The following is a 71,746-nucleotide window of genomic DNA, read 5'->3' on the forward strand; positions in this document are numbered from 1 at the left end:
CCAGCCAAGTACCCTGAGATCATCGTCCTGTGAGTGTATCCAGGCAGGGGCTGGCGAGGTGGTTACACTCCCAAAGGCACCTGAGCGGGTGAAGCCAAGCCAGAATTCATCCTCAAAGGACCTTGGAAAAAGAGGCAGGAGAGACCCTTGAAGACTTTGCATTTCCAGGTCAGGAGGAGACAGAGGGTAACTGGAATCAAGATGAGGAGGGAGCTCGGTGAGCCCTCCCTGGCAGTCCAGTGGTTTGGGCTCCATGTTTCCACCGCAGTGGGTACGTGTCCCATATCTGGTTGAGGAACTAAGATCCCTCGTGCCACATGGTATGACAAGGAGCCTGAGGGGAGCCTCATGTGAGGGGGTTGGGCAAGAAAACAGCGCCAAGTGCCCCCATAGCCTATCTTTACAGATAGCAGAGAAAGGAGGTTTCCAGAACGTGACGGTGCTGGAGGCAGGTGTCCTCTGTTCCTTGCCTGTAGCTTCTTCTCCCTTTAGGGCCAGGGGACCATCTAATACCCAGCCTGACTCATGGGAACTCTTCTCTAGAGCTGGACTGGCCCTGACTCCTCTGTGTGGCCCGGGCTCCTGCCATGGACCTCCTAAGTCTCTAGACACACCCCAGTTGCATCTGCTGAACTTCAGCCTGCTCAAGATCAAAACCCAGGAGCTCCTGAAGTTCCAGCCTGCCTCAGCCTCTCTTTGACCTTGAGTCCTGGAAATGCCCAGCTGCCCTGAGTGGAACCAGCTCTGCAGCTCATCTGCCCTGTGCCCACCTTGGTTCTTCTACCCAAAGGTGCGTGCACCTGCCAAGCCACCTGCTCTTGCCCTAGGTTAGATCTTGGCCACTCCTCCCTGGACTACGTCTGGTCCTCTTCACTGGACGCTCTGCCTGGCCTCTCCGACACCAGCCCATTCCCCCAAACCAGGTTCCACACCATGTACTCAGATGCAAATCTGACCATGTCCCTCTCCTGCTCACAACTTTCCAATGGCTCCCCATTACCTATGACAGAAAGTTCTAATTCCTTAGCCCAGGATTCAGGGCCCTCCACTCTCTCTGTCCCTTGACCCTTCTCTGAGCTAGAGTCATTGCAAACATCTTTTCACACCTTCTTTACACTTGTTCTCACTGCCTGGCACATTTTCCTTAAGTTCCTACTCATTCATTCAGCATCAGTCCTACTCTGTTTTCCCCCTGAGTTTATAACACCCTGCACACAACTCCGCAGTGGCCATAATCACATTGTGTTAGAGCTGTTTCATTGTCTTTGCTTCCCCAACCACTGGGAGTTCTATGGGAAGCCCTATTCTGCCAACAGCTTCACCCTTGCTGTCTGGCACCTGGTACGTACATGCTGAATGAATGAGGGAAGAAATGAATGGATGGCAGTGAGTGAGAGTGACATCCGCAGCACCCACCCTGGTGATGGTGTGGGTGGGATGGAGTGAGCAAGGGAGTGTCATGAAACAAAAGAACAGAACCAAAGCATGAAGCCAGGGAAGCTGTAGCAACACCAACACCGTTCTAAATTCATCTCCCTGCATGGGTCCATTCTGTACGGGTAGCTGTGAGCTCTGAAATCCCGGGAATCCCTGTAATTTCCTCCTGTTTGTTATTTCTGCTGCCCCTGTGAGGAAATGCTCAGGCCTTACCCAAGGCTGCTGCCTTCTTTGTGGGCAGCAGGGTGGGACACGGGGGGATATCACATAGAATACCCCGCTCCTGAGCACAAGGACCCTCCTAGCAGGGGGCACCCAGGAACGGCTGGGAGTTGGGCCAGCAAGGCCTGAGCCACACGGGAGAGGAGACCGGGCCTGTGGGACAGGGGGAGCCAGGAAGCTGTGGGATTTGGAGGATGGAACCACTGCTGCTGCTGTCTGAGCCCATGGGTGGGTCTCCTGTCCGCGTTCTCTTGTAGTTAGCCACATTCCCAATGCACTCTAAGCTCAGTCAGCTGAGGGAGGCAGGACAGATGGAAAGTTCTCTAGGAGGACACAGAGTGTCCACTTTATTCCCCCTATATCTCCAGGACCCAGCATCATGCCTGGCAAATGGTAGGGTGGGAAGCTCAAAAACTGTGTTGAACAGGTGGATGGATGGACAGATAAATGAATGGACAGAGAGAAAGAAGGTTGTCTTTCCTGAAGCCAGAGGGCTATAGGGCAGTGGCATCCCCAAGGTCCATCTCTGGTTGCAAATGTGACCATCAGAACGTGGATGTCCTTGGGAAGGAGTGGAAGGCTGGGGGTCAAAGTCAGGGGTCGCTTGCACACACCTTCCCCATCCTCTCAAGTTCTCTGCTCAAATCTAGCATCCAGTAGTGCCTTTGCATGCTTGGAGACACCCCCTTCCCTTGGCTGGGGTTCCCATAACAGGGTGGGCATTAGAATTTCCTGGGGAGCTTTAAACAGTATAGATTTCTGAATCCCACCTGAAACCTACCACTCAGAATATTGCCTGGTGGGACCAGGAATCTGTTTGTTTGATTTTTGCTTGTTTGTTTGTTTGGCCATGCCTCAAGACTTGCAGGATCTTAGTTCCCCAAACAGAGATTGAGCCTGGGCTTTGGCAGTGAAAGCACAGAGCCCTAGCCACTGGGCAGCCAGGGAATTTCTGGATTCTGTGCTTTAAAAAATCTCAGGTGATTCTGCCAGGTAGACAGGTATAGGAACTCCCCAGCTACTAGTGTGAGTTAAAACCCCAGGCAAGGCATACTGCACCTAGCACCTCCCCTCCCCCAGGGCAGCCTCATACCTTGCCCTCTGCCCCAGACCTGCAGCCTAATGAAAAGGCTCCACGTTCCCAGACATACTCATGTTCTCTCACCACCAAGCTTTCACTCAAGTTCATCTCTCTGCCTTTCCCTTCCTCCACCTGAGAACTTCTACACCTCCTTCCTTCGAGGTTCAGAAAATGCCACTTCTCCCAGGTAGCCTTCCACACCTGTTTTCCAGCTAGACAGAACTTTCATCTTCTTCCTGAGTCTCACAGCACCACCCACACCATCACAGTCCCTGTCACTCTGCCCTGTAATTATAGTCAACCCTCCAATCCACGGGTTACACATCCATTGCTCAACCAATGTATTTCAGGGAAAAAAAAGAAAATGGCAGAAAGTTCCAAGAAGCAAAATTTGAATTTGCCACATGCTAGCAACTATTTGCATAGCATTTACATTGTATTAGATATTATAAGTAATCTAGAGATGATTTCCTATATCTGGGAAGACGTGTGTAAGTCATATGCAAATACTATGCCAGTTTATATAAGGTACTTGAGCATCCTCCGATTTTGAAATCCACAGGGATCCTGGAACCAATCCCCTGTGGATACCAAGGGACATTGTATCCAATAATGCCCCTGGAAAACAGTTTGCATCTATAGCCTTGATGAAGCCTCCCAGGAATCCTTTGAGGTAGATGATGACAACGATGATGGCAGCAAAAACTCATTTTGTGAAAAGCTTGGCGCCTTCTACAAAAGCTGCTAGACCTTTGAAGTTTCACAACAACTGGGTGAGCAGCTACCGTTATTATCAGGCCCATCTTACAGATGCGGGAACAGTGGCCCAGAGAGGTGAATTCACTTGCTCTGGGTCACACTGGTAAGTGGTGGAACTAGGATCTAGCCCAGGAAATGCTCCAACCCTTTTACAAATGAGGACACTGGTGCTCAGGGAAATATTTGCCCAAACACACCATTCTCATAAGTGCTGCCAAGTAGCTTCAGTCGTGTCCAACGCTTTGTGAGCCCATAGACTGTAGCTCTGTCCTTGAGATTCTCCAGGCAAGAATACCAGAGTGGGTTGCCATGTCTTCCTCCAGGGGATCTTCCTGACTCAGGAATCAAACCCACGACTCTTAAGCATCTCCTGCATTAGCAGGTGGGTTATTTACCACTAGCACCACCTGCACAGTCATAATTTGCACCCAGTAGCCTCTGATCCCAGAGCTCCATACTTCCATGTGGCCCCAGTTTAAACTCTGCTAAGCCATCCCCAGATCAACCCTGTTCTTGGCCTGTTCCAGGCTCCCTTCCTCTTTCCACAGCCCCCCACCCCTTGAGACTTGCCCTCTCTTCTTCCCGGACTGACCTGCCCTCTGATCTCATTTCTAGCCAGCCTGCCCCACCTCAAGTTCCCTGGAAGGAACACCCAGCCCTTGCAAAAGCCACAGCTCAGCTGGCAGGCACAAGTCCAGTGACACTAGCAAGCTTTTACCCATCACTTCCCCCCTCCACATTCCAGCTGGGGAAGGCTGAGGCAGGTGTGGGGAGTAAGCATCCTCCTCTCTCTGGGCCTCAGTTTCTCTATCTGTCGGGCAGATAATGGCAGGGCTAAAAGAAGATTCTGATGGTCACGGGGTAAAAGGCATTGTAAACTCTGATAGTCCAGGCCTGAGCATCTCACTCCCAGGGCCTGGTCAGGAGGGTGGGATCCTCAGTCTGCCTAGAACCCAACTCTACCGCCCTGGCTGACTGTTACCTGCCCACCTAACATCCCTGCAGCCCTTGTAACAAATAGGATCACAACCAAAGCATATACATAAAACATACTTTGCAGAGTTATAGCTCCATAAGTAAATTATAGCAGTTATTAAATGAAGAGCCCTGCCTCCCTCCGTGGAGAGAGCAGACTAAAGCTGACGTGGAACTGTACAATCAGGCACCTTTTTGGTGGGAAACTCGGCTCTCCCAGGTAGGCCTCCAGCATAGCCATCCCACCCACCGAGAAGGACTCAAACCATCTAGAGGGAGACTGCAGGTTGTAACTGTAGCTATTCTGGACACATGTTGCAAAACTCTTTCACATGCATGTTTCTCCTCCAATCCTTTACAAAATCTATAAAAGTTGCTGATATGGGCTTTGTTTTCAGGTTGGCTTGAGCTCATTTCCAGCTCTGCCACTTATTTGCTGCATGATCTTGGGCACATTATTTCTTTCCTCTCTGCCCCACTCACATCTGCAAAGTAGGCATAATACTCATTTATACTTATTTAATACTCATAATACTGCAAAGTGGGCATAATACATAATATACATAATAACCTTTGAGGGTTCCATGAGAGTTACAAGGACCAGGCATAGAGGAAGTAAATTATAATCCTTAAAGCTCTATTACCCTCATGCTCTAGATGAAGAAACTGAGGTTCAGCAGCCCTACTGCTTGCTCCACAGCTAGTAAGAAGCAGGGCTGCCTTTGAGTCCAGGACCCCTGTTTCCACACAGGAAGGTGTCCCTCAGTTCATGAATTTTTGAGGCCAGGAGGTAAGGCTCTGGATGCTCCGGGTCAAGGACTGACGTCTTTATACACCTTTCCTTACAACCCTCCTTAGTCATAGCTGGCCAGGTCCCAGGTCTCAGCATCAGGTCCTCCAGAGCAGGTCAGAGTGAACAGGTAAGAGTCAGGATGGGCTAGGCAGGTGCAGCGGGTGGGGCCACGTGCCCTGTGTGCACCGGAAAACCTGCAGACACAGGACAGGAAAGCAGCAGGCTTGTTGCAATTGATCTGCCCCATGAGGACGCAGCAACCTCACCTCCACAGTCAAGAGCTCAGCCCTGTGTTCCTTTTTATAGCCTGAGTCAATGGGCAGAGACACACCCATGGCACTGCCTTCCAGCCTGCGGATTTATTAGGGCTGCTTCCCAGAGAAAAATAAGAACTCTTCCTAAGGATCCGGCTCTGGGCAACTTTTAATTTTCCCTTTGAAGACAATGATGAGATACCATTTCTCACCCATCCAACTGGCAGAGATTAGAAAGATAAACCACACCCAGGATTCACCAGAGGATGGTGAAGAGACTGGTTACTTTACAGTCAATGGAAATGCAACATGTACTACATTTTTGAAGGGCAATTAGGCAAAACTTGATAAATTACCCCCCTCCTTTGACCCCGTAATCACTCTCCTACAAGGATTTGTACCTAGTTTTTGGTACAAAGTTGACCTTCACAGAGATGTTTATAACTGCTCCCAAAATGAGAGCAACTAAATATTCATCAGTTGGGGATTGGTTAAATCAATGATGGGCTATCAGTGAGTCATTAAAAATCAGGCTGGGGAGAATATTTACTCACAGAGAAAATGCCCATTACAGATTAAGAGACAAAGCAAGTCATATCCAGAATGATTTGCACTGATATGAGCAGGCATGGTAAGTTTTTCTACACCTGGACATGCTCTTTCAAAATGCTCCCTCTTGGCCCCAGCAGTCATATTGTAAAGGAAGTCCAGGTTATCCTGCTGGAGACAGAGGAGGATGCAACACTGTGTGTGAAGAATGGCCCCAGCCAAGTACCCCACTGAATGCAACTGCATAAATAACCTCGGCTGATCATAGGAAACAAAACTGCCCAATCCCCTATATCAAGAGAGATAACACATCATTGCTGTTTTATGCCACTAAGTTTTGGAGTGCTAATTCTATAGCAACAGATAGCTGAAACACCCTGTCTTTCATTTCCTGGATTTTCAAAATGTGTACAGATCATTAGAACAGAAACACCTGTGTCTGAGTACCCAGACTATTGTTCAAACTTTGAAGGCAGAGCCTTGGGAACCCCAACGACTGAACCTTTATTGCTGGCCAATCACTGTGCAGCTTTCACAAGCATTGTCACATACTAGGTGCCTAATAAATATTTATTAAATAAGTGAATAAATGTCTTAGTTAACACACACTGCAGCCAAGTGTGGTAAGAATGATCATTTTATTATTTCTCAACTGATATTCATTCATGTGAGAAAAATCAGAAAAACGCAGATATTACAAAAGAAGAAATGAAAAATTACCCCTAATTTTACTACCCATAATTTCAATGAACATTTACCATCTCTGTAGCAAAGTCAATTACATTACATATGCATATTTACTTTTGAAACTGTGATACACATACTGTTTTGTAACCCACTTTTTCCATTCAAATGTATCTTGACTGTCTTCCCATGTCAATGAACGTATATCCCTGTTTCACAGCATTTTTAACAGATGCATGTGTTTGCCTGTGTGACTCCATTAGGGAGTCACATACGCTTCCTCTGCCCCACCCTCACACAGACGTGAGTCCTGCCAGCCGCGTCCATTCCCTGTGACGCCATCACCTAACCATAGCCAACAGGACCCAGGACGAACATCTCATCCAAACTGGCCCAATCTACTTTTCTTGTCTAGAAACTTAGAATCAAGACCAGGAGAGAGTTGAGCCAGCCTTGAAATGGTCCCAGGTAAATTCTGGCATTGTGTGGTGGTCATATTCTGCCACGTGGAACACGACATGCCTGTCTGTGAAGAGAAAGAGAAATAAAACAATTATGAGGGATGCCGACCATCCTGGCAGCAGTGTGCTCTGAGCCCCAAGCTTAGTCAGCATCTGGCTGCACCCCACCACTGTTTGCAGGACACCTCTGTATCCCTCGGACTTCCCTGGTGGCTCAGATGGTAAAAGTGTCTGCCTACAATGGGGGAGACCCAGGTTCGATTCTTGCGTCAGGAAGATCCCCTGGAGAAGGAAATGGCAACCCACTCCAGTACTCTTGCCTGGAAAATCCCACTGATGGAGGAGCCTGGTAGGCTACAGTCCGTGGAGTCGCAAAGAGTCGGACACAACTGAGCAACTTTGCTTTCACTTTCTGTATCCCTTGATAAAGTCTCCTTTATTAGCTGAAGTTGCCTTAAATATATTGACACTGGCAACCAAAAAATTCCTAGCAATCATTACTCTAAGGAAATAAGGAAGATGAGACTCTCAGCCATAATACCAGGTCTCTGGAAACCAATAAAAAGAATACACAGGATAAAAGACTATTGCCCCAGCACCTTCTATAAGCCACTTTACAAGTCAGGGGATACAGACTGGAATGCCAACTGCTCTAGGGGAGGGCTCCATAGCCAAGCAGTCAGGGCCTCCTTTGATACCATGGCCCCCACCTCCCAGCCTCAGCAGTTAATATCTGTTGGGAACCTTCCATATGCAGGGCATGTGTGCATGGGACACAGATGCACGTGGATGTATAAAGTTCCATAGGTGGCTTTAGGCAAGTCATATCCACCTCTCCAGGCTTCAGTTTTCTCATCTGTAAAAGGGTTGAACGGCACAACTCTAAAATCTCTCCAACTCTCACATCTACTGATCTAAGCCCGTCCCAGCACTCCAGGAAGAGGGCATATATAACAAGCTGTAGAAGTGGCATTAGACATTCCAAACACCTCCCTATCCACTGTCTTCTGTGAGCCTGCCAACAGCCCTGCAGGGCTGGACTCATTAGGCCACTGGTAGGGATGTGGAAATGAAGAGGCAGAGAGGTTAAGCAACCTGCCTGAGGATATACAGCTGTTGAATGGAAGAACTGGAACTTAAAATCCAATTCAAAGCCAACTGCCCACAACTGAAGGATTGTTTGACCTTTGCCCTCATAGTTTTGTCATTGTTGTCACAGTTTTAAAGACAAGGAAAGCTTATATTAGGTACCTAGAGTAGTCAAATTCATGGTGACAGAAAGTAGAATGGTGTTTGCCAGAGGGCTGGGGAGATGGACAGTGGAGAGGTATTGCTTAATGAGTAAGGAATTTGGGTTTGGAAAGATGAAAAAGTTTTATAGATGGATGGTGGTGATGGTTACACAACAGTGTGAATGTATCTAATGCCACTGAATTACTATATGCTTAAAAATGGTTAAAATGGTAAATTTCATGTTACGCATACTTTGCCACAATTTTTTAAATGAAGAAACCGAGCTCTAGCAGGATAAAAGGAGTAAGAATAAACCCACTTAAGCAAGTTCTGTGGACAGACAGGGTTAAATTCTCAGATCCGCTATTGGCTTACTTGCTTGACCTGGGGCAAATTCCTCTGAAACTGTGCCTTGGTTTCCTCCTTTATGAAGTGGGATAGAGGCATTTTTTTCTAGGACTTGTGATGAGAATTAAAAGTGATAATTTTACATCAGTCGCTCAGCTCTGCCCCTAGCATACAGCAAACTATTGACACACACCACTTATCATGACAAGGCTTCTCAGCCCAGAGCTAGAAGGGCCTTGGAAGTCACCTGTTGCAACCCCTTCATTATGAAACCAAAGAGACTGAGGCTTAGAAAAGGACAATGACTTGCCTGAAGTCACCAAGCAAGCCTGTAATCTCCCAGAGTGGAGTCAACCACTGCCCTCTGAATTCAGATATGTCTGCCTCCAGGAAGACCACGGTGCTTTCTCGTTCTTAAGAGATAAACTGCCATGGGCTTGGGACATTAATTTAAAGCCTCCTGAGGAAGGGAGAGCTTCTCCAGGTTTTCAGGTTCTCACTTTCCATCTTCTAAAGTGTGAGTCAGCTCTGGTATAATAGGGTGAGTCAGCGAGCTCCTCGGTGATGAATGTACTGCCAGGTGGCATCCAGGTGGGGCTGGGGGTGGGAGAAGCAGGCACAGCCACATGTCAGTCAGGCCATAGCCGCTCACTCAGCAGGTGAGCTCAGTCCTTTCTTTTGACTCCAAATGCTGCATGGTGGTGGTGAAGAGGTCCAGGTCTCACACCTTCTGTTTGTTACCCAATACCTCCTTTGGTATAATTTCAAGCAAATGGCTTTAACCTTGGTATGCCTCAGTCTATTCACCTGTGCCATGGGTACATGAATAAATCTGGTCTTGACCTCCTCACGAGGTGTGGGGAGGACCGAAGGAATGACATGGGAGAAGGTGTTTGGCACAGTTAAAAAGTTGTACCAGCTCAATTCCAGAAAAATAAATGACCCAATCAAAAAAATGGGCCAAAGAACTAAACAGACATTTCTCCAAAGAAGACATACAGATGGCTAACAAACACATGAAAAGATGCTCAACATCACTCATTCTCAGAGAAATGCAAATCAAAACCACAATGAGGTACCATTACACGCCAGTCAGGATGGCTGCTATCCAAAAGTCTACAAGCAATAAATGCTGGAGAGGGTGTGGAGAAAAGGGAACCCTCTTACACTGTCGGTGGGAATGCAAACTAGTACAGCCGCTATGGAAAACAGTGTGGAGATTTCTTAAAAAACTGGAAATAGAACTGCCATATGACCCAGCAATCCCACTTCTGGGCATACACACTGAGGAAACCAGATCTGAAAGAGACACGTGCACCCCAATGTTCATCGCAGCACTGTTTATAATAGCCAGGACATGGAAGCAACCTAGATGCCCATCAGCAGACGAATGGATAAGGAAGCTGTGGTACATATACACCATGGAATATTACTCAGCTGTTAAAAAGAATTCATTTGAATCAGTTCTAATGAGATGGATGAAACTGGAGCCCATTATACAGAGTGAAGTAAGCCAGAAAGATAAAGATCATTACAGCACACTAACACATATATATGGAATTTAAAAAGATGGTAATGATAACCCTATACGCAAAACAGAAAAAGAGACACAGATGTACAGAACAGACTTTTGGACTCTGTGGGAGAAGGCGAGGGTGGGATGTTTCGAGAGAACAGCATGTATATTATCTATAGGGAAACAGATCACCAGCCCAGGTGGGATGCATGAGACAAGTGCTTGGGCCTGGTGCACTGGGAAGACCCAGAGGAATTGGGTGGAGAGGGAGGTGGGAGGGGGGATCGGGATGGGGAACACATGTAACTCCATGGCTGATTCATGTCAATGTATGACAAAACCCACTGCAATGGTGTGAAGTAATTAGCCTCCAACTAATAAAAATAAATGAAAAAAAAAAAAAAAAAGTTGTACCAGCATAAATGGTATTATTTCACTGGGAATAATAAGGTTCTAAGACCAAAACAGAGCCCAGACAGGCTATTTGTTTTTCCCATCAGTCCTTAGATTTCCCAGAGTCTCTAAGAGCCTCCAGTCTCCTGGCTCTTCCCCAGGGTGCCAACCTTAAAGGAACATGTACTGTGGACTAGACTTAGAGACCCTGGGGAATCCTCCCCAGAGCCCCACAAGGTAAAGATTATTCTGAGTCCCATTTTACAGAGAGAAAAGTGAGGCTCACAAAGAAGCAACTCATCACAGATGACACCACCAGCAGGATGGAGTTGGGCTACCGGACTTCTGGACAACTTCAGCACTGATCTTCTCTGTGGGCTCAAGGAGGAAAGTTCCTGGGGAATCCCATCAGGTCCCCTCCTTCCAACTCCAGAGACCCCCAAGAAAATAATACATGGAAATCGAAAGAGGTAGATCCCTGACACCCTGAAGTAAATCAGACTTTGAGAATGTGAACCACTGGAAAGAATACTACTGCAGTTACATTTTCCATGTGTTATATTCCAGTCACCCCAATGATCATTTCCTCACTTCATATTTTCATTACAGTTTTGAGATAAGTACTGATATTATTCCTGTTTTTACAGTTGGGGCAACTGGTGCTCAGAAAGACTGAGTAACAAGCCCAAAGACACACAGCTAGCAGATCTGCCTCCCCAACCTGTGCTCCACTCACCACCTATCACTGTCCACCTCCTCATTCATTCATTCTTTGCTTTGTTCATTTATTAAATATTCAGAGCCTCTTCCTGTCCTAAGTACCTAGCTGAACACAGGTATGCCTGAGTCCCTTTCCCAAGGAGGTCGTCATCTGCAGAGAGATACGGCTCAAAGAATTGTAATCTCAGGTATAAAAGCCAGGCCCTGGTGCACCACGCCCGTACTGGATCAGGTGCCCGAGCAGCTGCCACAGGTTGGAGTTTTTGTTGATTTTTTTTTAATCGAGGTGCTAGAACTCACACCTACTACCTATGTGAACTTGAGCAAATCATTTCACTTCCCTTAAATCTCAGTTTTCTCCTTTAGAAAATGGAGTGAAAAAAAAGCCATTTCACTGAATTCTTGTTGGGATTAAATTAACTGGAAGAATATTGTATTCATTCATTCAACAACTATATATCACAACCCAGAGTGTGTCAGTACCATCTTGGGTCCTGGGGATGCTAGAAGAAGCAGAAAACAGTCATTTCCTTGGAATCACAGAAAGGTTTTTTTAAGTTAAAAAAAATATTTTTTAATTGAAGCATGATGTGCATAATGTAAAAATTGGAACTGTCCAAACTGATGAGTTGTCACAAACTGAACACACACATGGAATCAGCACTCATTGCAAAACACCACCGGCAGGGTCAGGACTAGGGCAAGTGAGACACTCACCTCCTGAGTAAAATGTAAGGGGGTGCCAGAAAGCTCAGTCATCAAATAAATAACGTTTTAACGCAATATTTTTTAAAAATCAAAACTAATGCAAAAAAAATTCATGATGACAGAATATCAAAGTGTTAGGTAAAGACAGGATTAGTAACAACACCATGATGAGTCACATGAAAGCTTAGGGCAAAGGGTAATATCTGTAAGGCCGATCCTACCTCTTCTGCCTCACCATAGCCCCAGCCCTGATCACCAGCCCCGCTCACGGTCACTACCATCCCTCCAAGGTAACTATTATCCAGATTTCTAATCCATAGATAAGTTTTGCCTGTTTTTGAACTTTGCATACACGAAATCGCACTCCTTTGCATTTGGCTTCTTTCACGTCTGTGAGCTGTAGCCACATTCTTGCATGCCAGGGAAAGATGCTTAAAAAGGGAAATGATGACGTGCTGGCTGAGTGTTTGAGAGACTAGAGAGGTGGCAGGTGGGAGGACGAACCAGCAGAGCTATAGCCAGGCCAGTGGGATGAAAGAAGGGGATGGAGTCCAGTGCCTGTTTTGGAAGGGCAGAGTCCACACGGTTGACTGGGTTGAGGAGGAGGGAGAAAGAAGTGTCGAGGAAGACGTCAGATCTCTGGCTTGGGCTATTTGGTGGATAGAGGAAACGTCTCTGCAGTGGGGACAAGGAGAGATGGGAGAGGGTGATAATTTTAGATTTAATCATGGTGAAGGCTAGTTACCTGTGGCTAGGGACCTGTGGGGCATTCAAAGGGCTGTCTTGGAGGCACCTGGACAGACAAGCCTGGTGTGGGAGACAGCGGGGAAGGGTTCCCACAATATCCCCCAGCGTTGGCGAGCAGGTGGTGGCCCTGCTGAAAGCAGAGGGCCGGGGAGAGGCATGTGAAAGGATAAAGAAGGGGGAGCTGAAAAGTGCTCTGTGAGCAGGCGGTGTGAACAGGTGCACAAGTCAGAATGAAAATAGTAAACACACCAGACTGTCCTGCCTGGCGCATCAGGCCTTCCAGGAGTCCAACACCGTGTTTACCTGCAGCCTGGGAGGATCGGGGTTGCAGGACATCCCGTGGATTGGGGGCTCTCCCGTCCCAGCCCGTCAGCCCCATTGCGTCAGCGGCAGCTGACTCAGCAAAGGCTTTTCTCCTGGCTGCCAAGGACGCTTGCCTTTAAAGGCGGAAAAAAAAAAAAAAAAAAAAAAAACCCAGCGTCTTTCCCCGGGCAGCCTTACTCACTTCTGACTCCAGAGTTGCTAAGACCGCCCCCGCACAGCGGCCAGCGAGGCTGGGGACCTGGAGCGTGTTAGCGTGCTCACAGGCACGCACCAGGCCGCCCAGCCAGTCCCAGGGAGCTTTTTTCCTCCGACTGGCTAGGACTAGAACAGCCTGGAATCCAAAAGTTCGAGTTCCTTCCAGGGCTAAATGCAGCCTCCTGCGAACAAAGCTGCCAGTGTGAGCGAAGCTTGGGGAGGGGTTACTCGGGCCTTCCAAGCGGAGCCTAGGGCTTCACCTCCTCCTTACACTCCCCTTTAAATCTTTGGAGTGCGGTAGGCTTGAGAAAGGTTTGAGACTTCCTCCGGTCCTTCCCTGCTCAAAAACCCTCGATGGCTCCCCACTGCCCACTGAATAAAGCCCTAACTCCTATACCTAGCATTTCACCCCGCCTCTTCAGCTGCTTCTCCCACTCAGACTCCGCGAACTTCATCCCCTTCTTGCTCCCAACCCTCTGCACTCCCGCTGCAGGGGCTACTGAGCCTGGCTCCCTCTACAGTAAGCTGCACCTCCATGACTTGGTGATGGGCATCTGCTCTCTCTCCCCAGGCATCCCAACCTTCCAGGCTCACTTCCTTAGGCTTTCTCTGATGTTCCCTCCCTGGCTGGAGTTAAATCTGGTCGCGGAGGACTCAGCCATCCAAAAACTAAACTAGTCTACCTGCGAATCTAATATCTGGCCGGTGTCAATAGCGTCTGATGAGTTTACCTCTACACAGTACCTTCTAGGGATCATAAAGCTTTTACAATGAGAACATTTAGAAATGGAATTTCAAGCAAATGATAGGGGTCTATTGGGGCAAGTATGATGGGGGAGGTGAAGGCAAAGCTGTTTTTCTAGCTACTCTGCTCTGTCTTCAAGTTCCACCCTGACCATAGCAAGGCAGTTTGCTTGAATTTCTGACATCACAAATTGTGTGTGTGTGTGTTAGTCACTCAGTCGTGTCCAACTCTTTGCGACCCCATGAACTGTAGCCTGCCAGGCTTCTCTCTCATGGAATTCTCCAGGCAAGAATACTGGAGGGGATTGCCATTTCTTCTCCAGAACTTCCCAACCCAGGGGTCGAACCCTGGTCTCCTGCCTCACAGGCAGATTCTTTACCCTTAAGCTACAAGGAAGTCATAAGTTATTTGGATAAACTTTTGTACATAATCCGTTTTTCCTCTGGCCAACTCAGGAGGGGATTGTCACGCCCATTTTACAGATGTATGTCTTGAGGCTCAGAAGAGAGAAGGGATTTATTTGTTCGGTGATGTTTGGCAGTAAACAGCAGAACTGGGACTCAGGAAACCGAATCCAGGGCTCCACCACCAGGCGTGTGGTCAAGAGATTCTTTCTTCCCTTCAGCAGTTACTCTCTGTCTGTCTCCTGTCTCTGCAGGTGATCTTCCCCTTGCCCAAAATGACCTTCCCTCTGACCCACCTGATGAACTCATATTTAGCCTGCTAAACCCTGCTCAGCCTGCCTTCTCCCTATCCTGAAGCTCTCTCTACTCCCTCTCCTTCCTTTGTGGTACAAGATCTGCTCCAATACACATTCTTAACCATGCATACCCAACTCAGTATTGTTGCTGTGCACCTCCCCTCTTCATTCTCTCCAGTCTGGGGAATCCATAAGGTTAGCAACAGGCTTGGTTCCCTCTGTCCCTGGGGAAGCAGCCAGCACAGACAGGGCTGGCCTGGAGAAGGAAAGAGAGTCTGATAGTGAGGGTACCCCCGTGAGCTAGGTGGGTCATAGCCACAGCTGGGAAGAGGTAGACACAGTAGACTGAATGTATTCGGCAACAGGGATCAATGGAGAGACTTGGAGCAGGGAAGTGGCAAAACCCAAAAGGTACTTCAGGGAATACTTGTGTTGGCAAGAAATAGGCGGACTAGCTGCTCATGTGTTCATTCATTTCTGCCTTCTTCCTTCACCTCTGTGTCTCAGCTATAGAAGCCATCCTCAAGGTGCTCAGTCTGGAAGAAGACAGAAAGCACAGCAGCACACTAAGAAACACCGAAAGGTAAAAGGGAGAACCAGTCCCTTGTGGAGGACTCGGCACGCCTCCTGGAAGGGGCCCCATTCTAGAGGTACTTGGTGCCATCAGAAGCACTTCGGCCTGATGAGGTAGGGGTGAAGGGAGTCAGGCAGAGGAAACAATCTGAGCAAAGGTAGAGATGTGGCAAGTGCAAGTGTGAGGGGTGAGGCTAAGCCTGTGAACTAATGCCCTGAAGGCCTTGCTAGCCAGGCTGGACCTTGCTGCCTCTATGGCAACATGGGACATGCAAACAGAAGAATGAGGGTCAGCACTAGAGGACGAGGGCTAGAGGTGCCGGAGGCCCTGCAGACAGCAGAAGAGAAAGAGGATGAGGTGGGACAGAAAGGTGAAATCGACAGGACTTAGGGGCTTGGGCACCAGATGCAGAGAGAGGTGGCCCCAAGCTTTCCAGGCTGCGCAACTGGGAGACCTTAGAAATAGGAGCCATGGGCAGAGGTGCACCGAGAAGGGGGCTGCCTTCCCTTCCAGGGCTTCTTGCCCAGCCAGGGAACCCCGTCTCTTGGCCAGCACTGGACCCACAGTCCAGACAGAGGACTCCAGGGGTCATGCCCAGGCTCCTCCTTTCCAACAGAAAATAGCCCCTCCTGACCCCTTCCATAGAGAAAGGGACCCTCAGGTTAACCTCAGGATTTTGTCCAGACCTTTGTCCAGACCTTTGGACTAGGGGTCTTTCCCTTCACTGTGTCTCAAGTAAGACATGAGTCCAGAAGAAGAAATAAGGTGAAATCAAATGAAATAAGGTGAAAAAATACCATTACCACTAAAGGGGGCCTTACATGCAAGTCAACATGTGCTAAGTACTCCATGGGCTGATCTGGACATTGTATCTCTCATGAAGCACCTGAAGTTGGTGGTGGTGTTCATTCCCGGTTAACCAGAAGAAAGCAGAGCCTCATCGGCTAGCACCTTGCCTAGGATCATACCAGGGCTGGTCTACAGCGGAGCTGGTTCAAACCCAAGTTCTCTTATGTTCTTACCATTCATATTTTTCACACTTACCTGTCACCATAGAGTCACAGGTACTCTCAGGAGTAGAGAAAAGCTTCACAGAGGAGGTGATATTAAAGTCCTAAGAAGAGGTGGGCATAGATTTTCAGGCAGAGGGCCCAGCCTGTGCTAAAGGCAGCCTTGGTTTACAAACAGGAATGTGGGGTTGGAGAGGGGAAGGGAGAAAATCACGGAGCGAGACCTCTCGTAGTCTAACAAACACTTAAATACCACTTACCACGTAACAGAGGCTGCTCTAAACACTTTTCAAATATTAACTCAATCTTCATAACAAACCTATGAGGTGGTACAATCATTACAGCTAGTTTCCCGAAGTTATCCCTTGGCGGAGTGAGGACCCCAGTCCTCACTCTCATGCGCGACTGTGTGCGGCTCCTCGTTTTGAATCACAGCCGGTACGAGCTCCTCCATTTTGCTACTGGCCGCTGAAGCCCAGAGAGGTGCGCACACTTGCAGAGAGTCACACAGCCAGAGAATTCTCAGGACTCAGGGAGAGGTGAAGATCCGCAGCCAGAACAAGGCACCCAGCGGGCGCGCTCCCTCCCCACCCCCCTCACTCGCCTGGACCGCGACCGCGGCCCCTTCCCCGCGGAGCCCCGCCCCGGACGTGCCCCAGTTCCCGCCCCTCAGGCTCTGCCCACCCCTCCGCCCCGCCCCCCAGCTTCGCTAGCCAATGGCTGGGGTCCTATAAAGGCGACAGTCGGAGTGCTCAAAGGTAACCAAAGCGAGAATTCAGACAGTGGGCCGTAGGTCTCAGCAACTAGCTCGCTAGGCAGAGGGAGGCCAAGCGAGTCGCAGACGGAGTCTCGAGACCGAAGCCGGAGCGGGATCCACAGAGCGCAGCCCGCCCGCACACCCGGTGCAGCGACAGTCTCCGGCGCAGCGCGGCCATGGAGCCCACCAGCAAGGTGAGTCCGCGCGCCCGCGGGCCCTCCCTGCCGGGAACAAAGGCGCGGACCCCCGCTGATCGCTCCGCCGGCCTGGGCCTCTCCCCCGGCCGGGAGCGCAGCGCCCTGCCGGGCCGGGAGACAGTGACAGGGATGGGCTCGGGATCTGGCGGGCGCGAGGGCGCCGCGTGCGTAGGTGGCGCCCGCACTGAGTAATTGGCTTCCTTCCGGGGAGCGGCGCGGTCCACGCGGCCCGGCGGGGCCCGGGGACTCAGGGCCCGGGCGCTGCACGTCGCTCACGATCCTCCCCGGCTGAGGCCCCGCGCCCGCTCCTCCAGGGGCGGGGGAGGGTCCGAGCGCGGCACCCATTGGCTGAGCCGGCCGAGCCCCCAGCCGGGCCCCGGCCCTTGCGCGCGGAGGAGGAGGGACCCGCCCCCGCTCGGCAGGCTGGGAACCGCTGCTCTCATTTCCCCGGCGCAACACTGGGCGCGCGGCCTTGTGTTGGGCGTTTTCCGCCGCCCCGCGCCGTCCCCTCGCCAGCCCTCTGGGGCTCCGAGGTGGAGGGCACTCTGTTAAGGCCCGGCTTCAACCCCAGGATGTCTGGCTGCCCGGCTGAAGCGAAAAGCCCGCATACGAGGCCCTTCTTTCCGCGTAGGGCAGGCCCCAGAGCGTTAGCCAAGTGGGGTGATGTGCTCCGAGGTGGCACGTTTCCCTGTTCAGGCGGGGCTGATGAGGGCCGCGCGGAGAGCGTATCCCGGGGGCCGCCGACGCGATCCCGAAGGTGGGGGCAGGGGTTCGGGAAGGGGCCCCGGGCTTGAGTGGAGTCGAAGGAGCGCGCGCCAGGGAGCTGCGGGACGCGGGACTCTGAATAGATGAGGACTCTTCCCGCGGGACCAAACTGCCTCGATACGATCTCTTTTTTGCCCCCTGTCCTACAGGGGATCTTTGTGACTTTCCCAGAACGACTCCTTTCCAACAAGTATTTACTGGGCCCCACCTTTTGTGTAGGGCCTTATTTCTTTTCCTCCCTCCCTTCTTCCCCCTTCTATAGAATATGTCAAGTCACTTTTTTTTCTTTGAAACTCGGCAGGGAAGGCGCGAGGGTGTACGTTTTTTCACCTGGTATGTGTTAGTACTGAATTGCGCACTACCCTTCCTATGGGCGAAGGAGGTGTCCGGTGGAACTGAGCAAGGTTTTGGCTGGGCAGAGAGAGGTGCGTGACAGTGTGGCCAGGCTGTAGCCTCAGCGGGAAAAGGCTCCTTTGTGCCTGAGGAATCCAGACGACTTGCTTCACCAGCCCACCCTGGCCGAAGGGAGACCCTGAGCCCAGAACACATTTCCCGACAGCCGTTATGCTGGGGTATAACAAAATACAAATAAAATGAGAAGCTCTTTTAGCTAATGGTAAGAACTTAGCACTGCAAAGTTTAAATACTTGCTTGCTCTGTTAGCTTAGGGCTCTAGCAGGTCACTTAACCTCCCTGGGCTTCAGTTTCACTGTCTGTAAGAGAAGGATAACTTTTTCACTCCTTCAAGGGAAAGAAATGTCTGTTCTGCATATGATGCAGGACCTGGGTGTTTATTTCTTGAGTGAATAAGTCAATATTCTGAGTAGAGAAAAAAGTGGAAGAGAAATTCAACAGCCGCTTAATAGTTTACTAGGCTCTGGGCGCAAATGCTTTTCAATATCACTGACCCTCCATATGGTTCAGGAAGGGAGCTCAGAGAAGTAACTTTCCTGAAGTCACACATCTAGTAAGTGGCTGAACTGGATTTGAACTCAAGCTAATTAGAAAGGGCTTTCAGTCTACACTGTCCCTTTTCACCATGAGCCTTTCTTGAATTTTGAATAGAGGGGAGAGAGTTTGCCTGACTTCCAGGGTTGCCCATGTGTCAGCCAGTTCTAAATGCTGTAGCAGATGGGTGTTCTTCATGCAGTACCCTCCAAACTCTTGATTACCTGCTCCATCAATAAATAATTTTGGAGTGCCTCCTTCCCAGTGGTTTGTCTGCATTTATTCTTGCCTGGGAAATCCCATGGACAGAGGAGCTTGGAGGGCTATAGACTGTGGGGTCACAAAGAGTCTGACGCGACTGAGCATGCACACATAAATTCACATATGTGTACAGCTATAATAATTGATTATATGCGCACATAAAGTAGAAATTTCAAAAGGCAAATACAGATAGCAGTTATAGTAAAAAAAAAAAAAAATTCATTTTTTTTGCTAAACCTCCTACAGACCATCCTGTATACATTCTAGAAAAAAGCCCTTCCCTTTGGATCTGCACCCAGTCCTTTTGTGCAGGAGGTTAAACTGAGGCCTGGAGAGGCTATATCACTTGCCCAAGGTCTTAAAACCAGGGGTGTCTGATTCTGAAGTTCCCTTTGCTATGTTCCTCCTTATCTCCTTGGAACTGGGAACTGACTCTCTGACTTCCCCGCACTTTGTGGTGCTTCTCTGCGGCTCGCTGTGATGTTTACCTGAGTGAAAAGTAGGGAGGAGACAAGTTGAAGACCCTCTTGTTCCAGCCGGGAGTTCCCTCACACTCCCTATAGGGCAGCAGACAAGGGTGAGCCCTGCTCCCAGATGTCTTACCCAGCGCTTTGTGAAGACCCCTCAACTAGTCCTTCCTGGCACCCTAATCACACCCCAGGATCTCTGCCGACTCCACCCTCCATACAAAGGAGAAATGAGAAATCTGCGGGGTTCCTCAACCCTTCAGAGGTACAAAGAGCATAGGCTTTTGAAGTCCTGCATTTGTGGTTTTGAATTCCAGCTTTAGCTCAGTTACCGAGTCCACAGAATGATGTCATTTTCATCATTAGAGTGTCTGCAAGAACTCAGAAATACATGTGTCTGTCTGTCCCCATGGATGCTCCATAAATATCCCTTGCTTCTCTGGACTCCTGTGATACATTGCACTTACCTGGGCCCTAGGTAACCTGGGGTTACCTAGGTTGCAGCCTCTGTCCAGAAGTCTGGCATTCTGGCAACGGGAGCCTTTGGGGAGTCCCAGCACACCAGGCCTGTATCACTTGGTCAGGCAAATCCTTAAAGTTCCAACAGGCCAGTTCTTCTCCACTTAGGGTTTGTCAGGAAGCTGGTTTGCAGAGCAGAACATGGGTGAGAGTGCCAGGCCCCGAGATGGGTCCGCTGATGGGGCTGCCCTGCCTTCACCTGAGGGTGATACAAGTCATGATGACATCACAGTTCAATGGAAAATGACTTTTCCAAGGTCATAAACTAGCCTCCCACCAAAAAACACACTGCCAGCCTTTCTGGGATGGCCCAAGAAGATAAAAGAAAGTCCCCAGCAGGAACCTTCCACTGCATGGCCCAACCCTCTGTTTGACAGATGGTAACTGAGGCCAGAGAAGGAAAGCTTAACCAAGATACAGCTGTCCAAAAATTGGAGATGTTCTTCGCTATTTTTTTTTTTAATACTAACTCTTCTACACCCCTCTTTTCTGTGTCACCCTTCGTTCACCCCAAATGAGCAGGAATTTTCAGACTCCAGGACTTTCCAAGCTCTTTCTGGGTACAGTCTAATAGTCGGGTTAGATATAATTTGACAACTAAAAGCCTTCTGTGAATGGAAACAAGACATCCTCACAAAACTATGACCTTGGGGCAGTGACTCTCCTCAGCCTTGGTTTTCTTCCCCATAAAATGGAGGTTCATTCCCCATGGTGCTTGTGGTGAGACTGGTCCAGTGCCCTAAACCAGTGTGGTGGCTATTTTAAATGGAAGGACCCTTTGCACATCCAGTTTGGGTGTGCAGACATTGTAAACATCTCCATGATGATCCTTGTCCCATGCTGAGCCGTTCCGGGACCAACCCTAAGTGGCCTGGAGCTGGGTCATCCCCAAATCCCCCCATAATCAGCTTGTGACTTCAAGGAGCTCAGCTTTACCCAGCACCTCCTGATCACAGGATGTTAGGGCCTAGAGCTCTGCTCCAACTCCAAGGATACAGTTATCCAGTTCTCCCCCAACCCCCAACCCACCCCACCCTAGCTGGCAGAGCTGGGGAGGCCTAGGACAAAGGAAAACTGTGCAGTATTGGCTTGAGACCTGCAACCTCACCCTTCTCCCACCTCACTCCTGGGCAGAGAGGTAAAAAAGTCACTCAGCATCCCCAGGATAGTGGAGACTGAGAAGGCTCCTGGTTGGACTTCTGGGCTCAGAGAGGCTGTGTCTAGGCCTGGCCACTGCAACAAACCTCCAGCTGTTACCCACCTCTTCCATGGGAAGGGTGGAGTGGAGCCTAAGGCTCTGCTGTCCAACCTCCAGGCCAGGGAGGCAGTAGGTAATGCATAAACATTGGGGTTTTGCAGTAACTGAGCAGGGCTCCCAGACTTTGAACTCTGGTAGACTGAGGACAGTTGACCCTTTCTAAGACTTTAGCACCAACACTTTGCTGGCTTTTGCTTCCCCAGGGCCTTGGCACCGTGGAAGGGGAGAGAGCTCTTGCCAGACCCCAGCTTAGACAACCTTTGGCTACTGAGGCCTCTGCTGGACAGGACATCTGCCCAAATCACCTAGTCCAGAGGTCACTGGGGAGTGAGGAGGAAAGGGCTCCACTGGAAACAGCTCTACCATTTCACCCCAGGCCAGCCATGCCTCCTGTTAGAGCTTTTTTCCCCAGCTGTACCTGGCTCAGTGGTAAAGAATCTGCCTGCCAATACAGGACTCATGGATTCAATCCCTGGGTCAGGAAGATCCCCTGGAGAAGGATATGGCAACCCACTGCCATATTCTTGCCTGGGAAATCCTGTGGACAGAGGAGCCTGGTGGGCTACAGTCCGTGGGGTCTCAAAGAGTTGGACACAGCTTGGTAACTAAACAACAACAGAAATAACACCTACCTCTCTAGGTCAGGTTGCAGGGTTTTTTTTAAGTTACAGAAGTAATGGAGCCAAGTGTAGAGAAGCATGCAAAGTAAGAGTGAACATCTCCTCCCAGTTGTAGTCATTGGGTATTTACCCCTCACAGACCTCTTTTTGTGCATGTGTATATATGTGCCTATAAATGGAATTTAGTGTAATTGGATCACACTTTCTACATAGTTCTCTGCAGCCCTGTGCATTCCATCCTGTCCACCCACCAATACCTATGGTGTTTTTCTCTGCACATATAAGCACTTGCTGTGATACAAAGTCATTATCTCCTCCTTCCTTACACACAGTATACATTCTATACATTGTTTACTACTTTTCTTTCTTCCCTGGCACTCTTTTCATATCAAGTACATATAGGTGTGTTTTATTCTTTCCAACAGCTGCATAATATTCCATTACAAGATGACCTGCCTGATTAAGAATTAAGTGATTGTCCCCATCACTTTCTTTCTTCATACCGCTCACCACCTGATATATTTTAGGTATTTATGTTCTACCTTCCCACTCCACCCACTGCTGCCAACCCCCAACTAAAATATCAAGTTCCAAGAAGCAGGGATTCAGTGTAGTTTGTTGCTGAATCTCCATTGACCAGAACAGGGTTGGGGACCTGCACTCCACTACTGTCTTTCCTTAGTAATACAACTCCTTATTCTTAGGAAGCCTCTTTTATGGAGAACAAGAGATCTTAGGGGAAGGAACTTTTTCAAGGTCACACAAGTTGGGGAGCTGGGACTTAACCTTGTCAGCTGAGAGTGTTGGGGTTGCATATTCCCATTGTCTTATTAAATTAATCTTTTCACAGTCAAGTAGGGCACACCTCCCCACTGAACAGGTCCCTCTCTGGGGTGTTGGCTTTTCCACATGCTCAGGTGCTGACTCAAGGAGTCAGTTGTTTGCATTTAACATCAGTTTGAAAGATGATTTGGTTTTGCCTGGAAGGCTTTGAAAAGTCCTGTGCAGCTATCACATGTTGGGTTTGCACATAGCCAGAGCACCTGGGGCTTAAAGTAGAGACTGGCAAATTTTTTCTGTAATGGGCCAAATAGTAAGTCAATATTGTCAGCTCTGTGGGCCGCATGGTCTGCTGTTGTAACACAAAGGGAACCATAAACGATACAGTCTTCACAAACAAGTGTGGCTGTGTTACAATCAGATGCTATTAACGGTAACTGAAATCTGAACTTATTTTTTTTTTTGGTTGTGCCGTGTGGCCGGCACAATCTTAGTTCTCCAACCAGGGATTGAACCCCAGGTGCCCAGCAGTGAAAGTGCTGAGTCCTAACCACAGAACCACCAGAGAACTCCCCTGAAATTTGAATTTAATTATAATTTTCATGTAGCGCAAACTTTTGGTCTTCTCTCCCCGCCCCACACCCCCAGCCACTTAAAAACGTAAAGCCCATTCTTAGCTGGCAGGCTGGATTTGACCATGACCACGGGCCATAGTTGACTAACCTGGGCTTAGAGCAAAATCAACCCAAGTGGCCAAGAGGTTTTTGAGTGTGGGTCTGGGCTGTCCTGGCTCAGACGGGGCAAGGCACAGCAAGTTGCTGGGATGGAATGTGACCTACATAGGAAGCAAGCACCAGGTAGAAACCTTGTTTCCTTCGGGCACCAGTACCCGGAAGCAGAGGGAGGACGTGAGCAGGAAGGATTTGGCAGCAGAGACCCCTCGAAATGAAGCTTCGCAGCAGCCAAAGGCCTTCTGGCTATCCGCTTTTGCCTCTCTGAGCCTCCCATGCTCTCCTCCATGAAGTGAGAGCAATCTCTCCCCCAGAGCCTGGTGGTGGTGGTTAAATCAGGATGTGGAAGCAGCCCTGGCACGCTGCCCGGGGCCTGGCTGGTGCTGCCGGCGCTGATAAAAGCAGCAGCTCCCTCCTCTCCTCTTTGCTTTAAAGATTGATGAGCACCTTCTTGCCTCTAGGGCCACCGCGGGGTGCAGGAGTGGCTCAGCCATGCAGAAGTCCTGACATCCCTGGAGGGTTTGAAGAAAAGGGCTTGGAGAGGAGTAAATAAATGCCTCAGGTCACCTGAAGGTCATGCTTCCCAGGGTTATCACACTTCTTGAAAAGACCTGGAAGGCTGGAAGTGTTCAAAGAGTAAAATGTCTGTCCAGGAATCCAAAGAACTCAAGTCCCAGGAGTGGCTTCTGTTTGCCAAGTATCCTGGCCCCTACCTTCTGACCTTAGGCTCCCCATCTATCACAGGAGAGCATGATAGCAATTCTGCAATTTCTTGGGCTTCTTTCTGTATTGACCAGAATTTTGTTCAAATGGAATCTTAGAAATGTACACAAAATCAATTAAAAAGGAGCTGTAATGGATCCAATAAGCCCCTGCCCCACCCCCCTTAGAACTGGGGGCCATGCAGGCCTTGTTCCCTGGTCAATGCACCCCAGGGCCATGTGGGAGCTATGGGAGGAGGAAGGGATATGAGTGACCTGTGGCTCATCGCGGCCCTGGGACCCTCCTCACAGACCCTCCTCCCACAGGGAGTGACCTACCTCAGTGGCGTGGCCACATGCCCTGCCTTTGCTAGTACTGACCAGGAGAGCCCAGGGCTGGAGTGTGTGCCAGGGAAAGGCCCGGCCCACAGGCTCAGGTCAAAGGCCATGCGTGAATTGCGGCAAGTTACGTGACCTGGCCAGGCCCCCCGGCATCTCCGTGTGTGGGAGGAGAGGTCCCAAAGCTGGCAGGCACCTCACGGGTGGCTTCCTGGGAGAGGGAGAGCTCTCAGTGGCCCTCAGGACCCCCAGAATTGGGGTGGGGGTGGTGAGGGATGGGGGCATGAGAGCCGCCTCTGTGCAGGGCCCTGAGCCCAGACATTTGCCTGGGGCACCCCTCAGAGAATCAGGGTTTGAACTCAGAGGCCTTTACCTCCCTGTGGGGTGGGGGTGGAGGCTGGAGAGTTACTGTTAAGCTTTTTCCAGCCCTCAGAGCTGATGTTCCAGTCCTCATCAGGGGTTTGCTACATGACCAAGTTGAAATATGTTAGGATGAATGCTGTGCTGGGGGAATAGATACTCACAGAGCCAGTTTTGCCCAAAACACTAGTTTCAAAAGTGACCGGTTACCTTTGTACAAACAGTCAGCACTGCGTCCTACTCTGGGCACTCAAGGTCCCGTTCTTCAGGAGTTCCCAGTGTGGTGGGGGAACAGCAGTTGGGGGAACAGCAGTTGGGTATTCCCGACTACTTGGAGCAGAAGCTGGAGACTGTAGAGGACACAGCAAGGGCAAAGGTCTGGAATGGCAAGGGGTATTCTAGAAGGTAGTCCCATTCTGCAGAGGTGGTCATAGGTGGCCGGGGCTCTCAGATTCTGGGCTCTCCGTTGCTCCTTCACCTCTATAAAAGGCTTCCATGAGAAAGCCATGATCTGTGGAGCTTGGAACCCTTCTCATCAACTAGTCCAGCAGCTTGGCACCTAAATAAATACACGTTGAATGAATGGATTGTATCGCTGCCTTTCAGTTCCAGCCACGGGGCTGGTGGAGGCAGATGGCTTCCCCATCCCTCCCTGATTCAGCAGACACCTGTCAAGTGAACTCTGCTGGCTCCATGATGGGCATTGACCCAGAACTTGACAGCAGGCCTTTAGGGAAGGCACTCTTACCCCATTTCCCATGTGAGGAAACTGAGACCCAGAGTCAAAGCCACCACGAAGACCAATTTCAAGGTGAAGGGAAACAGCACTCTGCCCTTCAGCCTGGGTCTCCTGGTTCCTAGTCCAGTAGTGATCACGCTGGGTGTGGTGGGTGCAGCAGAGGCAGAGATGGGTGCCGTGTGCCTACCCAGGAGCAGGGCCATGCTCCTCCCCTGCATCAAGCATCCAGCCACACTGAGTATGAATCCAACTGTGCTGGGCCCCCCATCTTCCCCTGCACATACTGTTCTGTCTGCCTGGAATGCAGTCTTGCCACTGCTTCTCCCCTTGGCAGACTCCCTGCATGTCCTTCGCGGCCCAAATCCAGTGTCACCTCCCAGGAACCCACCTTTGATTGATCATCCCAGGTGAAATGACAAGTTTGTCCCCACAGGGCTCCCGTAGTGCCCCAGATGAAGCTTGGATCACACCAGTTTCCCCCTTCCCAGTGGACCTGATGCTTTTCCTTGATGTCAGGTACAGGGCCGGGAACATGAATCACTTTTAGTAGGTTCTGCTGCAATAGCCTGCCCGGGTGGAGTGCATATAACCCCGTGGTTGGGTGGGCAGTTTTTGTAAAGCAGAGTTTGACCTTGACAGGTGGCAGGCCCCACTCCCAGAGGCACAGCTGCTCAGTGGGGCCCCCAAGACTGACTTCAGAGGCCCAGAGACCCCTGGCACATCAGAGCCAGACTGAGATAGGGCCTGTAGTAATAGTACAGATCCCCCACAGAGCCCCTCCTGCGGTGTCATTCAGGCAAGGGAGTGATTTTTACCAGATCCGCATATCATCTGTATCATTTTTCACTTATGTTTGTTTAAATTGCTGTGTTCTAAATAATATGAAACCACAAGACTTGTAAAAAATATTTTTGAATAGGTGATACATTCATGTGATACGAAGTGACAAAATGTACAAAAGGATGGAAAATGAAAATGTTTCCTTCTACCCTGCCTCTGCCACCCAGATCCCCAAGGTACACTGCTACCTTTCTTGTACATTCCTTTAAATAAATAGGTATGTATATTCTCCCCCACCCCCAGCCTTTTTTTCCTCCACGCAAAAGGTAGCATACAACACACTGTTCTGAAGCCTTGCTTCGTACTTAATTATAACAAGAGGAATAGGCCAAATCGCTACCTAAAGAGCTTTCTTTTTTAGGTACCCTATTATATAGCTATGCCACATTTCTTCGAATCATAGGTTTGCGTTGCTAGTTTTCTGTTTATTCTTGTGTGTACTAGGAAAATACATATCTTGAATACCATTAGTATCAGATGATGGCCAACCTCAAGGCCGACCCCAAGCTGACGCCTATGACTCGTGGGCAGAAAGCGCCCATGTGTGGGCGTCAACAGCCACTGTCATGCCCTCCTGTCCTCGGGATATCTTCTTCCTTAGTCCCAGTGGTCACTCTGGGAGTTGGGCTCGGCTGGGCCCCTTCCCAGAGGAGGTCTATCTGGTGCTCACCCCCCACTTGGAGCCGACAGTCCAGGGTCTGAAGACTCCCTAGGCAGTTGAGAGGAGGCTGTGGGAGTGCTAGGGTATGCTGGGCAGGGTGGGCCGTGAGGGACCGGATTGAAAAAGAGTGCAGCCTGCCAGGAGGAAAGCCCCACTGTCTAGGATGAATGACCAGAGTTTGGCCAGAAAGGGGCCATGGGAAGGGAGGACCCAGCTCCCACCCCCCACCCCCCAACAAGAAATCAGCTCTGAACTCCAGCTGGCCAAAACCTCCTTCCTCTTTCTCAGCCTCTGACGTGAGAACCTTGGCTTTTGCAATCGTTGGTCTCACGGCTTCTGGAGAATGAAAAGACCATACTAGGAACGTATCTAGTTAACACCTAAACCCAGCAATATCTGTGAGGATCTTGAAGTCAGAGCTGCTTCTGGGTTCTGGGAGGGGAAGGGAGACCGAGGCCTATAGCGAGGCCATGGCCAGGCTGAGGCTCTCCCCTCCGCAGGTACGTGTGGCTCTGGATCTGTGCCTCTACCCCTCCCCTCCAGTGCCAACTTCAGTGTGTGATGCCCCTGGTGAATACCCGTTGTTTCTTTGACGTCCCTCCCTCCTACCCCCAGGCTCCGTCCTTTCAGTCAGTTAAGAGCCTGCCTTAACTGGCTTCTTCATTTTACAAGGGAGAAAAAAAAAGTTCTCTCACTTTCTCTAGCAAGGCACCTCACTCACCCAGGCCCTCCTGCTGGCTGGCCTCCTCCCTGCCTGCCACCTTCCTGCCCTTGGCTTCCGGGAGACACAAACGCACCGCCCTTTTTCTGCCCCAGCCCTTTGCCCATTGGAAATACCTTGACCCAGGACTCTACTCACCTTGTGTCACGTTACTTTAGCAAAGCACATTCCTGGCTGGTATGTCATCTGTGTCCAAACAACCCGGGAAGCTCGTGGTCTCAGGATGGTTGTCCTGAGCTTCAGTCTGGTTCTCTGCAACCCCCTGAGTGAGTTGGAATTGGTCTCTACCTTGGTATCCGCTCTGTGACTAGACGCAAGGATTTGCAGCTAACAGGGCCCAGGAGGAGTAGGGACGGGGATCTGCCTGGTGGAATTCACAGCGCAAGGAAGTCAGTAGACTGGAATTAGAAGCCTGCATCTTCGGCTCCAAATCCAGGGTACTTCCCCCACCCATCTATGGTGCTCTTCCCACATCACTTGGCACCCCCTTGCATTGGGTTCCTGGGCCTCTTAATCAGAATCTGGGGCTACCTCAACCTCAGGATTCACCAGGGCAATGAGGTGAATGCCAGGCCATGGCTTCAGAGAGAGAGAGAAGACCCTAATTCCCCTCTCCCCAGGAATGAGTCTGGCCAGCCCCGTGTCTAGAAGTTGGCAGGGCTGGTTTGGGCACCTGAGGTCAGGAAGTGGCCAAGTTTCTCGGGAGAAAGGCTGGTGTGGTGCCAGAAGTCAGGCAAGATATCTGAACGGGAACCTGCCAGCCAAGCCCTGCCCTCTATTAACTGGGCCCCGACATGCCTGTAACAGTGTGGGTTTTTTTTTTCCTCTGCAGAAGCTGACGGGCCGCCTCATGCTGGCTGTGGGAGGGGCAGTGCTCGGCTCCCTGCAGTTTGGTTACAACACTGGAGTCATCAATGCCCCCCAGAAGGTGAGTGTTATCCCGTCCTTGGTTTCTCAACACCAGCAGGCTCTGCTGTGCACCCTCACCACACCCCGCCCACATACACACTCACCCTGCCTCCTGGATGTTGGAGACATCTCCAGCGAATATTCTGACCCTAAACGGGTTAGAGACTCATAGCTTTGGCCTTGGAATCTTAAGGCCCACAGAGTCAAGGGATCTTTATAGATCATCTCGACCAACCTCCCCCACAACACAGACATTTGTAGAACTCACAGCCATGCTCCGTGTAGTGATGCATTCACGTGGCCCTTGGGTTACAGAGGCTGCCTTGGTGATTCTCTCACTTGATGCTCACACCGCACTGTAAGGCAGGCAGGCAGGTAGCCATGCCCACTCCCACCCTGCAGGTGTGGGGAATGGCCAGAGCCCGCCCGGCATCACCAGCTAGTCAGGGATGGAGCCAGGATGCAGCATCAGTCTGCCTTGGTGGCCTCCTCTCCAGGTGGTCCCTGAACCCGTGCTCTCACCCGTCCACACGTGGCACACTCCCTTGTAAGGGAGCCCACTCTAGGCTGAAACTGCCTGTCTCCCTGCAGGCCCCAGGGCCAGGCAAAGCAAAAATGGCTTCTTTTCCTAGGAACCAGGGCAGGGTACATATCTGCTTACTCCCTTCTCCCCACAACACGCCCCAGATCTGTTCTCACTTGTTCACTTGAGTGTCTGGACAGGGAGGGACCCCAGTGAGTGCCTCCAGCCTAGCCAGCCCACTGCTTTAGGGAGGAGGGGAAAGGAAGGGAGCCGGAGAGGAGACTGTGACAAGTCCCTCCTCTATACCAGGCCTGCTGTGTATATTCATAACATTGGGCTGTGATTTCCACTTTATAGACCTGAAAACCACGGCTCAGGGCAGATGAAATGACCAGCAGGCTCAAGGTCACATAGTTAGGGGACGTGGAGTCAGAAGCCAGACTCTTTTGTTTACACAATCTCAGGCCATCTTCCTGACCAACCACCTTGTCAGTTTAAAAGTCCATACCTTCCCCGGGCAGGACAAAATGAGAATTGACAAGTCCTCTGAACATGTTCACGGTCTAGATGGGTCAGGCCAGAAAGTGAGTGTGGCTGGCTTCTGAGGATCCAGGCCTGTTTGGGGGAGTGGGGTGGTGACTAGGAGTCAGAGTGGGGCCTCCTCCAAAGAGGCAGAGAGTGGCAGCGGGGGCCACGCCCAAAGCTGGGGAGCAGGTCACCAGCAAGGCCGGGCCTGCTGAGTCACACTCAGCTGCAGTGGAAGTGATGGGGCTTTTCCATGGGCGACCTCAGGCCCATGCTTGGAACCGTCCCAAGCCTGGTTTTGCTAAGTGCTCTGAGCAGATCTGCCGAGGTGTGTGCCCTGGAGTCGGCTCCCTTTGGGAATCCTTTCAGATACAAAGTGTGTACTGTCTTAAGAGGGAGGTTGAGTTCTCCACTTGACTGCACACTGGAGTCCCCTGACACTCACCGTCTGATCTCATTGGTCTGGGATGCTGTCTGGGCATCACATTTTTAAAGCTCCCCAGCTGGTTCTCATGTACAGTCAGAGATGAGCAGTACTGGGTGAAATGATCACACTATGTCAAGAGTGATCACTTGACTGTGATCACATGGGGAGTTACACGGAGTGACAGAACTAGGACTCTGGGAGCAGGATAGAGGAGTTTTCCAGAAACAGAACAGGTTTGTCGTAAGCAGGGGCCCACAAAGATGGGAAGAAAGTGCCCAGAGGAGAGAAAGTCTCTGTGTCACTAGGGTAGAATGGGAGGAGGCAGAAGGATGGGAGGCTGACGAGGTGAGCCAGAAGCAGACCACAGAGGATCCTTGTGGTCGGCAGTTTCATATGCAGAATCTCCAGCCCCCGGCAGGGCAGGACACAGTGAGCATGGGCCCGTGGGCACCAACGCGGAGGCCGAGCTGGGGAGGGTGGCCTTCAGGGTGAGGACAATAGGATCCCATTGAAGAGGACAGAGCGGGTCAGATTTGCATTTTAGGGAAATGTTTCAGGCGTCTGGTGCAGTGGGCTGGGTCTGAGAATGTGAGACTGGAGACGAGGAAACAGTGAGAAGGCAGCTGTTGTAAGAGGGTTAGAAAAACAAACACTGAGTAGGAAGAATGGGCAGGAGCTGGTCATCGGTTCAACCTGAGGATGAGAGAGTGGGGTTTAAAACTGGCTTCTAGCTTTGACTGACGTTGGGGCTGGAGGAAGAGAAGGTAGGTGCTGTGGGACACGCAGGACCTGAGGTTTGGTGACACAGCATACAAACACTTGGACACGGGGGTCTCTTTCTTCAGAGGGTAGCCAGGGGAAGAAAGCTAACAGGTGGGTCACTGGTATCCAACGAGTGATAGAGAAGGATCTCCTGGAGAGACTGTGAATAAAACAGAGAAGTGAGGGGCAAGCCCGGGACAGCACCCCCACTGACAGTAGGTCCTGGGAAGGAGGAGGAAGAGAGCTGGCACCTCCAAGCTGGGAGACAAGACCCTCCTGAGCCAGAGAGAGAATGGAAGCGCCTGAGGATGAGGGTCCACGGTCCCTAGAGCAGTGCCCATCGGTGGGAACAGGCACTCGGATGAGGACAACTGAAGGAATGCTGTTGGGCTCCAGAGGATGACCCGGGCACAGCAGCCAGTGTGGCTGAATGTAGAAGACCCGATGGTGGCCCTGCATTGGCAAGGCTGACAGAGCGGAGTCCTGTGGGTAGAAGCCCCCTGCAGTGGGCTCAAGAGGGAGGAGGGAGGTGGGAGAGAGCAGAGACGGCCCTTCCCAGGGACTGGTGGAGAAGGAGGAAAGGAGTGGTCACCAGAGGGGTTGTGGGGCTAGGATTTTTTTCTTTTCTAATACAAAGACTTCATTTTTAAACTGATTGTCAGGAATCAGTGGAGGAGAGGGTGAAGCTGGGGTGGGGGCTGGGGGAGGGGGGTCCTTAAGGAGGCAGGTGGTGGTGGAGCAGAGGCAATGGGGTTGCACTTGGCCGGAAGGGACTAAGACACTTCTGAGGGTGCAGGTGTGGACAAACCCAGAGTGACGTCCTCCAGTTCTTGGGGCCTCCCATCTAATCAGCTACAGGTGAAAGGTGAGAATTTCAGTGGCAGACGGGCGGGACAGCGGGCAGGGAACCTGGAAGCGTAATGGGCAGCACAGAGGCCCAGTTGTAAACGTTCACGGGAGCACTTGCGGGCACCTGTCCAAAGGTCACTTGGGCAGCCAGCCTCTGGGGACCCAGGCGAGACACCTGAGTGGTGTTTCCAGGGGGCGCGTGCTCGGGCACTCTGCCTGTTTACTCTTACGCTTTACAAACAACCTCATAAGTCTGGCTGTAGATTTTCTCAACCAGGAGCAAATGTGATAAACTTAAGTGAAGAGGGGAGAGGATGACACCAGAGTGGGAGATGACAGTGGGGCTCAGAGGCGACAGTCCTGCCTGGGGAGGCACCAAAGCCATCATCCTAGGACGGCACAGTGCTTCTGCCAACATCTTCATCCCACAGGGACGGACCAGGGAGCGTTCTCAACTTGAGGCAGGGTGAGCTGTGAACACAGCAGAGACCTCCAGCCCTCAGGGGACTGCCTGACACAGGGTCAGAGCTGGGCCCTGTCCTGCCCTCCAAAACCATCCAGAGGGCGAGGGTGGGGTGGGGTGGGGAGACTCCTTGGGAACAGCGGGAGTATTAATAGTGGAGGGCTCCTTGGTGCTATGGGAACAGAGAGAAAGGAATGACTAATGCTGGGGGCAGGGCTGACGGGAGAGACAGGAAGGGCTTAGCGAAGGGGTTGGCAGCTGTGCTAGACCTTGGAGGGCACACCGGCCCCAGGGGACAGATGGGCAGGGATCGCAGGCAGGGGGACTCGCAGGCCTGTCGGAGATGCGGTGGCGTGAGGTGTCCCGCTGACGGCCCACGCCATGAGGCCGGCCACTCCTGTGTAGAAGCTCTTCTCTTAGGAAAGCTGCCACGCTGGCCAGGCTGGCCTGCTCACCAGAGGAGACCTTGCCCCACCAGAGGTGAGAATGCCAGTGCTGCTGTTCATTACCAGGAGCTCGGTCTCCCCCATAAAACAGGCCCCAGAGGGCTTCCTCCTGGAAGTGGTTAATTAATCATAACATTATCTTAAATGTTTACAAAGCACCTCCTCATAAATTATCTCCCCACAGTAGCCCCACATGGTGGGTGGGGCCAAGGTTATCTTCCCGCTCATAAAGGAGGCCTGGAGGCTGGGTTGAAGGCACCCAGGGAGTGAGAGGCTGAGCTACAGATGGCCGCCAGGCCTCCTGTCTCTCCCGGGGCGGAGGGGAGTGTAGCCACACAGAGAGCAAACAAATGAGCAAGGGCATCCTGACCACCACACTGGGTGGAGAGAACCGCCTCTCCCCTCCCCAAGTGGCTGAGCTGCCAACAGAGATGACTAAAGGCCATTGAGGAACCTTGAGTTCCTGGCCAGGGGACAGTGTCAGGCAGTCTGAGGCACCCTCAGAAACCAGACCGTTTGGGCTGGAAGGGGCCTGGCGGGCCGTTGGCTCAACGTTCCTTGTTTGCCAAAGGAGGAACTTGGTCTAGAGAGCAGGCAAGGTCTGCCCAGGACAGCCCAGCTTGGTGAGTGAAAGTACTTGCACGCAAGACGGACTTCCCAGCCCAGGCCCCAGGCAGCATCTCCTCCTGGATCCAAAGAGCTCTGGGCCCCTCTCCCCTCTGTTCATCTCCACTTACGCAGACTCTCACAGCTTACAGCTCACTGCGCCAGGTGTTGTTCCAAATGCGTTAGAAAGAGTAATTTAATTGTTACTTGCAATAACTCCATTAGGTAGACACAGTAACCCCTGTTTTATAAGAACCTGGGGAACAGAGATGTTAAGCAATTAAACCAAGAACTCCCAGCTAGTGATAGAGCTGGGATTTAAATCCAGGAAGCCTGGCTCCAGCCTGCGTTCTTGACCACCCATAGAAGAAAAAGCAGTTGCACTTACAGACGCTGAAACACTCTTACATGCCAACAACTGCTACCCAGCTGCTCCTTCCTGCTCCGACTTCAGGCCGAGTCAAGCTTAGTTACGCACAGACGTCTCATTTTCCCACACACAGCTGCACAACCTCTTACACCATCACACCCTGTCACAGCTCCATCATCTCTTAAGTCACTCAGATTCATGGCTTGTTTTTCAATTAGTGACAGTGCTTTCAACCTCTAGCCCTATGCTGGGACCCGGATGAATCAGGCCATCCCCATGTTGAAATTTAGTGTAGAGGGCGCACACAGGGCCTCACAGTTACCTGTCCTAGTTAGCTGTCCAGGGTAGCAATGGAAATGCCGACAGACTGGTGAAAACAGACAAGGGGGAGGGAGAGGGTACCTGGCCCTTGGAGCAGGGTTTTTCTCAACACCGTAGTTTGGGACCAGAGAGTTCTTTGGCATTACAGGGGCTGTCCCATGCATTGTAGGATGTTTAGCAGCATCCCTGGCCTCTACCCCTACCAGGGTGACAACCCAAAATGTCTCCGAACATCACCCCATCCCAGGGCGGAGGGGGACCAAGCTGCCCCTGTTTGGGAACCACTGCAGTAATGAGAAGGTGATTACAAAGGCTCTCCAGAGGAGGGATAGTGCCCAACAGCTTACCAGGCAGAAGGCAAAGGAGAGGCAAGGCAAAGGTGCAGAGGTGTGGGGCGCTCAGATGGCACTGCCACGTCGGGGCGTGGCCACATGGGGTGGGAAGAGACACTCATCCTGAGGGTGTGAGCTGTGAGCAGGGGAGATGAAGATCTGTTTGCAGGGGAGACCCCAGAGGCCAAGGACCGGTGAGGAGGTCAGAGCGAAGGCTTGGAGAGAAGCCAGGTCAAGACTCTTCCAGAGAAGCAACCTGGGTGGTCTGGTCATCTGCTCTGGGGGTGGGGCCTAGCTTCTAGCTCCATCTGGCTGCCTGGGCCTCTTCCCCAGGCCCCAGGGAGAGGCCCCCAGGGGAACCCAGAAGCTATCTGTCCAGCCCCATCTGGAGCATCTGTCTCTGAACTCCCAGCTGACCCTGGGGCGTGGCTGGGCCGGCTGTGGAGACATCCCCTCGGGGCTGAGGGGTGGCAGCAGCCCCAGATGTGGGGGAAAGGTGGGGAGGGAATGGGAAAGAGGGACTGAAATGGACAAGCCGGCCCTTTCTTCCTTCTAAGTGGAGCTCAAAGACTGAGTGGCTGTTTAACCCCCTCATCCTGACAGTATGTCTAAAAGAGAGAAGAAAGGTTTGAAAGAGCACTGATTTTCCCTCTCTGAATGATCTAGAAGACCAGGCCTCTCCAGGGAAGAAGTTGAGACCAGCCAGAAGTTCCAAAACATATACCCCTTCTCTTGGCAGTAGTCTGGAATTCTAGAACATGGGTTGGCAGGGGGACCAAATCCAGCCAGCAGCCTGTTTTTGTAGGACTGTGAGCTAAGAATGGTTTTTCCCCTGTTTAGAAGTTTGAAGAGAAAGGGAAGAAAAATAAGCAAGAGAAGAGGCCATATGTGGTCAGCAAACCTTAATATTTTCTATCTATCCTTTTATATGAGTTGTTTATGCCAATCCCTGATCCAAATTTTGATTTGTATGCTCCCTGCTGACAGGGGACTCACTACCTGTAACATGGGTAATCTTATCCGAAAGCTCTCCTCACTACCCCTACCCCATCCCCAGATGAAGTCTATGCCCTGGGGCCCTGCAGACCTGCTGGGTCCCTCGGCCTAGGGCTGCCAGCAAGGTCTGAAGATAGAGCTTTACTCCCCAAGGCAAACGCCTAGTGATTCAAGTTCTTTCTTATACTATACATTCGTTAGGATAATGCTTTGTTTTTCAGCAATTTAAAAATGGAAAACTCTGTCCCTAATGCTCCTCTCAAGGAGGTGGCTTCTCTCCTTGAGACAACAGTGACACGCTTACTCCAAGTGCCAGACAGTGGGTTCTGCCTCATGCCCAGAGCCTCACTACAGACACTTCCCTGACACAGAGGAAGTCAGAACATCCGCTCCAGACGGGCAGATGTGTGGTCCTTCACCCATAGTTACTACTCAGGCATGGAAGGGAGGGGGATGTCAGACATGACACAAACCTCTTCCCACCCTCACCCCTAGAAGAAGGGCTGGAATGAGGAAAAGCTTGTTACTGGAAAGGGATGGCAGCTGCCCAGGGCCATCCTGCTTCTCCATGCTGGCCCCCAATAGTATTGCCGAGTGAGACTCTGCACTCTGGCTCCAATGAGGGGATGCCTGGGCAGAGAGTCTGGCGCCAGGGCCAACCAGGACCCACCCTTCCTCCTTAGCACACAGAGGGAAAGGGCTGGGGACAGGCTGGGACGGGGAGCAGAGACGAGGAGGGCTGAGCCTGGTCCACTTGACGTCCAGGGCTTGACTGCCAAGTCTGGGAGTAATGGTGGGAATCGGAATCTGGCTTCAGTGGGTGGGAGGAGTCAGGAGCGGAATCCAGGTGAGACCTAGGACAGGTGCTGTGTGGGTAGAGAGGAGGACAGGTTAGGAGGTGAATTTTAGGGATGGGACCTGCTGAGTGACTGGATGTGGGGCAGTGGCAGGACCAAGGGTATATATCTTCCTGGCTGGTAACCAGAATGTGAGGCTGGAGCATTCAGAAGATGTACACGTGAGGCCTTGCCTCACACGTGAGCCACGGCTGAGGAGGCTGCCAGGAGCCTCAGTGTGGGTCTGTGGGATCCGGTTAAGGAAGCAGTAAGGAGGTTCTCAGACAGGAAAGAATCTGCCTGCAATGCAGGAGACCCAGGTTCGATCCCTGGGTTGGGAAAGATCCCCTGGAGAAGGAAATGGCAACCCACTCCAGTATTCTTGCTTGGAGAATTCCATGGACAGAGGAGCCTGGTGGGTTACAATCCATGAGGTTGCAAAGAGTCAAACAGGACTGAGCGACTAACCCCAAAGAGGCTCTTCTTCCCTGAGGGCCACCCAGCCATTGCTGGATGATGCTGAGGGCAGCAGCTGGGTGGGAGAAGTGACCCTAGAACTTCTCCCCCGTGTAGGGTTCTTCTGTTCTTGAGGGACCCTCTGCCTTTCCTGAGCCAAGGGTCAACTTCACCCCCCACATAGGGCATGCACCCCCGGGGGAGAGGATAGAGAGTCTACACACCACATGCGGGAAAGGAAAACCTCACTCGGCTTCTTCCCACAAATCTCAAGCACCAGGTCCAGAGGCAGGAACCCGCTAGGCAGCCTCCACTCGGCCAGGAAGTGCTGCTGGCGGGTGAAGAGGATGAACCTGGGGCAAGGTAGAGGGGGCTGGCTTCTCAGCCTCCCTCAACCCCATACAGTGGTCAAAGCAGCAAGGGGCTCAGGAGCCGAGAAAGAGGCTCACCCGGGCTCACCTGGAACAGGGTTTGGACCCTCTGACTTGTCACCACATGCGGGAGATGTAACTGGGGAGGCTCTGGCGACACCTCATAAATGCTATACATATTGACTCTTTGCACACAATTCAAATGAGCTTCATTAACTGGCTTGGCAGATTTTAAAACGCATGTGGGGAGAGTTCTGTGAGACAAGCATCTGAACCACAGAGGGTGGGGGTAAACTACAGAATGCAAAAATTAAATGCCACCTGGAGCAAACACCTCACCTTGGCCCTGCAGAGCCCCAAGGTCAGCAGTGCACTCGAGCCCTGCTTGTACGTCCAGTTGCTCACGGCAGCAGAGGGTAAGGGGTAGGAGGGCGAAAGATTTCCACGCAGACGATGGGCCCCCTGAGGGGTGAGGGTCACTTATCTGGGCAGTTCCCTTATCCAGGACAGCTTGCTCTCTGCAGAGCCTGATAAATGGAGCATTGCTGTGCCCAAGCAGTCCTCCTCTGGGATTGGTTTTGTCCCTTGAAGAACACAAGCACTTTGTGTTTGTTTGGTTGAAATCTGCTTTCTGTGCCCCTGGTAGATGTAAGGGTTTCTAGGAGGAAAGCCTAAGCCCTTTCATGGCTTCCTTCATCCTGCGTGAGCCCTGGGACAGGCCCTGGGGTGAATCCACTGGGGTCCCTACCCTCAGGGAGGACGGACTCCTGGAACCCTCTGAGCTGGATTTCAAAAGGTTTCAGCGTGGTAAGGCAGGGCAGGCCCTCGGGGAGTAACTGTGGAAGGTGGGGAAACAGTGCCTAAGCCAAAGGCAGAGACACTGTCAGGTGCCATGATTTTGACTTATGGGATGCAGGCTCCGTCAGCCTTTGTCAGTGGCCTGCACTGCCCTTGAACCAGAACTGAAACATGCATGGTGGGCTCCTCAGCTCAGTGGTGGTCCCAAGCAAGTGTGTTTCCTTAACTCCCCACAGCACTATGAAGTGAGTATTGCTAAGTCATCATTCAAGATACAATCACTTGCCCTGGAGATGAGTGGTAGAGCTGAGTCTGAACTTGGTTGAGTCCAGCTTCCCTGGACAGACAAATAGATCACTGAGTGGGCATTCCTGGGACCGTGGGGCTTGAAAAGGTTAAGGACAGTCAAAGAGCAGTGCCGACGGAGATCGTGCTGCATGAGAGACTGCATACAGCCCAGGGTACCCGAACTTGCAGTGGGGAGGGGTGCACCTGGGTTGGGCTGGTGTGGAGTTGAGCTTGAGCTGCAGGTGGTGAGGGCAGCAGGGGCATGCAGGTTTGTGACTTGCTGAAGCCGGGAATACTCAGATTATGTGAGCACGAGTATGTTTATATGTGTGTGAGTGTGTGATGGCATGGGTACACAGGAAGTTGTTTCTAGGTATGCTGGGCCTGTGCCAGCTACACATGTGGCTGGGTGGGTCTGGCCCGTCCTGAGGCAGTGGGCACGTATCTGCATCACCTGAGAGCAGAGAGTGTGTGCAGGCAGAACCGATGCTGTCCGCCTGCCACATTCCCGGGCCTGAGCGGCCAGGCCCTCCCCTTGGTGGGGGCAGGGCTAGCGGGCAGGCCTGTTCTAGGACAGGTGTCTCCAGTTCCTGGAACTACTTCCTTGTCTGCAGCTTTTCCCCGAACCTCCTAGCTGGGCAACTGGGAGAGAGGACGAGGCCATGGGTCCTTCAGGGGGGATCTCCCAGGCCAGGCGGGAGGGCCTGGGCCTGGAGGATAGAAAGTGGCAGCTTGGTCTCACGAGCATCTGGGTGCAAGATGTTCACAGCAGACCCTGAGTGCAAAGTGAGCGAGCTTCTCCCTTCCTCCCAGGGCCTCTGTTTAGCTGTATTTCCTCCCCAGGAAGCGGGGTTGGGGACAGAGCCAGAGTGGCCAGTGGCCTTAGGCACCTTGAAGGAAAAGGGGGCATGCAGGCGGAAGAGGTGTCTCTGAGCCCCTCTGCACTGCCTGAACTCCCAGTGCTGGTCACTTGCCATCATCCCCAGAAAGTCCTGTTGAGCACTGGAAACCACAGGGCCCTGGAACCTGCACCTGGGGGAGGTGTGAGAGCTCGCACCACTCTCCCTCGCAGATAGAGTCCAGCCCCTTGTTTCTCACAAGGAGGTGAGGGTCGGGGGGCACTGAAGCCCACCGAAGGGGAAGGGCCTGGGGCTGGGGCCCTGGGCCCCTTCCAGCATCCCGGGGTAAAATGGTCCTCTTTGAGGAGGAGTGAGAGAGAAGAGGACGATTGGTCCCGGCCTCACCCACCAGGCTGTTGCTTCTCCTGCAGGTGATTGAAGAGTTCTACAACCAGACGTGGATCCAGCGCTATGGGGACCCCATCCCACCCACCACGCTGACCACACTCTGGTCCCTGTCTGTGGCCATCTTCTCGGTGGGAGGCATGATTGGTTCCTTCTCCGTGGGCCTTTTTGTTAACCGTTTTGGCCGGTGAGCAGAAGGGGTTCTGGCCCTGCCCAGGGAGTCAGGGGGTGAGGGGGCCTTCTCTGCCTGTCCTAGGGCATTATCTATGACCCAGCCCCTGGGGTTTCCAAGGGTCTCCAGGGACCTGCCTGACCTGTGACCTCCTCCACTCCTCACCTGCCCCCCCACCCAGGCGGAATTCAATGCTGATGATGAACCTCCTGGCCTTCGTGTCCGCTGTACTCATGGGCTTCTCAAAACTGGGCAAGTCCTTTGAGATGCTGATCCTGGGTCGCTTCATCATTGGTGTGTACTGCGGCCTGACCACTGGCTTTGTGCCCATGTACGTGGGGGAGGTGTCCCCCACGGAGCTTCGAGGGGCCCTGGGCACACTACACCAGCTGGGCATCGTCGTCGGCATTCTCATCGCCCAGGTAAGCACCCACCCATGGCTCCATCCCTTGGGTGTGTGTCCAGATTCGACTCCTCGCCCAGCCTTCCACAGCCCTGGAGAGGACAGCCTCGTGGCCACATCCGAGGCACAGGTCCCAGGAACACACCACGTTCATCATCCTCCCCGCTTCCCCATTCCTGGTGGGAGAGCAAGTCCAGTTGCCTTGACCCTTCTCATCCCTGCCCAGTCAGCCTTGCCTCCTTTCTTCTCACCCTGGGCACCCAAGCACAGGGCAGCCTACTGGTTTCTCAACCTGACATTGACTCTCACACCTGATACCTGTATATATGTACACACTCCCCTCTCTCAGGGCTCTCCCTTCTCCTTCCCCAAATCATCTGGTGGCAGGGCAGCAGTCCCCCCGGCCCCTGCCAGACACGTTTGCCATCCTGTTATCTTATCCCCACCACCCCCAAATACTGTTAAGCAGGTCCTGCTTTCCCCTTGTCACAGATGAGGAAACCGAAGTTAAGTGAAAGTGAAAGTCGCTCAGTTGGGTCCAACTCTTTTTGACCCCATGGACTATGCAGTCATGGAATTCTCCAGGCCAGAATACTGGAGCGGGTAGCCTTTCCCTTCTCCAGGGGATCTTCCCAACCCAGGGATCAAACCAAGGTCTCCCGCATTGCAGGTAGATACTTGACCAGCTGAGCCACAAGGGAAGCCCAAGAATACTGGAATAGGTAGCCTTTCCCTTTTCCAGCGGATATTCCCGATGCAGGAATCGAATTGGGGTCTCCTGCATTGCAGGCGGATTCTTTACCAACTGAGCTGTGAAGGAAGCCCCCTCAGAGAAGTTAAGCCTCACATTAGTGGCACAACTAGACTCAGAACTAGAGCCCTCTCTCTGAAGCAGGGAAAGGCTCCTGGGCGGAGCGGGGTGGGAGCGAGCCCTGACCCGGGTGCTCACAGCCGCTGCTCCCGCCTTGCTCCCCCAGGTGTTCGGCCTGGACTCCATCATGGGCAACCAGGATCTGTGGCCCCTGCTGCTAAGCGTCCTCTTCATCCCGGCCCTGCTGCAGTGCGTCCTGCTGCCCTTCTGCCCCGAGAGCCCCCGCTTCCTGCTCATTAACCGCAACGAGGAGAACCGGGCCAAGAGCGGTACGGCGGGCCCTGCCCCTCCCCGCCCCCTGCCCCAGCCTTCTCCCCGCGCTGAGCCACCCCCGCCTTCCCTCCGGCCCCCTCAGTGCTGAAGAAGCTGCGTGGGACCGCGGATGTGACCCGCGACCTGCAGGAGATGAAGGAGGAGAGCCGGCAGATGATGCGGGAGAAGAAGGTCACCATCCTGGAGCTGTTCCGCTCGGCAGCCTACCGCCAGCCCATCCTCATTGCTGTGGTGCTGCAGCTGTCCCAGCAGCTGTCCGGCATCAACGCTGTGAGTGTCCCGTACCGACCCTCTCCTGTGCCCCCCGCCAATCCCTGGGGCCCAAGGCGTCCTGTGGACAGATCCCACACCTGAAACAGCAGACGGACCCCTGCCCGAGGAACAGCTCTCCTTTAAAACCCAAACTCAGAAGGGCCCTCCTGCAGTGTCCTCTTCAGTGTCCTTTACTGACCGTGTGTTCTGCACCCACTGGGACAGAGGCCGGGGAAGAGCCAGAGCACCCGGCTGAGCCCCAGCTACCGTGTCCCGTAGGTTTTCTATTACTCCACAAGCATCTTCAAGAAGGCAGGGGTGCAGCAGCCCGTGTATGCCACCATCGGCTCCGGCATCGTCAACACAGCCTTCACTGTCGTGTCGGTGAGTCTTCCACGTCGTCGCCCACAGCCAGCCAGCAGCTGGGGTCCAGCCTGTGGTCTCAGGGCCTCGGGACCTCGTGACCAAACAGCAGTCTTTACTGCAAGCCAGGCAGGCATCACGTGCTCCCTAAGTGCTCTCTCATTTCATCTTAAACAACTTGTCAAGTTCATCACTCGTATCAGTTGACACTGGTGCTCACAGAAGTGCATCAGCTGGCCCAAGGCCACAGGCAGAATGCTTAGCTGTCTGGCTCTCGTGGGCAGCTCTCACTCCCTGGGATCCTCTGTAGTCCCCGAGCCCAGCCTCAGGGAAGAGGCGATCCATCTGCCACTCCATCTCTGTGGCACCCTGTGGCTTTCCCAGCACTTGCGGGGGGGACCCCCTGGAGGGAGGGGCACCAGGAGGGGAGGCACCGACACTCTCTCTGCCCACAGCTATTTGTGGTGGAACGAGCCGGCCGGCGGACCCTGCATCTCATTGGCCTGGCCGGCATGGCAGGCTGTGCAGTGCTCATGACCATCGCGCTGGCGCTGCTGGTGAGTTGCTGTGCTCTGGGGGTGAGGTGGGGCGGCAGGGGGGAGGGGAGAGGAAGGGGGACGGGGAGCTCACGTGGGCATCTGATCCCAAGGTGCTCCTCTCAGCCCCAGGCTGGCCAGACCCCAGGTGGGGCTGCCCTCCCCCTCATTCTGCCGCATCCACAGCCCCGGGCTTGGGCCGAACCTTCGGCTTCCTCGGGCTGTCTCTTGTCCACTCTCATCCGGTCTTAAACCAGCTCCTCCCTGCCTGTGCTTCCTCACCACCACACCTCCAGCCCCACCAGTTCCCTCGCCCCTGGAGCTGCTCTGCAAAGTCTTCCTCTGCAGCCTCAATTCTTCTTGTAAACAGCCCTGGAAAGCAATGCCCTCCTTACCACAGAGGCGTGGAAACATGCCTTATCTCACTTAGTCCTCAGGACGCACAGTAGTTCAGTCAATATTTCCACTTCTCCAGTGAGGAAACTTCCCCCTCCCCACCCCTTTCCGGGTGAGGTTAGTAATGCAGCAGATAAAGCCAGGAATCAACCTCAGGTCTGCTGGCCCCAAGCCTGTGACTATAACCTCTATGATAACCTTATCCCAGGCACTTCACACACCACTCGCTTGTCCAGTGTTTGGGCAAGGAAAACACCAGGACACTTATTTTATAGCTGCACCAAGGCTTAGAGAGTATGTTGATGACTGAGAGGCCCAGCACCCCATAGGTGATAAGCAGGGGATCTGGAATCTGGAACAAAACCATATAACTCTTCTACTGTGGTCTCCTCGAGAATGGCTCTCTGGAACTTCATGCCTGCCCAATGCTGGTCCTGAGCTGGGTACCTTACAAGCCTCTGACAGCCACCCTCAGGAATGTTCTTCCACATCCTCCCGCCATAAGCAGACTGCTCCACAGCCAGAGCCAGGGGACCACAGGGACCTCTTCTTAGCACCTCCTGTGTGCAACTACATGACCGTTCCTGGAGGCAGATGCAAGCTCACAAGCACCATGCAGGGCTTAAACTGTTTTGTTCAGATGAGAAAACAGACCTGGCACAGGGTACCTAAGTCGCACAGGAAATCCAGGGCCAGCCCGAGGCCTCCTGCCTGCCAGAGTTCTGAACCTGCCCTGGGCCGCCCCTGAAGTTGGTTTCCTCTGAGGACCCAACACAGCCCAGCCTAACTTTCCTCCCCTCTCTCATCCTCAACAGGAGCGGCTGCCCTGGATGTCCTACCTGAGCATCGTGGCCATCTTTGGCTTCGTGGCCTTTTTCGAAGTGGGCCCAGGCCCCATCCCGTGGTTCATTGTGGCTGAACTCTTCAGCCAGGGCCCTCGTCCTGCTGCCATTGCCGTCGCCGGCTTCTCCAACTGGACCTCGAATTTCATTGTGGGCATGTGCTTCCAGTATGTGCAGGTGAGAGCCCCAGAGTCCCCGCACTCCAGCGTTTCTCTCCTGCACACAGGATCCCACAGCGCTGTGCAAAATGCTGTCCCTGCTATTCTTACTGGAATCACACTGGGGAGGAAACAGGCTCAGAAGGCCAGGTTACGGGCTCAGAACCCTGACCTCCACTCCAGGGTTCTTGCCTTAGCTTTGAATTGTCTATTCTGCTCTGCCATCAGAACCTGCTCTTATCACATGCCAGGTTCAGCAGAGTTCTGGGTTGTAGGTGGATATTCCCTTTTTCAGATCAAGGACCCAAAGGTAAAATGACCGTCCATCCTAAGGGCAGGATGTAGCGTCAGGTCTCCAACCAAGTGTTTCTATGTGTCTTTCAGGAACTGTGCGGACCCTATGTCTTCATCATCTTCACCGTGCTCCTGGTTCTGTTCTTCATCTTCACCTACTTCAAAGTTCCCGAGACAAAAGGCCGGACCTTTGATGAGATTGCTTCCGGCTTCAGGCAGGGAGGAGCAAGCCAAAGTGACAAGACACCTGAGGAGCTGTTCCACCCTCTGGGAGCTGATTCCCAAGTGTGAGGTGCCCCACACTTCCAGCCCGGTCTGCTCCCAGCGGCCCAAGGATCTCTCAGCGCGCAGGCAGCTGGATGAGGCTCTCAAACTGATAGATTTCAGCAGAGCCGGGCCTGGGGCTCCTTCCTTCAGCCAGCAGTGATGTCCAGAAGAAAATTCAGGACATTAATGGCTCCAGGATTTTAACAAAAGACTGTTGCTTAGATCTATTCAGATAAGCAACAGGTTTTATAATTTTTTATTACTGATTTTGTTATTATTTTTTTATCAGCCAGAGTCTCCTTCACCCACATCCCTGGCTTCACCCTAAACGGCTCAGTGCCTGAGGGTGGGACCACGCCCTGCCTAGACACTTGCCTTCTTTGCCAAGCTAATCTGTAGGGCCGGACCTATGACCTAAGGACACACTAATCGAACTGCAAACTATGAGTCTTCTACCCCAAGAGGTGGCTATGGCCACCCCTTCTGTGGGCCTGGGTCTCCCCAACCTAGGGGTCAGGCTCTGTTAGGTTTTGCCTATTCCCGTCTCTTCCTACCCAACCACTCAAATTAATCTTCCCTTGCCTGAGACCAGTTGGGAGCACTGGAGTGCAGGGAGGAGAGCGGAGGGGCCAGACTGGGCTGCCAGGTGCTAGTCTCCTTTGCACTGAGGGCCAGACGATCACCATGAGAGGAGGGGGCCATGGGAAACTGGGAACTCACTATGCAAGAAGACCTGGACACTCCTGCCCTGCTGTGTATAGTTGGAAGATATTTATATATATTTTTTGGTTGTCAATGTTAAATACAGACACTAAGTTATAGTATATCTGGACAAACCAACTTGTAAATACACCACCTTACTCCCTCTGTAACTTACTTAAGCAGATATAAATGGCTGGTTTTTAGAAACATGGTTTTGAAATGCGTGTGAATTGAGGGTAGGCAGATTTGGATGGGAATGGGAGAGAGCCACTCTTAGAACAGCTTCAGACTTTCTGACTCCAAGATCCAGTTATTTCCAAGCACCATTGGTCAACACCCTCTCCTGCTTAAAAATCTGTTTGCTCTCTATTACCTAGAGATTACCTAAAAATTGTGGCATTTGAGGCATTCCCATTTTTCTTCACAAATGATAGCTGGTATTCAAAAGAATGACAATTATGTGCTGACCTTGATGCTCAGGCCTTGATATACATTATCTTGAAAGTGAGGTAGGTACTATCTCTGTACGTTTGACAGACTCAAAGAGGTTAATGTGCCTGAAGGTTCACAGCAAATATGCTTAAATCCCTGCTTTTAAGTTATACTGCAGGAATTCCCTGATGCTTTCACTGTGTGGCCCAGGTTCAGTCCTCGGTCAGGGGAACTAAGATCCTGCAAGCCACGTGGTGTGGCAAAGAAGAAAAAATATACTGCACACCACCTGCCCTATACCTCAGTCCTCCCCTCAAACTCCCATCCCCTCCAATGAATCATGTTCACTGCATGGGCAGAGTGAGCTGTTAAGCTGCCTTTTTCCATCTATTTAATTCAGAATGCCCTGTATGATACAGCTTATAGGCTACTGCACACTCTGGAAAGATTTCTCATGCCATTCTCCCAATCCCTGAATTTCAAGAGCACTTTGTTTCTTTCCTGTGGCACTATATCTTTATCACAAGTTCCTATTTCTTCCACTAGCCTCAATTTCACACAAAGAAGTCAATTTTGTTCTTCTGGCTGTCCAGTACTAAATACAGTGCTTGGCACAGAGCAGGCAGGCAGAAGACAGTTGATGAAATAGAAGCACCAAAGATATTTGTCCCTAGAGGTTCATCTGACAAAATCTTGGGGGGTGGGGTGGGATATACCTGTGGAAGCTTTCATAACTGCACACAGGTGAGACTAAAACCTGCTTGGCATGAACAGGGGTTGTACAGGGCAAGAAGGGAAAGAAAGTACATCCTAGTTGGCAATGTCTATTGGTATCATTAGGTATAAAGAACCTGAAGAGTCAGCCATCATCTCACAAAGAGGGAAGTTCAGAGAAGGGGTGTGCTTTGCCTGAGCAAGCAGGCAGGGTGGTGAACCGATGCCGGGCAGGGGCCAGGTGCGATGAAGGAGGACTTATCACATGTCCATGTCCTCAAAAGTCTTCTGTTGAAAGGAGTTAGTTCGCTGGGGCCCTAGGCGGGTTAGTGCAGAGTCAGAGAACCCTGCTGCCAGGTGTGCACTCAGGGCTCTTAAAAACCTATGGTGACACTGGCTGCTGTCCCACCGGAAGGAAACGGACTAGGGGTGGGGTTAGGGCCGAAGAGGCACGCTAGCGGCCAGAGCTTAGGGATGCAAAGCAGATGGCGCCGAAATAGGGCAGAGCCTGGAAACACTCTAGCCCCGCCACAGCCCAGGGCTCCAGACCTTGGTTTGAAAAGGTCCGAGAATCTACTCCCCAGTTCTCGCCCTTCACAAGGCTTGCACCAACGTGCCCGATGCCACCATTTCCCAAATTGCGAGGTGCACGCAGGCGCCTGGAGTCCCGGCCCGCCCCAGCGTGGGTCCACATTCTTAAGGAGGCACAGTTTCCGGTCCCTTGACGCCTCTAGAGAGAGGCCGCAATCCATCGTGAGTGTAGAAGATTTGGTGCCCGGGCGATCTTTCATCTTCCCCATAGACCCCTAACACCGGTGCTTCAGGGCCGGCTGGGCACTCCCGCACCCACGTGGTTAGCCTCCATTGTCTACTCGCGGGGAGGGCGGGGCTACGCAGTGTCTTCACCAATCAGAACCGCAATGTTGGGCTGGTGAGGGGCGGGCCCCAGGCTCCCACCAATCACAGCCTGGCTGCTCCTGGCGGTGGTCCAGGACCAAGTAAGGGACTCTGTGGTCCTCTGTCTTCAGGGAGGTGCGTTTGCTCTAAGAGCTGGCGACCGTGGCTGGGTTAGCGCTGGCATCCTGAGGAATGTAGCTCACCTGGGATACCTTATAGCACAAAAGGTGACGGCTTGTGACGAAAAGGAGTAAATAGGTAACGGGGCTCCTCCCAAACTCCCTTCTTTTCCAATGCTTAGCTTACAGTTTTGTGAGAACCTTTATCTGATGTCTCAGGCTCAAGAGTCTATTCTCCCTGGGTCCCTGGATCAGGTTCCCCCGCTGGACCCCACAGCATCCTATATTTCCTTCAGCAAAGCCACCTGGACGCTGTACGGGAGTTGACTTATTCCCCCAGACTGGGGAGGCAACTGCTTAATCATTCCTTTGTTGCCAGTTCCCACCACAGACTGATCAGGATTGCTGAGTGAATTTAGACCTAAAAGAAGTTCCACGATCTGAGTTCTCCCAATGCAGTTTTAGGGAGAAAATCCAACAATTCAGAATGTGTTCTTAATAATGGGGAGAGAATATTCATTCTCTTCTATGAAAACTACATTTTGATGCCCTCTTTCTCATTCTATGGTTTTTATGTAAGTCTCTTACAAATCTGACCTGTTCTGTCCACTGCCATTGCTGGCCCTGGTTCAGACCACTTTTCTCTACAGAGGTCACTGCAGCACCTCCTCATTGCTCTCCTCACTTCCTGTCTCTTTCCCTTCATTCTCCACACAATAATCTTTGTGATCTTTCTAAAAGGCAAATCTCTGCATGTTTCTCTTCTACTTAAAACCCTTCCTGGGCTCCCATTTCCCTCAGGGTAACATTCAGCTTTCTTAGCCTGGAAACTCAAGGCTGTTTGCAATGTTTCTAGCTCTCAGATGTAGCCTCCTCTCTCTCTCCACTGCCTCCAGCCCCCACCCCCTACCCCTGCCCCAACGCAACCATACTTCAGGCATTGATCACTCTGTCCTCTGACCTCCACATACTCCTTCCCCTATGTACCTTTGGGGTTCCCTCCACAAAGACTGATCCCCCCGCTTTCTCTGTGTTCCACCATATCCCAGGACAGCCCAAGGAATTGGCTGAGGAAGCTGCTACTTGCAGGGGCTGGCTCACTGATTTCTTGGAACATTGCTGCCAACTAGTGGCTATTGTGTGAATGTGTAGGTGGGGGCTGGTTTTAACCTCAACTCTCAACCTCTCTCATGGATTGAGAGAATTGATTTCTTTGGCAATAACCCTTCACAGGGACTATTACAAAAGACGCTTTTTTAACCCTGTCCCCAGCGCCCCAGAATGACTTCCCAGAGTAGTGTCTGACCACATTACAGCTTAATGCTCCCTGTTGTCTCGTGGTAAAGCTCAAATTCCATAACCAAGCTGTCAAGATCTTTCACATTCAAGTCCTTGGAGACCTGATCTTCCCAAATGCTCCTTCAACACTTTGCCCCAGCTAAGCTGAGATACTCAGTGTTCCCTGGACAGCTCCTCACCTCACTGCCTAATCTTAAAACTTTCTGTCCAAGCTTCTTCTTTCTCTTGGTCTGCTTTTGGTCTTTCCCTAAGGCTGTTTGATCTCAAAAAAGACCAAATGAACAATCACTTTCTCTGTGAAGCATTTTTTCATTCCTTCAACAATTACTTAACTGAACAAATACCCTTTGCCAAACTTTCTCCTCAGCTGTGTGGTGTCTTGGAAAGAACATGGTTTCTAGAGTCAGATAGAGCTGATTTCAGATTCCAGCCCTGCTACTTTGCTGAAAATCTTTGGGTAAGTCACTTCACCTTTCTGATCTTCAATTTCCTCATCTGTTGTGATACTAAGATGAAATAAGACAATGTGTGTATGAGACAGGTATCTGTTAGAGTTACTCCATATTTCCCCTTCCACTCCTTTCATAAAGTCTGGTACTCACCCCAAGGTTTCTGTGAATCCCCAGGGATTTCAAGGTCCTTTCTGGCTCTATGCTCTGCAATTTTTAAACTACCTGGTACAGTGTTCCCAGTGCAAGCTCTTTCCTGTCATGGAACCCAGATCTTTTGATTAGTTTCACTTCATTCATTTACTACCTGCTGGGCACCAGGCATTGTTCCAGTGCTGGGGATACAGCAGTAAACAAAACCAAGATTTGCTTTCATGGAGCTTACATTCTGGTAGGGGAAACCAGCAATCTACAATCAACAGGTATATAATAAAGTATCAGATGGTGATTTGTGTTATGGGGCAGAAAAGGCAAACCAAAGAATAGAAGACGATGGATGTGAGCATGGGGTGGGCGGGTCAATTTTAGATGAAATAATTTGAAGGTCGCCCTGAAGGAGTGATAAGTGATAACAAATTTGAATGAAGTAAGAAGCAATAACAAACTTGAATGAAGTAAGGGAGCAAATCAGACCCTTAATCAGGGGGAGAGGCTTTTCTAAGCCAATGGAACAGCAAGTCCAAAGGTACAAAGGCAGGACCATGTCTGGTGTGTTAAAGGACCAGCAGGGAGGTCAAGACAGCTGGACCAGGGCAACAGGGAGATAAGAGCGAAGAGGTGGCAGGACACCTGACCCTGTAGGGCCTCATATGTCACTTGAGGACTTTGGGTTTTGTTTTGGGGTTTTTTTAATATAAGAAGAAACTTCCCAGTTTTGATATTTTGTTTGCATTCATTATAATATGCAGTTATGCTCAGCAGGTTAGTTATCATAGGGTTAGTGAGCAAATCCATCTTCCTATGACCTACTTTTCAACTTTGGAGAGGACCTACATTGTAACGCATTTAGTTTTCTGTAACAAAAACATAGTTGTAAGGTGAAAACAACCCATAAAGATAATTATAAAAACAAACCTCTGACTCTTACAGAAAATTCATTGGCATTTCCAGTAACAAGTCTTGGAAATTTCAATTAATTTATCTTAGCTCTCCCAGATAGAAATAAGTATAAAAAATAAGCACAGACTCCTACCTGGGTACCAACTCCCTACTGCTCTGTGCACAGTGGGCTGGCATCAGGCCAGGGGAAGAGGATCAGGTCTGCAGGATTAAGTGGTGTGGCAGCGCACTTGTGGTGAGAATCAGCGGAGCAGGAGACAATGAGGATAGGCCCAGGAAAACAAAGAAATGGAACAGCCCATGCAGAATGGAGAGGAAGACTGTCCTTTGGGCAGGGGCTAGGGCCACCAGCCAGCAGGAAATAATAGAGGAAGACAGGCTTGCCACCTTGCCCCTAATTTCCAACAGACCATACCCAATAGGTGGGTCAGTGATGGAGATAGAGATGATATGTAAATATTCATAGCAGAGATGAGAAAACTAAGAGAGCTGCAGCTGAGGAATTGTCTACGTATCCTTATGGGGAAGCTCTCAAATCACCATGACGACCATGAGGAATTTTGCCTTATGCCTTGACTCCTGCCATGTTCCATGAGATTAATAGTGCGATTCCCACTGTTGGCCTCTTTTTCCTTGCATTTTACCGATACACTGGCTATGAACCTTATGTAATTTCTAAGTGCCAGGTGGGTTCTGTGTTACCAGCGTATAACTGGAGATTGCCTTGGCACTCTAAGTTTCTGTCAACAGTAGAGTTTCACTATTTGCGTGGGAAAGTGTAAAGTTAATAAAGCAATTATAAAACAACAACAGCAAAAAAGAATAAGTATAAATTTAACCCAAACTTTATAAAAACTGGGAGGTAGATATTTTCCCTCCTCCCTCCTTTCTTTCTAAACAGAGAGTACAAATCTGTTGGTGTTTTGAACTTTCAAATGCACTTGTGTCAACAGGCTTCACTCAGAGTTTCTCAGACAGTACCATTGATTCTTGTGGCCTAGGGTTTAAAATATAATTTTAAGGGAGGGAACTCAAAGTATTTGGGGGGCCTGTAATCTATTTCCACAAACCTGTGATGTAATTATGGTGTGTCATATTGCCCAGACAGGAATCCTCATCACCTTTTTTTTTTCTTTTTGAGTTTTAAAATGAATTTATTAAAGAATGATCTTAGGAAGGCAACAATGTTTGATTTGTCATTTTAACAAAATTTCTACTTCTTCATGCTGTATAATAAAGGTAATATAAGAGGGTACAGAGTGATAAGCTTCTTTCTACTGGAATTATCTGATAGTACGGCACAGTGTAGTCATTTCCTCAATGCTAGGATACATTTTTTAAAAAGTTTTATATGCTTTTCTTCAAAAAGACATGAACAATAACAGAATGTCATTAAAAAGCCATTTCTCCCTATTCATTTTGTAGCACTGGAGCCAGTGTTTTTACCATTACAGGCTACAATTTTCACTTTATCCAATTTAATAAGTTCTGTCACCTCTCTGAATTCAACATCATTCGATTCAAACTTCTACACATTATTGCAGAATTTGTGTGTATTTAGAGAGCCCTTTAATTCTGCAGATAATGTCTCAGATGTTTGAAATCTCAGTAACTCCTCAGGGAAGGTAGCCAAACATACATAGGCCTGAAACTGACTCTGACCTTCTGTGCCAGTGTTGAATTTACAGCTTTATCAAACTGAAGTAGAACTTGAAGGGCAAGTTGGGGGTAATGTGTCTAGACGGTATGAGCTCATTGAGGCTCTCCCGAAGACTGCTTCCCATATGGTATTTTTCTACAGCTGATGTGCCATGGCTTAGGAGGGAGAAATTATTTTTCTTACTCAGGCTTGCACTGGTGTCCTTGGAAAAGGCACTTACTGCCTGGTTGTATAGAAAAACAGTGCCCCCAGGAACCCTGCAGGAACCCCACCCCACCCCCCAATCCCCCACCTGTCCCATCACTTCCTATTGTCTTTTCACAGAGGTGGGAGTGGAAGGGAAAGTTATTAACACCTACCCCACAGAACTGTGAGGATTAGGCAAGACCAAGTTGGGATACTCTTTTTTTCCCAAGTTGGGATACTCTTAATGTGATGCTTGATTATAGAAATGGTAAAGATTAGGAGCTATTATTATTTTCCGATAACCTTATTTCTCCATCCCTGTCATATTCTTTGAGTTCTGCTTACCATTGGCCAAGATTATAGCTAGCCAATCATCCTGACTAAATGCCTACCGAGAGAAAGCCAAGGTGAATGGGGACTTCTCCCCTATCTCTGTTTGGTGGTTACATATATTTATGGCCACAGGGATCCCTGGTAGCCAAGTTTCTATTTTTAATACTAACAATGGCCAATATTTAGATAGTGCTATTTGTCAAGCACTGTCCTAAATCTATGACATATATTAGTACACTAGATCCTTACCAACACCCTAGGAGGTAGGTACTATTATTATTATACCCATTGTCTAAATGAGGCAACTTCAGTTGGGCCACCTACATAAACCACACTCTGTAAGCAGCCTCTTGTTTCCATTCACAGCTATGAACTGACATGGCCTAGCTGCCTCCTTTGCAATCAAACCAAGAGGGAAAACCAGCCTTATCTCCCATTACTCTGCGTGATAAAGAGGCAGCTATTATTTACACTTATTGCTGAACAAATCAAACATAAAGAAGTCAAGCGTTTCTTTTTTGTCACATCATCATCCTTGGGGGTAGTGCTGTATGCCCCTGCCAAGCACAGTGCTTAGGTACATGAAGTGCAGTGGGTAAAGATGTGATTTTGAAATAAGAAGCACAGCATTTTAATCCAAGTGATGCTGTGTATTGACTCAGGCCTATCTTAGACTTGGTTTCCTTATCTATGAAATGAGGATAATAAGTGAATCTTTGTCATTGGGTTGCTGTGAGTATTGAAAGAGGAAAGATTTATGGTACCTGGCTCATAGCAAGCACTCATTCAATGGCTACTATAATTTCCTTGTTGTTTATTTGTTTTTGCTTCCCTTGTGGCTCAGCTGGTGAAGAATCCACCTACAATGTGGGAGACCTGGTTTTGATTCCTGGGTTGGGAAGATCCCCTGGAAAAGGGAAAGGCTACCCACTCCAGTATTCTGGCCTGGAGAATTCCATGGACTGCATAGTCCATGGGGTCGCAAAGAGTCAGACATGACTGAGCGACTTTCACTTTCACTTTATTTATTTTTAATTCTTTTTGTAAATTGAGGTATGGTTGATTTATAGTGTTGTATTAGTTTCATTATTATTATATTGTCACACAGCCTAACTATGCTGGTTCTCTTAAAAACCAATTAGATTCAAAGTAACTTGGTCAAAATCTATAAATGTGTTTTTTTCTTTTATTTTAGAGCAATAGGTGCTGGAACTTAGGCAATCCTTAGCCTTTTATTATATACTTTCAAAAATCATGTCTAACTCTGAGACATATCTTCAGAGGCAGACCCTATTAGGAATATTTTTATATCAGGACATTTATGGAAAAAGGTGTACTGTTCTCTGAGTAAACTGAAATATCTCAACCCAGTTCACTTCCTCAGTGCTCTTCCCATTTCATTCTTCACACTCAGGTCTGGGATTAAAACCCCTCCCTGGTGGATGACCTTAGTGACTGCACACTGCAGAAAGAATACCTCAGTTCAGTTCAGTTGCTCAGTCGTGTCCGATTCTTTGCGACCCCATGGACCACACCATGCCAGGCCTCCTTATCCATCACCAACTCCCGGAGTTTACCCAAACTTATGTCTATTGAGTCGGTGATGCCATCCAACCATCTCATCCTCCATCATCCCCTTTTCCTCCTGCCTTCAATCTTTCCCAGCATCAGGGCCTTTTCAAATGCGTCAGCTCTTCACATCAGGTGGCCAAAGTATTGGAGTTTCAGCTTCAACAACAGTCCTTCCAATGAACACTCAGGACTGATTTCCCTCAGGATGGACTGGTTGGACCTCCTTGCCTACCATTTAAAACTCTGTACCCTCTGGCCTGCTTTTTCATACACTCTACCTCTGTGGTGTTGGAGAAGACTCTTGAGAGTCCCTTGAACTGCAAGGAGATCCAACCAGTCCATCCTAAAGGAGGTCAGTCCTGAATATTCATTGGAAGGACTGATGCTGAAGCTGAAGCACCAATCCTTTGGCCACCTGATGCGAAGAACTGACTCATTGGAAAAGACCCTGATGCTGGGAAAGATTGAAGGCAGGAAGAAAGGGGACGACAGAGGATGAGATGGCTGGATGGCATCACCAACTCGATGGACATGTTTGAGCAAGCTCCAACAGTTGGTGATGGACAGGGTGGCCTGGCATGCTGCAGTTCATGGGGTCACAAAGAGTTGGACAGGACTGAGTGACTGAACTGAACTGAACCTCTACTAAAACCCCTAGTTACCTGTAACCTATCTTGACTAAAAGTCTATTTTGTCTGATATTAGGATAGCTACCTTTGCTCTCTTTTGGTTACTATTTCCTTGGAATATCTTTTTCCATCCTTCACTTTCAATCTATTTGTGTCCTTGCATCTAAATAAATCTTTTGTAGATAGCATTTATTGAATTATGTGTTTTCTATCCATTCTGCCAATCTGTTTTTTGATTAGAGAACTTAATCCATTTACATTTAAAGTAATTCCTGGTGAAAGTGAAAGTCACTCAGTCATGTCCGACTCTTTGTGACCCCATGGGCTATACAGTCCATGGAATTCTCCAGGCCAGAATACTGGAGTGGGTAGCCTTTCCCTTCTCCAGGAGATCTTCCCAACCCAGCAATTGAACCCAGGTCTCCCGCATTGAGGGCAGATTCTTTACCAGCTGAGCCACAAGGAAAACCCAAGAATACTGGAGTGGGTAGCCTTTCCCTTCTTCAGTGGATCTTCCCGACCCAGGAATCAAACCAGGGTCTCCTGCATTGCAGGTGGATTCTTTACCAACTGAGCTATGAAGGAAGCCCAATTCCTGGTAAGGAAAGACTTGCTTTTATCATTGTAATATTTGTTTACTATATGCCCCCATAGCTTTTTTATGCCTCACTTCCTGTGCTACTGTCTTCTTTTTTGTTTACTTGATTTTTTGTAGAAAAACATTTGCATTCCTTTCTCACTTTTCTTTGTTTATATTCTATAGTTCTCTTCTTTGTGATTATCATGGGAACTACATTTAACATCCTAAACTTATAACATTCTAATTTGAATTTATTACAGCTTACCTTCAATAAGTTTTCTTGCCTGGAGAATCCCAGGGATGGGGGAGCCTGGTGGGCTGCCGTCTATGGGGTCGCACAGAGTCAGACATGACTGACGCGACTTAGCAGCAGCCGCAATAGCAACTTCAATAAGATACAGAAAGTCTGCTCCTTTATATCGCCATCCCCACCCCTTTTGTGTGCTGATGCCACAGAATTATAGAATTGGGCCCCAAAACATAAATTAATAATTCTTTTAAGTTCATTCAGTTCAGTTCAGTCACTCAGTCGTGTCCAGCTCTTTGCGACCTCATGAACCGCAGCACTCCAAGCCTCCCTGTCCATCACCAACTCCCGGAGTTTACCCAAACCCACGTCCATTGAGTCGGTGATGCCATCCAGCCATCTCATCCTCTGTCGTCCCCCTCTCCTCCTGCCCCCAATGCCTCCCAGCATCAGGGTCTTTTCAAATGAGTCAGCTCTTCGCATCAGGTGGCCAAAGTATTGGAGTTTCAGCTTCAATATCAGTCCTTCCAATGAACACCCAGGACTGATCTCCTTTAGGATGGACTGGTTGGATCTCCTTGCAGTCCAAGGGACTCTCAACAGTCTTCTCCAACACCACAGTTCAAAAGCATCAATTCTTCTGCACTCAGCTTTCTTTATATTCCAACTCTCACATCCATACATGACCACTGGAAAAACCATAAACTAAGTTCATTAGTCTCTCAAAAGATGTCACAAACAAAATTTGGAGTTACAAACCAAAGTTAGAATCATGCTAGCTTTTAGACTAATAAATGGGTTTTTTTCCTTTAAATATGTTAGTCTCTCAAATCATGTTGATAAGTAAATATGCATTTACAAACCATTGTTAACAATAATGCTAGCTTTTGTAATTGCCCATGTGTTGTGCTCCAAGTTACTATCTAATGTTGTTTCATTTCATATTGCAGGACTCCCTTGAGAATTTCTGGCAGGTCAAGTCTATAGATCACAAATTCCTTCAGCTTTTGTTTGTTGGAGAATACCTTGATTTCTCCCTCACTTTTGACGGAAGTTTTGCCAGCTATAAGATTCTGGTTCACAATATTTTTCCTTGAACTCTTTGAATATGTTGACCCACTGCCTTCTGGCCTCCAAAGTTTCTCATGAGAAATATGTCAAAAATCTTACTGAGGATCCCTTGTGTGTAATCATTTGCTTCTGTCCCACTGCTTGTGTATCTCAACATGAGTCTCTTTGAGTTCATCTTACCTGAAATTCATCGAGATTCCTAGATGTTTATATTCATATTTTTCATCAAATTTGGAAAGTTCTCAAAAGTTGTTCAGATAATTCTTTCTGCCCCTTTCTCTTTTCTCATTCTGGGACTCTCACAATGCATACCTGATGTTTTCTGCTTGATGTTGTCTCACAGGTTCCCTAAGGTCTGTTCACTTTTCTTTCATCTTTTTTCTTTCTGTTCCTCAGACTTAATTTCTATTGTCCTATCTTCACGTTCACTGATTCTTTCCACCTTCTCCAGTCTGCCTTTGAATCCTCTAGTGAATTTTTCATTTCAGTTATTGTACCTTCTAGCTCCAGAATTTCTTTTTGGCTTCTTTCTAGGTTTTCTCTCCCTTTACTGATATTTCTGTTTTGTTCATACATTATTTTCCTGACTTTCTCCACATCTTGCTTTAAGCATCTTTAAAACAGTTGTTGTAAGGGTTTTCTGGTAGAGTTGTCATCAGACTTTTTTCAGGCATAGTTTCTGTTAGTTTATTTATTTGTTTTATTTAAATGGGCCATAGTCTCCTGTTTCTTTGTATGCTTTGTGATTTGTTGTTGTTGAAAACTGGACATTTGAATCTAGTAATGTATTAACTTTGGAAATCATATTCTCCCCCTTCCCAGGACTTGCTTCTTTTTTTGTTTGTTTTATTGTTGTAGGCTGTCTCTCTACCAAAAGTCAGCCTGAGATGTAAACCTAAGGTCTCCTCGGGTCTTTTCTGGGCTTTCATCTTTCCCTGGGTATGTGCAGTCACATTCTAATTTTCCCCATATATGCAGTTGTTTTTGAATATCCTAGTCTTTAATGTTCTGGCCCCAAAAGGAGAGAAAGAAAATGAAGGGTGTGAAAAAGTGTACTGGTCCTTTAAATCCCCTGGGAGTCATTTGAGCCAGAGGGAGAATGGCTTGTAACAGTAAGGGGAAGAGCAACAAAAGCTGCCCTCCTCTTTGCACCTCTGTGAGTGGAACCTGCAGTCAAATGCCATTGGCAGCAACATGGATGGCCCTGAAGATTGTCACACTGAAGGAAGTAAGTCAGACAGAGAAAGACAAATATCATGACATTGCAATAGGTGGAATCTAAAAAAATTAAAATGATACAAACGATCTTATTCACAAAACAGAAATAGAGTCACAGGCATAGAAAACAAATTTATGGTTACTGGGAGTAAAGGAGAAGGAGGGATATACTGGGACATTGGGATTGACATATGCACTGTCTACTGATATCAAACAGGACCTACTATATAACCCAGGGCACCCTACTCAATACTATGTAACGACCTATATGGGAAGAGCATCTGAAAAAGAGTGGATATACATCGAGATAGATAGACAGATTTGTATAACTGATTCACTTTGCTGTATACTTGAGACTAACACACCCTGTAAATCAACTATAATAAAAATTAAAAGAAGCAGCAGCAATCAGAACACAGATCCCCAGTATTTGGAGGACAGTGTCCTTTTTGCTCACCATGGCTCCCACTTGCTGTGTGTAGGTTACTAAAGAGATGTGTGTGTTGCCTGCCATGAGGCTAGAGTGGAGGGTGAGAGCCTGCTGCTCTACCGAGAGCTGAAACTGGCTGAAATTAACTAAGCCTTCCCAGGGAAGTTGCAAGCCTTCAGTAGACTCCAGATCTCCCCAATATAAAGTTACATCAGACAGATTCTGCCAGTTTGATTGTTGTCTTGGTGGGGATACAGATTCCAGGTGCTTCCTACTCTGCCATCTTCCCAGAATCCTCCCTCTATAATTCTTTTTATACATCATTGGATTCTGTTTACTAATATTTTCTTGAGAATTTTTGCATCTATGTTCATTGATATTTTTCAGTAGTTTTCTTTGTTTGTAAGGTCTTTGTCTAGTTTTGGTGTTAGTTTAATGATGACATCATACAATGAGTTAGGAAATAGTCCTTCTTGACTCTATCTTCTGGAAGAAATTGTAGAAAATTGATATAATTTCTTCCTTAAATATTTGATAGAATTCACCAGTGAAGCCATCTGGATCTAGTGCTTTCTGTTTGGGGAAGCTATCAAATATTGATCAAATTCTTTAATAACTATAAACCTATTCAGATTGTATGTTCTTTCCTTACATGAGTTTTGATAGCTATGTCCTTCAGAGAATTGGTCTATTTCATCTGTTAATGAATTTGTGGGCATAGAGTTGCTCATAATATTCCTTTATTATCCTTTAATGTCCATGGGATCAGATGTCCCTGTTTTCACTTCTGATGTTAGTAATTTGTGTCTTCTATTTTATTAGTTATCATTATTTATTACTAGCTAGAGGCTTATCAATTTTATTCATCTTTTTGAAGAACCAGCTTTTGGCTCTGTTAATTTTTTTCTGTTGATATCCTGTTTTCAATTTCATGCTCTAATTTTTTCTGCTTACTTTCGATTTAATTTTCTCTTCTTTTTCTAATTTCCAAAGGTGGAGCTTAGACTATTGAGTTTAGATCTTTCCTCTTTTCTAAGATATGCTATTCAATGCCATCAAAGCATTGCTTTTGCTACATCTCACAAATTGTGATTAGTTGTGTTTTTCACTGCTGCTTTCCTGGGGTAAAGTGTCTGCCTACAATGCGGGAGACCCGGGTTCAATCCCTGGGTTTTTCATTACTTCAAAATATTTTTAAGTTTTTCTTGATATTTCTTTTTTGGCCCACATTAGAAGCTTTGTGTTATTTAAAGTTTATTTAATACTTTAACTTCCATGTATTTGGAGATTGTCTAGCTATTTTTCTGTTGTTGATTTGTAGTTTAATTCCACTGTGGTCTGAGAGCACCCACTCCATGATTTCTATTCTGCTCCTGAGTGTCCCAAGCCGTGCCAGCTTGGGAGAAGGGCTATTGTGAGTGAAATGAAATGATTCCCCTTATCTGTTTCAATGCAGCTGTTCTTGGCTTTTAGTGTGCCTGGGTACTGTGACTTCTTAACTGGTTTCTAGAATTCTCATAAAGGCTTTTTGGACTGAGTACTGTTGTTAAATCAGTGTCTCTGTTGGGGAAGGAAGAATGGGCTTCCAATTCTACAATCTTGCTAACATAACTCCTGTTAGATTAATTTTTGTAAAGAGTACACTTGGAAGCTGAGGATCTTTACACTGATTTCCTTTAAACTAAATAAGCTCACATCCTTATGGAAAGTTTTTGTGAACCGTCAGGGGTATGCATACCAAGTCTGAAGACCATTTTTCTGGAGGGTCCAGATTAGTATTCCTCTGCTTCCCTTGTTTTGTTTTCTAACACTGCCTCTGTTATGCCAACAGGGTGCCAACTCCCTATCCAGGGTCTCATCCATGCCCCGCCTGGAGCGTCTAGATCAAGGGAAGTCTCAGGCATCTCTTGAGTGATGAGTGTTGGGTAGCTGTCCTGAGCTCACGTGTAGCAACAGCAGGGTTTCCATTTGACCTGTAGGACAGGCTATCCCCTCTTCTCAAGAAGCCCTCCATGTTTATTTCAGACCCACATACACTGAGAAGTGAGTATCATGGTGGGCCTTTTATCACCAGCCTCTCCCTCCAGGAAGGTAGGAGGGAAAAGGAATGAGCTATGCTCTCATAGAGCCTAATGACTCCTTCTCCAGCTCTGCTCCTGTTTTCCCACACTTCCTAACCAAGTCTTGGCTTCTAAAAGACCACAGTCAGGTTTTCGGAATGAGTGCAGTTTAGCAAAGATGTCCTTCCTCTGAATAGCCAAGGTGAAAAGTGTGATCAACTGCATTTCACAGAGTCTCAAGCTCAGGCACCCTGCACACCCTCCCTCTGAAACTAGTCAGTACTATTTCCATATCTTTAGACATGCCATCTCTGGGACAATGCTCCATTCCCATGGGTGTCTGGAAGCATGGTCTCTGCTTTGCCCAATTTGCCCCCTATGTCTGTGGTTTTTGGGTATCTGGGTCTATTTGTGGCTAGGTTCTTCACACTCTGAAGTGGTAGTTTTAATCCTAAGCCAGGATCTGGGCCTATTCTGGGAGATTTCTGACCTGCCTACCCCCAAGTGCCAGGCCTTGGATAGCAGAAACTTGATAGGGGTGCTCAAATAAATGGCTTCATTTAAAACCCTAAACCCAACCAACATTACACATGATAACCCCAACCCATTACCAAGGGCTCTGTGGTGGCCCATTCTAACCTGGATCTGGGGCAAAACCAAATCACAGTAACCAACACCTTCCACGTGTCTCTTCCTCTAGACTGGTTGCTCCTTGAGGGCCACTGGAACACTGTCCCCAGTAGGGATCAGCCTAACACAAAGAAGTTACCAGTAAGTGTCTGGTGAATTTGACTCACCCTCCTTACACTACTCTCTGAGCCTCCAGGGAAGCCACCCCACAATCCCATAAAAACATGTTACCATCTTCCTTGTTTCTTTTCTGGGGTGACAAACCCAGGCTTCTGGGTTTCATTCATTTAGACAAGTCCCTGAACAGCTTTTATGTCAGCCACTGAAGAAAGGCAAGAGATCCCTGCCCGCGAACTGAAATAATGGGAAGAATAAAGGATACCCAGTTAAGTGATAGGGTTGTATCATGATTCCTGGTTGAAAGGAAGAGTCTGTGTCAGCAGTACCTCTGAATGATACAGTGAGGTACTTAACTAGGAGAGAAGATGCCATAGTGGACATCTGTTTTTGCTGCCTGTCATCCATTCAGCCTTCTTGAGGAGGACTGCCCCTTCCTTACTCTTAGCCCACATATTTGTGGTGGATCTGACTCCACCTCCAACTCTTGTGGTCAACCTGAGACCTCAGACATAGTCAGTTAAACCATCACATTTCTTCAGTCAGAGTGATTAGTTCCAGAATAGACCTATGAGCTAATCGGAGTCACTGAGATGCAGTGGTTCCTTTGTGGAAACATTGGAAGAGAGGCAGCCACATTTTCTAGCTATCCTTGAGCCCAGAGATATAATGCCAGTCATCTTGCACAATGAGGGAAAAGAGAGCCTGTCTGAAAAGAGCCAACACAGACAGACGAACAGAGAGAAGCAGGGTTTGAGTCTGTAGCAGCCCTGCCTGAAGCCAGAATTTTCTGTCGTATGAGCCAGTAAAGTCTCTTTCCTTGATCTGAAATCGACTCTTAGTTGTGAAGTCAACCTAAAATGCATGTAAGCAGACATTGATTAAGTCACTTGAAAACATTTAATTATTCTGAAGTCACTTGAGTTTTTAGGAGGTTGGTCCATCAGGAAACCACATGCACACTGGTTAAGCGCACAGGTTTTTAAAAACACACATGCATGGAGTTAACCTTTCTGAGCTTCCATTTCTCCATCACTTAAATGCAGATAACAATAGTGTTGATATGTTTTTTTCTATGTCTAAGGGCAGATTTTGTGAGCCACAAAAGACTACAGCATCTTGAATTTAAATCAATATTAAATTTTTCATCTATAAACTCAAAGTTTTGGTTTTGTTCAAGACTTGAAAGTTCAACTTGTAAATGTATTATTCTACTTTTAAATTGATTATATTTAGATAAAACTAATGATTAGGCCTAAGAGGATCTTATATTATTGTTCAGAGAACTCAGGCAGAGCAATGTAAACTCTGTTAAACAATTAATCCCATTTTAAAATTTATAAAATGTAATTTCATTAAGTAGTGTAAACCAAATATAAATTTCACCTATTCTCTTTTCATTTTATACCTATCATATGCTTGCTCAATCAAGTTTCATTTCTAATAAGTAAGTTCTTACCAAGTACTTAACAAAAATTTGCTACATATATATAAATAACACATACACTAGATCTAGTATTCCAATATTATTTACATGGCACCTCCCTGGTTGTCCAGTGATTAGGACTACGTGCTGTCATTGCCAAGGGCCCAGGTTCAATCCTGGTCAAGGAACTAAGATTCCACAGCCATGTGGCATGGCCAAAAAAAATATTTTTAATAATATTATTTATAAACAATTAAATTCCCTTACATTTAATAGATCTAATCTATCAAATTAGGTTAACCTCTCAGATTTTTCAATATGTCATATTATTTCAAAATTACATTTAAGTACCAAACACTCAGAAGTATTTTAAACACAGAAGTCTTTATATGATGGGTTTGATTTATTTATCGTGTCTAAATTTAATTCTAAAACCTTTTCAGACTTGAAAAGCCACTTAGTCACCAAGAAAGAAGTTCTAACATCTCTAGGGAGTTCAGATTACTGAGTCAACAATTCACAATCATGATAGAATTACCATCTAGGGGGGCAACACTGAGGTGACTGGCTCAACAATCCAGGCCATGATACAGTTACCTTCTTAGGATCCGGCTGAGGTTGATACCTTAAACAAGTCAAGGCTATTGGGTTGACAATTTATTAGCACAATAAGGTCATTATCAGAGATTTGACCCTGGGGGCTACAACCTAAGCTTCACCTGCTTCCAGGATGACTCCACCTGAGCCACATGGATACAGTGAGCCCTTTTTACAGCCTCCGCTACATTGGGGCACTTCAAGTCCCTGTCCTCCTGGGTTTAAATTACACCCCTCTGTAATTCATCTGCTTGGAGTATGCAACTTCACCCAGGGTTCAAGAAAGGAAACTTACACCACAATTTGAGTGGGTTCTTGAGTTCTCTTAAGACATGTTAGTGCAACTGTTCTTTAAAAACTCCTGAGACTTCTCCACCATTCTTTCAAGATTCAGTTGTAATTGGTTTGGGTGTAGCCTGGGCATCAGGATTTTTCAAAGCTCTCCGAGTGATTCTAATATGCAGCCAACATTGAGAATCACTGTTGCACCTTCTCTTCCAGCTATAAAGACAGGTTAATTTTATCACATTGGCTCTTGAATACCTCTCTCTGTCTGTCGCAAGTTGTGTTGATCACAATAAAGTCATCAAAGAGTGGTTAAAATTTAAGGCTCTAGAATTAGACTGCTTAGGTTGATCTTGAATGAATTTCTTACCTTCTCTATGCCTTAGTGTCACTATCTGTAAGATGGGGATAATAGTTATACCTATCTCCTAGGGTTGTTTTAAAGTAGGAATAAGTGGCATTTATTCATGTAATGCTTACTGAACAGCTTCTGCATATATTAAATGCTCAATGCATATTAGCTATTCTTATCATTATTTTAATGCAAATGATCATATAATCTGCAAATATATCTCTCTCTTTCCAGTCCTTATAGTTACTCCTTCATTTTCTGGTCTTATTATATCAGTCAGGGCCTCCAACATCAAGCTGAGCATTAGTGGTGATAGAGGTACCCCCCATCTTATTGGTCTCCTTCATTACCAGTGTTAAAGGAAATGCCTCTGAGGTCCATAAGGATACTCGAACTTTAACATATGAGGTTTGATAGAGGTTTTGCTATAGTGCTGTTTCTCACGTTAAGGAAGTTATTTTCTTAGTTTTTAGAAGGCACAGAAGTTTATTGCATGCGCTCCTTGCATGGAGGGTAACAATCATATAATTTTCCTGCCTTAAGCTATTAAGGTGAATTCCACTTTTTGAAAGGACAACACTGATTAACGAGGGGACCTGAAGAGGGGGAATTTTTTATATAAGAGGTGGAAAAGGCATCAAGTTTAACTCAGAAGAAATAAATTCACTAAGTAAATTCAGGAGAAGCTATTCATATGAGTCATACTTTATGAGGGTAGAGGAGAAAAACAACAAGTATGGAATGTTTCCACTTTTGTGACCACAGAAGTGAAGGTTTTAAGAACACAGTGGATGATTAACCAAGTAAGATTCAAGTTTCTGTAATTTAGCACTGCACATCCTTTCTCCCTTGCGGCCCTTGCCTTTTTCCAACTGTAGTAGGCACCTTTTTTTTTTTTTTTGGCGTTTTCTTTTTGCTTTTTCCCCCAACTTTTTATTTTGAAAAATAATCCCCAGAAAAGGTGAACTTATGGTATTAATATAATGAATTAATAGTTGATCCATTACCTAGATTCACCAGTTACTAACATTTGGCCACATTTTATTTATCTAAGATACATCTGTGTACTTTTTTCTTTTTTTTTGCTGAGCCATTTGAAAGTTCCAGACATGACGAGACTTTATGCCTGAATACTTCAGCACATAGCCTTTTACAGAACATTCTTCTAAATATCTGCAAAATCATTACCACATCCAAGGAATTTAATACATTTAATATACAATAACATAGTAAAATTTCATCATTACCACCAGTTTCCTTTATAACTTTTTTCTTATTTGATCTGGGATCCAATGAAGGATCCAACAGTGCATTGGGTTGTCAGGCCTTTTACATATTCTTTAATCTTTATCTTTAATCAAGAACAGTACACACAGACATGCATGTCTGCATACATACACATATATGCATGGTCTTTCATGAATCTGTTTTTGAAGAGTCCAGGGAAGTTGTCTTTTAGAATGTCTCACAATTTGGATTTGGTCACCTTCCTCCCACAATTGCTGGAGAAAGAAGTGGCAACCCCCTCCAGTATTCTTGCCTAGAGAATCCTGTGGACAGAGGAGCCTGGTGGGCTGCTGTCCATAGGGTTGCATAGGGTCAGACATGACTGAAGCGACTTAGCATGCATGCATGCGTTGGAGAAGGAAATGGCAACCCACTCCAGTATTCTTGCCTGGAGAATCCCAGGGATGGAGGAGCCTGGTAGGCTGCCGTCTATGGGGTCGCACAGAGTCGGACACGACTGAAATGACTTAGCAGCAGCAGCTCCCACAATTAGATTTAGGTTAACCATTTTTTGGCAAAAATACTGTATGTGTGATGTTGTGTACTTCCCCTTATATCCCATCAAAAGGTATGTAATGTCAATTTGTCTTGTTATTGGTGATGGTAAGTTTGATCATTTGTTTCAGGTGGTATTCATCAGAAGTTCATTTTAAAAGTACCTTTTCCTCTTTGTAGTTAGTCAAGTAATTTATGGAATGATACTTTGAAACCATGTAAATATTCTGCTCTGCAGCAGTCTTTCACACAATGGTTTTAGCATCCATTGATGACCCCTACCTGAATCTGCTCATTACATGATGGCTATAAAATAGTGATCTTCTAAGGCAATAATACCACCTGCAAATGAAATAAGTGGTGATGTTATTAGAGGAGATGAAATAAGCTAGAGATGTTAACTCTACCTTGGGGGAAGATCTGGGGAGGCACCTACAGGGGATTTATGTAGAAGATAAAGACATGAGGTCCTGAAAGAAAACATAATCTTGAGCCTTGACACCCAGGAGAGCTTCTGGGTTCTGGATCCATAAGAAAGGTGTTTTTCCTGTCAACTTCAGTCTAGTCAGTTTAAGTTAACAAATCATGCAGTTGCACATCTGTTTTATCTGTATGTTGAAATCATTAGCCTTGCTGTATGAATTAACCCCAGATACTGATTTCATCATCCCCCGTATAGTTTGGTCTGGATCACAGTGACTGTAGTGACCTACTGCCTGGGTTGTTCTCCTTACTTAAGTCATGAGACTAGGTTAGGGAGTCAAAAGCACTGATAGTCTCTAATTTTCAAAAATCCTTATATTTCTAGATTATGCTGTACTCTGATTCTAATACATTATTTTGAAATTTACTACTGGATTTAAATTTTAATATTTTATTTAAAAATTTCACACCCGTGTTCATAAATGAGCTTGTCTATTCTACTACCCTTAAGTGGTCTTGGTATTGGTATTATATTAACCTCTTAAAAATGAGTTGGATAATTTCTCCCAATGAGCTGGCTGATTTCGCATGGGATAACAAGTATAAGATAAGAATTATCTGTTCCTTTGAAAGCTTAGTAAAGATTCACCAGTAAAGCCATCTGGCTTTAGTGCTTTTAATGAAGAGAGTAGTTAAATAAGTTGTGGCGTTCCCTAATACAATAATATTCATACAATAGTGGTAAAAATCAAATACAGCTTCATGAAATAACATAGAAAAATCTTAAAACTATGAAGCCATCAGTTTTATTATTATAGGCAATGCAGCTATCATCATTCCTGTACATGTCTCTTGGTGCCAAGCTGCAAAAGCTTCTCTAGGAAATACACCTCATAGAATTCCTAACTGCAGAGGATATGCATTGCTCAGCTTATTAAGGTAATAACATACTGTTTCCCGAGGGAACTTCTCCAGTTTACACCAATATCAGCAACACGTGAAAGTTCCCATTACTCCATATTCTAGCTAACATTTGGTATTATCTAACTTTTGCATTTAGTAGCTGTGTAATTGGGTTTTATTATGATTTCAACCTACATTTCCCTGATTTCAAATGAACCAGAAATTTTTTTCATATGTTTATAGATTATTTATGCTTTCTCCCAAGTGAAAATACCATTCATTTTTTTGTCCATTTTACTGATTGAATTGTCTTTTCTTATTGATGTATAGAAGTAATTTATATAGTCTAGATATTAAATCTTACTCAATTTTATGTGTTGCACTTATTCTTTCAGTTTGTAGCTTATCTTTTCACTTTATGTGAATCTAAATGCTTAATATAAACGTAGTCAAGTTTATTGATTTTCTTCCTTTTGGTTTTTTCCTTTTGAACATTAGGAAATATTTTCCTATCTTGCAATCACAAAGACAATTTCCATATTTCTTCTCTAATAATTTTCTATTCAGATTAAGGCCTTTAATATTCTAGGAATTGACTTTTATGTATATTGTAAGATAGGAATCCAGTTTTATTTTCTCCCTAATATATGATCAGTTGTTGAAGCACCGTTTATTTTAGAATGTCTGTGGGTTTTTTGTTTTTTTTTAAAAATAATTTTATATTCACAGATAGTTGCAAAAATAGTACAGAGGCCCCATATACTCTTCGTGCAGTTTCCCCCAATGGTTATTGAGTTAGGAAAACCCAGTCTTCCTCCTGTGTTTCTCCTTTACTCTCACACCACGTCACACACACCGTCTCACACTCACAACACTTCTGACACCAAATATGGGAGTAAGGAGGTTCCTCACAAGCAGTTCTCTGCAACACCAGCTAGTGTCCTACAGCCTAACTCCATTTGAGCACAGTCTTCCTGGAGAAAGTATCAGATCCCACAGGTTAAGGGCTCAGTCCCACTCTAAGACGCTTCCCCCAGCACCACACACACACAGTTACAGGCCAACAGCAAATGGTAGGCCCCCAGATTAGCCACAACTTCTGTCCAGCTTGGTTCCCATGACCTCCTCTCCCTTCAGTTATTTGCTAGAATGGCTCATAGAACTCAGGGAAACACTGACTGATGTTTAACAGTTTAGGAAAAGATATGATGAATGACATAAATGAATAGCCAGATGAGCGGATAGATACAGAGGGTGAGGTCTGGGAGGGTCCCAATTACAGGAGCTTCTGACCCTGTGGAGTCGGGTTGCATCACCCTCCCAGAATGTGGACATGTTCACCAACCTGGAAGCTCCACAAACCCCTTCTGTTGAGATTTTTATGGAGGCTTCCTCAGGTAGGCATGATCAATTATTAACTTCATTTTCAACCTCTCTGATGGGGGAGGCGTTATGCAGAGTGGAAGGGAGAATTCCAAGCTTCTAATCATGGCTTGGTCCTTCTGATGACAGCCCCTATCTAAGAGCTATCCAGGAGTCCACCCAGAGTCACTTCATTAAAACAAATGACCCTCCTATCACCTAGGAAATTCCAAGGGACTTAGCACCCTGTATCAGGGATGGTGTTAAAGGCCAAATACTGAAACAAAAGATGTTTTGAGTGCTCTTATCACTTAGGAAATTGCAAAGGTTTTAGGAGCTCTGTGCCAGGAACCAGGGGCAGAGACTAATATATATATTTTCTATATAATTATGATATACTATCAAAACCAGGAATATAACATTGATACTGTTATGTATTATTTATAATATGTGCATATTTGTGTAACCACACCGCTATCAAAATACAAAACTATTTTATTACCACAAAGATCTCCCTTGTTCTACCATTTATAGTCACACAACCCGCCCTCACTGGTGTTTTTATTCTCTTAACAGTGTCTCCCAAAGACGAGAAGTTTGAGGTTGAAAAAGAAAACAAAAAACCCAATGAACAATGGGCAAATATTTGAACAGACGCTTCACCAAAGATGATAAATGGGTGACAAATAAGCTCATAAAAAGATTTTCAATATTATTAGTTATTTTGGAAAGGAAAATTAAAACCACAATGGTACACTTTGTAAAACAGTTCAGCAGTTTCTTCAAAAAGTAAATAAATATATGTCTATCATCTGATCCAGCCATTCCTAGGGATTTACCCAAGAGAAATGAAAGCATGTGTCTACACAAAGAATTCTACAGGAATGTTCATAGTAGCTTCATTTGTAATAGGCAAAAACTGGAAACAATCAAAATGTCCATTAATAGGTGAATGGACCCTTACAGCAGAAAGCGAAGAAGAGCTAAGGAGCCTCTTGTTGAAAGTGAAAGAGGAGAGTGAAAAAGTTGGCTTAAAACTCAACATCCAGAAAAACTAAGATCATGGCATCTGGTCCCATCACTTCATGGCAAATAGATGGGGAAACAGTGGAAACAATGACAGACTTTATCTTTTGGGGCTCCAAAATCACTGCAGATGGTGACTGCAGCTATGAAATTAAAAGACAGTTGCCCTTGGAAGAAAAGCTATGACCAACCTAGATAGCATGTTAAAAAGCAGAGACATTACTTTGCCGACAAAGGTCTGTCTAGTCAAAGCTATGGTTTTTCCAGTAGTCATGTATGGATGTGAGAGTTGGACTATAAAGAAAGCTGAATGCTGAAACATTGATGCTTTTGAACTGTGGTGTTGGAGAAGACTCTTGAGAGTCCCTTGGGCTGCAAGGAGATCCAACCCATCCATCCTAAAGGAAATCAGTCCTGAATATCCATTGGAAGGACTGATGCCGAAGCTGAAACTCCAATACTTTGGCCACCTGATGCAAAGAACTGACTCGTTGGAAAAGACCCTGATGCTGGGAAAGATTGAAGGTGGAAGGAGAAGAGGACGACAGAGGATGAGATGGTTGAATGGCATCACTGACTCAATGGACATGAGTTTGAGTAAGCTCTGGCAGTTGGTGATGGACAGGGAGGCCTGGTGTGCTGCAGTCCATGGGATCACAAAGAGTTGGACATGACTGAGCGACTGAACTGAACTGAGGTGAATGGACAAATAGATAAATGTACAGCTATATGATGGGATACAACTCAGCAATAAGAATAGATGAACTATTTATGAAGCCTTCATCATGCATGAATTTCAAAATAATTATGCCAAGTGAAAGACAAAAAAAACAAGAGTACATACTATATAATTCCATGTATATAAAATTCCAGAAAAATGCAAGTGATCTACAATGACCAAAGCAGATCCAGTGGTCACCTGGAACAAGTAGAGGGTGAAGATGAGAGGGAGGATCACATAGGACATAAAGAAATTTGGGGGATGATGTATGCATTCAGTATCTTGATTGTGGTGATGGCTTTACAGGTGCATATCTGTGTCAAAATTTAACAAACTGTAGACTTAAATATGTGTAGTTCATTGCATGTTTTTTAATATTTCCTTTTTAAAATATTTTAAAAATTTATTTGTTTGATTGTTCCAGGTCTTAGCTGCAGCACCATTGCATGTTGACTATACCTCAGTAAAGCTGTCAAAAACAAACAGCCCACAGACTTCCCTGGTAATCCAGTGGTTAAGAATCCACCTGCCAATGTTCAATCCCTAATACAGGAAGATTCTACATGCCATGGAGCAACTAAGCCCATGTACCACAACTATTTTGGCCACCTGATGTGAAGAGCTGACTCATTGGAAAAGACCCTGATGCTGGGAAAGATTGAGGGCAGGAGGAAGGGTGGGTGACAGAGGATGAGATGGTTGGATGGCATCACTGACTCAATGGACGTAAGTTTGAGCAAACTCTTGGAGATAGTGAAGGTCAGGGAAGCCTGGCGTGCTGCAGTCCATGGGGTCACAAAGAGTCGCACACAACTTAGCGACCGAACAACAACTAGAGCCCGCAAGTGGCAACTACTGAAGCCTGCACACCCTAGGGCCCGTACTCCACAACAAGAGAAGCCACCAGAGAAGCCTGCACACCACAAGTAGAGAGTCGCCTCCACTTGCTGCAACTAGAGAAAACCCACAGGCAGCAACAAATACCCGATGCAGCAAATACAAATACAACAAGAGAAACACAAACAGCACAGTAAAGGTTTGTTTCTTAACTCATGCTCCATGTGCATCATGAATTGCTTGTCATATTTTCATTTTCCTCACTCTGGGTCCCAGGCTGATGGAGAAGGTACCATCTGGACAGTCCTGATTGCCACGGTGGAGAGAAACGAGCATGTGGCAAAGCACATCCTAATTCTTAGAGCTTCCACCCAGAAGTAACAAGGCCACACCCAACTTCTGAGGTTTTACTAGATTCTTAAAGCTTCAGGATCATTGTATGTTACTGATGAGTTACAATTCATCATCATGTGACCCTTTTTAACCCTAGTAATACATTTTCCCTTACAGTCTGATTTCTCATATCAAGGTAGCTACACACTGACTTACTTTTGATGAGTAATTGCCTGGGATATCTTTTAAATTCCTTTACTTTTTTCCTGTGTTCTTATATCTTATTTATGTATTTTTTATTGTGGTAAGAACATTTAACGTGAGATTTACCCTCTTAAATTTTAAGTGTACAAGCAGTATTGTTCCTTTAAGCACTGTGTTTTACAGGTAACGCTATGTTACTGTCGTTACTATGGGCACTACGTTGTCTTTAGAACTTGTTCATCTCACAGGACTGAAACTTTATACTCATTGAACAATACCTCCCATTTCCCTTGCACCTAGCAACCACCATTCTACTGTTTCTATGAGCGTGACTATTTTAGATAAGTGGAGTTATGCAATATTTGCCCTACTGTGACTGACTTATTTCACCTAGCATGTCTTCAAGGTTCATCCATATTATTGCACATGGCAAGATTTTCTTCTTTTTTAAGGGTGATCAATATTCATTGTATTATATATTGCATTTTCTTTATGTAGTCTACTTTAATGGATATTTATAAGTGGTTTCTGCACCTTGGCTATTATGAATAATGCTGCAATGAACATGGAAGTGTAGATATCTCTTTGAGATCATTCTTTCAATTATTTTAGACATGTGCCCAGAAATGGGATTGTTAATCATATGGTAG

At 48.0% G+C, this 71,746-nt stretch overlaps 1 protein-coding gene and 1 pseudogene across 1 annotated transcript; both read left to right on the plus strand.

Annotated features, from left to right (window-relative positions):
* Window positions 1-17,158: 17,158 nt before the first annotated feature.
* Window positions 17,159-45,350, plus strand: SLC2A1 (solute carrier family 2 member 1). Its single transcript, XM_061122200.1, has 10 exons — window positions 17,159-17,379; window positions 28,925-29,020; window positions 39,641-39,801; window positions 39,968-40,208; window positions 41,167-41,329; window positions 41,416-41,603; window positions 41,865-41,969; window positions 42,404-42,505; window positions 43,696-43,899; window positions 44,265-45,350. Exons 1-10 carry the CDS (start codon window positions 17,362-17,364, stop codon window positions 44,463-44,465), a joined length of 1,479 nt encoding a protein of 492 aa, XP_060978183.1. The 5' UTR covers window positions 17,159-17,361; the 3' UTR covers window positions 44,466-45,350.
* A 121-nt stretch (window positions 45,351-45,471) lies between these two features.
* Window positions 45,472-51,420, plus strand: LOC133041495 (protein BEX3-like; annotated as a pseudogene).
* The last annotated feature ends 20,326 nt before the right edge of the window (window positions 51,421-71,746 follow it).

Source organism: Dama dama, chromosome 20, assembly GCF_033118175.1.
Source record: "Dama dama isolate Ldn47 chromosome 20, ASM3311817v1, whole genome shotgun sequence".
NCBI lineage: Eukaryota > Metazoa > Chordata > Mammalia > Artiodactyla > Cervidae > Dama > Dama dama.

Coding starts and splice junctions, on each gene's coding strand:
- SLC2A1 (XM_061122200.1), top strand. Junction 41,604..41,864: donor AGCTGTCCGGCATCAACGCT/GTGAGTGTCCCG, acceptor CGTGTCCCGTAG/GTTTTCTATTACTCCACAAG. Junction 41,970..42,403: donor CAGCCTTCACTGTCGTGTCG/GTGAGTCTTCCA, acceptor CTCTGCCCACAG/CTATTTGTGGTGGAACGAGC.